Raw genomic sequence first — 72,089 nt, 5'->3', positions numbered from 1 at the left:
TTTATTACTACTCATCACAAAGTTGTATATTTAATTGAAATTATACATGTTATGTGTGGGTGGCAATTGTTGACATGACTCGAACCCAACATAAGAAAACAATTTTTGGGTTACTAACACAACCCGTTTAAAAAATGAGTTGGGTTCGTGTTGACACGTTAACAACTAAAAAACCTTTTATAATTATACTTCTATTTGTTTATGTTTTGTTTTGTTTTTCCAATTTTCTGAAGATACAATTGTAAGTTTTAATTCATTTCAAGATTTTTAATAATTAAAAAAAATAAAAATAAAATCATATGACTAATTTACTTTACTGACTCTAAATTTTATCTATTTTGTTTTTAATTTTTCTTTTTTAATAAATGGGTTAAACAACCATGTTCGAGTCAACCAGAATTTATGTTTGTGTGTGGTGAGGGTTGAAAATTTTAAAATAATAATAATAATAATAATAATATGGGCCGGATTCGGGCTGCATATTTTAACCCATCAACCAGCAATCTGTTAATCCGTCAACTTGACATGATTGATTTCCCTAGGTATGTGTGAGCCATTTTCAAATATAAATTTAGGTCAAAATCTATCTATTCTAATAAAGTAAAATAAATGGGACATTTGTCATGTTTTGGTTAATTCTCGCAAATTTTTTCTTCCAAAACTAATATACCCTAATATATGTAATAAATCAATAATTATTCACTTTTCTTTTACACTATATTAATATAATATCTATATATTTTTAAAAATATAAATATTAACATATTATTTTACTATATATTTCAAAATACTTGGTGAATTCCAAAAATCAACAACAAATCATGTTTCTCAACTGAAAATTGTTTCGGGTTTTTTACGGAAGTTAAATTTGATTTTATAGGTCAAAAGTTGGTTAATAGATTGCTTGGTACAAGTTAACTATATTTAGGTCAAAATTTATTACGGGTCAAAAATGAAAATTTTGAGTATTTTTAAAAGTTTGAGAATGCAAAATAGTTTTGGGCTAAAGGTTTTGCTTCTATCCACTTGGTGAAGTAGTCGATGGCTACCACTAGGAACTGAACATTTCCTGCCGCTGTAGGAAATGGGCCTGTCACATCGATGGCCCACTTCTGAAATGGCCATGAAGAAGTGACTGGAACAAGTTCATTCTTCGGGCGGTGCGTGTTGGGTGCGTAAAGCTGGCAAGACCTGCATTTTCTGATGTATACCAGCGCATCCGTATGCATCCCCGGCCAAAAGTATCCCGCGTTGTTTAGCTTAGCTACAACAGCGCGGGGACCTGCGTGTACTCCACAGATGCCTTCGTGTACTTCCCTCAGAAGGTAGTCAACATCTTGGTTGTCCACGCATCTTAAGAGTGGGCCAAGAAAGTTACGTCTGTAAAGGATGTCATCGATGAGTTGATAATTCAGTGCTTTACAGCGTAGTTTTCTTGCCTGTGTTTTTGACTCTGGTAGTGTACCTGCCGCAAGGTATTTTATTATTGGTGTCATCCACGTTTCCGTGCCGGTTTGGATGACACAAATTTCCTTGTGCGGGACCGATGGTGTCTCGAGGAGTTCAATGCGGATATCCTTTCCTAAGTGGGTGAAGGCTAATGATGCAAGCTTGCTTAACGCATCCGCAGATTTGTTTTCACTTCGCTTGTATGACTTTGCAGTCGTTGAAATCGCGCATAAGGGATTTTGCTTGTGCGAGGTACAGGGCCATTGTGTCGTTCACGGCCGTGTACGTCCCGTTGATTTGATTGGCTACTAACATGGAATCCACGTGGGCTTCCAAGTTTTTCACTCCCATCTTACGCGCAATTCTCAGCCCAGCCAAGAATGCCTCATACTCGGCCTCGTTATTCGTACTTGGAAAATCCAGTCGAATAGCGTAAGTGTATTCTTGGCCCGCTGGGTTGGTTAGTTTCAGCCCTGCGCCTGAACCCTCGTTACTGGCTGCTCCATCAGTGTAGAGTCGCCAGACATCATTGATGTCTTGTGCTGGAGAGGGTTGAGCCTCTTCCTGGCACTCTTTTTCCCGCGATACAGGCACTTCTGCAATAAAGTCGGCCAGAACCTGGCCTTTTATGGCTGGTCTTGGCTTATACTTTATCGCGTATTCTCCCAACTCAATTGCCCATTTGGCTAGGCGTCCTGATAACTCGGGTTTGCCTAGAACGTTTGCAAGTTTGAAGTTGGAGAGAATAGTGATTGGGTGACCCTGGAAATATCGTCTTAGCATGCGTGAAGCGTGTATAAGTGCTAAGACTAATTTTTCGATGGTAGAGTACCGGGTTTCTACGTCTGTTAGGATACGGCTGACATAATAGATTGGCATCTGGATGCCTTTTCGTTCTACTAGCAGGACTGCCCCGGTTGCTCTATCAGTTGCGGAAAGGTATAGGATTAACTCCTCTCCCGCTTTTGGTGCTGTCAGCGTTGGGAGTTCGATCAATCGTGACCGAATCTCCTGAAAAGCTACTTCCGCTTCTGGTGTCCAGCGGAAGTGCGTTTTCTTTAAACAGTTCCTCAATGTTGACACGAAGGGAAACGACTTATCCGCGTGGTTTGCCAAAAAGCGATTAAGTGCCACTAGTCGTCCATTCAGTGTCTGAGCCTGTTTGATGGTAGTAGGTGATTCCACTTTGATAATGGCTTCGACCTTTTCAGGGTTCGCTCTGAAGCCATCTTTAGTGACGATGACCCCTAAGAACTTCCCTTCTTCCATTCCAAAGGCACACTTGCTCGGGTTGAGCTTCATGTTTATCTTCCTGAGCGTGTTGAAAGTTTCTTCGATGTCTTTCAACATCGCTTCTGGGTCAGGGCTTTTGATGACCAAGTCATCCATGTAGACTTCCAAGTTCCTCCCAATTTGGGCATGAAACTGGTTGTCCATCAGGCGTTGGTATGTGGACCCGGCATTCTTAAGTCCGAATGGCATCATTTGGTAACAAAATGTGCCATCGGGCGTCCGAAAAGCGGTTTTGTCCTGATCATCAACGGCCATGTGGATTTGATGGTACCCCTTATACACGTCCAGGAAGCATTTAAGGCGGAATGGTGCCAACGAGTCCACCTTAAGATCAATTTCGGGTAACGGATAACAATCTTTGGGGCATGCTTTGTTCAAGTCTTTGAAATCTATGCACATGCGCCATTGTTTGTTATTCTTCGGTACCATAACGGGATTTGCAACCCAAGTTTGATATCTACTAACGCGTACGATGCCTGCGTCAAGGAGTTCCTTGACTTGGGTTCTACACGCGTTAGTTTGTTCTGGCCCCATTACTCTGCGCTTTTGTACGATCGGCGTAACAGCCGGATCGCATTTGAGCTTATGCTCTGCCTTACTTCGGGGTACACCAGTCATGTCAGCTGGTGTCCACGCGAAGATGTCAGCGTTCTTTTGTAATAAGCGCTTGAGTAAGGTGCGTGTGGGATCAACAATTGTTGGGCCAATGGAGACGGCCTGGTCCGGGTACTTGCCGTTGAAGGCCCATCTTTCTGGTTCGGTGATGGTTGGTTTAGCCAACTTTGGTTTGGGTTTAGATGAGACAGATGCGATGCATACCTGGGGAATGCCGGTGATCATCGCTACACCCTCAGCAGTTGGCCATCCCATCATGCCGTGGACTGAGGATACCACGGCGTTGAATCTTGCCATCCCGTCTCTCCCGAAGAGAATGTCGTATGTGTGGTGTGGCTTCCTCATCACGACAAAGTCCACATCTTCTGTGCGGGAGTGTTTCCCATCCGTAAGAGTGACGGGGAAAGATAGGATACCCAGGGGGTGTTTGTGCTGCCATCAAACCCTTCCATCGAGGCGCAGATCGTTTCCAGGCGTTCCTTGTCTTCGTCATCTAGCTTGTCGAAGAACTGCCTGTACATCACCGTTGACGATGCGCCGTTGTCAGCAAGAGTGCGGGAGGTGATGTAGTGCCCCAGCTGGCTTTTGATGACGATAGGGCCTTCTTTGCTGGGTCCTCCTGGCACTCGCGGGAAGCGCACCTCAGCTTCCTTCCACGCACATGGTTCTATCGTTCGCCTTTTTCTTCCTCTGATATTACCATGAACCATGTTGATGCTGATGTCAACTGGCTTTCGTCCGTTGCCTCGGTACCGGTTGTCGTTCCGTCCTCCCTTCTTGATTGATGCCACCAGGTGTGCCAGTCTTCCATCCTTGACGAATGCTTCAACAATATCCTTCAAGGATGTACACTCTTCCGTACCATGACCTTTTGTCCCGTGGAAGTCACAGGATTTGCTCTGATCCGCATTAGGTCGCTGCCGGATCATTGGAGCTTTTGGCCATGGTAGCTTTTCAGTGGCAAATATCTCCGTGACGCTTTTGGTGAGTGGCGTCCACCGGTGCTTTTGGCTTGAAGGGTGTGTGTGATTTCTTCCGCCAACAAGAGGGTGAGAGCTGGATGAGGTGTCAAAGTTTACCCTTGACTGCCAGATAGCTAGCTTCCTCTTTTTTGTTCTGCCGGGCGATCCGAACATTGTTCTCTCTTGTCCTCTGCGTGTAGAGGTGTGTACTCTGGGGAAGATCCCTTCCCAGTTGCTTCTCCGTCTCGGCAAAGCGCTTAGCCGCCGTCATGATGGCATCCCATGTTGATGGCATGCCATCCTTACCCGTCAATGTGCGGATAAGCTCTGGGTATTCAGCGCCTTGGATGAAAGCGGCGCGAACAAGATCTTCACTTATGTTGCCGAGACTTAGTTTTTTGGAGTTGAAGCGGGTGATGAAGTCTAGTAAAGATTCATCCTCCTCTCTAACGCAGTTGAGGATCGTCCACTGTTCTTCAGTATATTTCCTCTGTTGGCTGAGGTGCTGGCTGAACTTGTTCTGAAAGTCCGCCCAGTCATATATGTGGTGGACCGGTAAACGATCGAACCATGCCCTGGCCGCTCCAACCAGAGTCATCTGGAACATATAACACCACGTGGGTTCCGTCCAGTTACTGACGGATGCCCCCGCAATGAATCTGTTCAAGTGGTCGTCTGGGTCGGATAGACCATCGTAAGTGCCAATGTTGGACATTTGTTTGGCACTTCTCGGGGCGATTGCTTCCGCAATGTCCCTCGCGAACTTTGACTTTCCTGCATTTGTAGCAGTTGGCCTAAAGGTTTTGGAGAAGTCACGCGGGTTTCTCTCCGCATTCGTTGGTTTAAAAGCTTCCCCAAAATTCCTTTTCGGCTGGAAGTCCGTTTCCTTACGCTTCCCTTTCGCCTTATGGCGAGGGTTTGCGTCGGTATCGGATTCTTCTCTCTCCTCGTCTGAGTACTCGCACTCGCTGTTCATATTGAGCTGTTGGCGAGTACTGCCGAATTCGTCAGCCTGTTGAACTGAAAGCAAGCGTTCATCCAATTCAGCTTGGAACTCTCTCTGACGTGCTTCGGCCCACGCCTTCACTTGATCTAGTGTTTGGCGAGGGGCCCTCGTTCGTTTTTCCAACTGGGCGTCAGTGAACCCCAGTGGAATATTTACTGCACTTGCCCCGGCTTGGGTAGTCGGGGTAGTGTTCGTAAGATTTGTATAACCGCCGGTGTTCCCCCCAGTTGCTGGGGTTTCTTGGTCGGTTACTGGCCTTGGGACCGGAGTAACGTTAACCATTTCTTCAGAAATTTTGAAAAAACTAAATTAGTTCTAGCTTTTATGCACGGATGGCGCCAATGAAGAAACACTAAGTGAACCCACGGGCAGATTATAGATAATTTGGGGGTTAAGTAATGTTTCCCACGGATGATGAGGTCCAGCAGAGAAGGTTGTTCTTCAGGGGACCTGCAAAACAGACACCGTAAGCTCGTCACTGAGAAGGGGGGGTTCCTCCTTGTGACCACCCTCCGGCGTGAGAATCAGACTAGATTGCTCTGAATATAAGTGTATATTAAGAGATTGCTAGATAAGATTGAGATATCAGATGATGTCCTTACCATTCCAAGGTGTTGGAGTATTTATAGCCGAAGGTAGGTTTCCCAGAAGGTACAGCCGGCTGAATAGTATTCCTGTTCTACCAACAGTGGACTACGCACAGGCCATGCTGGTTGGTGGGTAGGCTATGGCCAACAGTAAAGGTCGGCTGTATACTGTTCCTTTACTGCCGGCTACGCACTGTTCCACCAACTGTAGGCTGCGCACGTCCCATCGTAAGGGTTGGTGAGTAGGCAGCGGCTAATAGTGACAAACAGTACTAGAGGGGTGCTCCTCCTCGTATTGTTGTCGGTGAGCTGTCACCCTGTGATTGGTTCATGGGCTGCTCTGGTCAAATTGTCTGTTCCGTCCATACCTTAGTAGGTATGGTACGAAAGACCTTCTAGAAGCATACGGACTGGCTCATTTATGCGGGAGTATTCCCGCCTTGCTCATTCCTTCATGTGACTACTGAAGTAGCGAATGCCTTGTGCGTGTAGCCTTGCTGTTAGTGCGGGTAGCCTTCCCTGATGGCTTGTATCCGCAGCTGCGGGAACAGGCGGGGTACTTCGCCATTGGGAGGCTTTCCCTACGGGTACAGCTGGCGTACTGCGCGTAAGGTTCTCTGAGCATGGTGGGTCCTGCTGGAGCAGTTGGTCATTGCGCAGACGTCCCTATTCAAGGTGAGTCTTGCGGGTCCAACTGGTCTCTGCTGGGACCTACCTCTTCAGTATCCAACAAGCAAGCTGAAAAAGTCAAAAGTTGATTATTGATTAGCTTTTAAAACTTTTTTATACTAATTTATAACTATACAAACATATTGTTGAGGTTTGTATATAGGTTTAACGAAGTTTTGCAACATGAATCATGAATAAATACAACCGTTGTAAACTCTATTAAAATCCTCACCAATAATCAATTTGTATGTATATTCAAAAGACGAACAAACAAATGGTGTTTCAAGCAGATAACCATTGTAGTGTACTGTCTTTAAACGAGTTGACGATGTGGATGGTAAAAAGATTAGACTAGTTTCCATCTATATTTATGCAGCAAGAGCCCCTCCAAGAGGCGTTCTCTTAATACTATTGTTACAACTTACAAGGTTGAGTTACAATTAAAGGGAATCAACTCGAGTCACTACAAAATAGAGGTGGTAAATGGGTTGGGTTGGGACGAAATGGGTTTGGGTCGAAATGAGTTTGGATCAGGATCAGAACGAGTCAACTAAAAAAATGGTTGTTTTGGTTTGGGTCAAAATAAGTTATGGTTAGAACGAGTCAGAACGGGTTTCAAGGTTTTTTTTTTTTTGGGCGAGAATAGCGGCGAAAACATTTTAGTATTTTTAATTTTTTTGTATTTTATTTATATTTTGAGTAATGATGTTTTTATTATTTTTTTGAATTTTTTTCTAAAGAGTTTTCTATTAAGATAAAAAAACCCCTCAAAAAATAATCAAAAATAATAATAAAAAAATCAGAATTCAAAATATAAATAAAAAACAAAAAAAGTAAAAAAAAAACTAAACTGTTTCCTCTGTTGTCCTCATTTCAAAAAAAAAACAAAAAAATACCATCGAGAAATCAAACAGAAACCAAAAAATCGGAAATGAAACCAAAAGCCAAAACCGAACCAAATCAATCGAAATAAAAAAAAATCGATCAAAACGAAACTAAAAATATTGAAACCGAACAAAAACGAAACTAAAAAAAGAACAAAAACAAAACAAAAAACCGAAAACGAGTCCGGAATCGACCAAAAGAAACCAAAACCCAACCCGTCCTGTGTGAAAACTCGTGTTGGCTTGAAACCTGAACCGAACCCGTTCTAATCTCAAACCCGTTTCATGCCGAAACCTGTATCGTGCGGAAACCCGTTCCGATCTGAAACCTTCCACATTTCCTTAGGGCAGTAACCCACATCGACCCATTTCTTTGAATACGTAGACCCATTTTGACCCGAAAATAACAAGATGAAATTTCAAATGACCCATTTTAACTCATTTAATTAAAATCTGACTCAAACTCACTCATTTAATTTTTAAAACAACCCAAATTAATTCATTTGAAGTGATTTGGGTCAAGATTTTCACCCCTATTACAAAATATCTCCGGAAACCAAGTTACATAATTAATTTACATAGACAATGACTACCTTTAAAAGCATCCGGGTTATAATTCCAAATGAGAAACATATTTAATTGAGGGTTACAAAAAAAAATAAAAGTCAAACACGACATGCAAGTAACTGTCATCGACAGTCGTAGAGCTGTAACCGAATAACTAATTATTTATCATTGAATTATTTTATTATTATTAAAATAAAGTTTTGAAGGTTGAAATTGACCCAAATTTTATTTAACAATTGCAAGTTGGGTCTTAAATAATAATGAAAAAACCTTATAATAGAACCAAAGAAGTGAAGCTCCAATTTGCTTCAAAACTCTACGATTATGTCAAGTTACCTACCATGTGATGTTATAACAAACCTAAATGTAACAATTATACCCGTTTATCATTTAAAAATAATAATTTTATCTATTACTTACAAAACTATATATATATAGGATCAAGATTGTGAGAACCATTTAAAAATTAAGAACCAAAAGAATATTTTGGACCACAAGAAAGCCAAAATATAAAAGAAAAATTCAAAAATCATAAAACAAAAAAAATCACAAAAATAAAAAAAGTAAAAAAAAAACAAAATTCTTATGTATCATCCAGGTTTCATAAAAAAAATCTCATTTTAGCTAAATTATACAAACATCTATAATATGTACATATATGTGCATACATGCTCTTTTTTTATACACATATGCACAATTTAAAGTAAATGATAATGTACATATGTGTACATTACGTAACTAGAGATTAAATAAAATTATACGCATGTGTATAAAACAAGTTTTTTTTTTATGAAACCGGAATGAAATATAAGAATTTTGGTTTTTTCTTTTTTTTTACTTTTTTAAAATTTTCGTTTTTTTTTTGTTTTATACTTTTTTAAATATTTTTAGAGGTTTTTTTTAGTGGTTCAAAATGGTCCTCAAAGTTCTCAATTTAAAAGGGTTCTCTTAGGATCCTCACCCTATATATATATATATAGGAGAGAGAAATTGAGAACCTTGTTAAGCTTTAAGAACTTCATTCATAACCACACATTTAATTAAATATATTAGATTATGTGGTTAAGATTAAATTTAATTAAAAAATTAAGTAGGAAAAAGAATAAAGATGTACGGTGATTACACTAATTTAAACGTCCGTTACACCTATGTAAAAAGTCGACTAAGTGAGTAAAAAATTATGTAATTTTTCTACGTACATGTAACCTACATAGATTACGTATATATAAAAACATTCAGAAAAAAATTATTACGTTAAGTTCTTTCAAGTTCTTAAAACTCAAAATGGTTTTAAAAAAAACGCATTCCTATATATTTCCTTTAAAAGTTGCATTGTAAAAAGTCTAAAAAGAACAGAACATCGTGATAGTATACAATATATTTAATGAACAGGAAATATAAAAATTAAGTATTTTAATATTTATATTTGATGAACTTTTTTTACTCGGTATCTAAAGTTACAACATAATTAAATGCATATATACTTGACCAGCAAACCAGCTCATATAGTTTGATTAAAACTTTAATTTTTTAATAAGTTTATCAGTCTTTTTTTTTATTATAATATATAGCTATAAGATTAACAAGTAACGGATTTATACTACTATAAAGAAACCAAATTAATACTCGAGATACCTAGATGACCAATGACCTTGGTAAAACTTTTTTAAATATTTAGTCAGATTATTATATTCGTAAAATAATATAAAAAATACATTAAAATGTAAAACGAACCTGCTGGCTTCTTTGTATCTTCCTGTGTGTAAACAAGCCCTTGAAAAACAAGCCCTTAAAAGCATTCAATTCTGGCACACAAATTTCTTAACTTTCGTGAACCCAATCACATGTATTCAAATCCTTATCTACTGCCAGTTTTCAGACTTCAACTATAATCATCACCTTCTTCTTCTCTCTGCAATTTGATTATAAACTTATAAAGTTTACAATTTGAGCATGAAAAAAGCTTAAAAATATCAATGGCAGAATTTAAAACCATCCTCAATCTCCTCTTTTGCATTGCATTTCTTTCTTTGCTGCCATTAAAGACCACATCAACACCAAGAACACAAGCACAAGCACTTATTAAATGGAAGAACACCTTATCATCATCACCATCTTCCATGAGTTCTTGGTCTTCAAGAAACATTCAGAATCTCTGTAACTGGACTGGTATTGTGTGCAATGAAGGTGGCACGGTGTCCAAGATTATCCTCTCAGATTCATCAATTTCTGGAACATTAACTGATTTTCAGTTTTCTTCATTTCCAAATCTGACCCATTTGGATTTAAGCTCAAATGGGTTTGAAGATGAAATCCCATCTGAGATTGAACAGCTGCAACAGTTAAGATATCTTAATCTTAATGATAACAGTCTTAACGGTGCAATCCCGGTTCAAATTAGCAATCTTCAGCAGGTATGGTACTTAAATCTTGGAGGGAATTACTTGACTAATGGAAATTGGTCAGACTTTTCACCTATGCCAGCGTTAACTTTTCTTAATCTTTACCTCAATTCACTTGAAAATGAATTCCCAGAGTTCATTCTTCACTCCAAGAAGTTAGACTTCTCTTGATTTATCCATAAACCAGTTGAATGGGTCTTTACCTGAATCATTGTTCTCCAATTTGAAGAATCTTGAATACCTTGATCTCACAAATAATCTGTTTCAAGGTCAACTGTCAACTAGTTTTTACAATCATACAAAGTTGAAAGAGCTTAGATTAGGAACCAACAAGTTTTCAGGCTCAATTTTAAGAGATTTAGGATTGTTCACCAATCTTGAAGAGATTAATTTGTCTGAAAATTCATTGGAAGGAACAATACATTCTTCTATTGGTCAACTTCATAATCTTAAGAAGCTTGATCTCCATTCAAATCAACTAAACTCTTCAATTCCTTACGAGCTTGGATTCTGTTCCAATCTCACAATCTTGGCACTAGCTGGAAACTCATTTTCTGGCGAGCTGCCATTGTCTTTATCCAATCTGACCAGGATTACTGATCTTGGTATCTCTGAAAACAACTTTTCTGGTGAAATTTCTTCACATTTCATCAGCAACTTGACCAAATTGGTGTCTTTACAGGTTCAAAATAATCTTTTCACTGGAACAATCCCACCTGAAATTGGTTTATTGTCAGATCTCAATTTTCTTTTTCTGTACAACAACAGTTTCACAGGCTCCATCCCTTTGGAGATTGGAAACTTGGATAATCTTGAAAGTTTGGACCTTTCTACCAACCAGATTTCGGGTTCACTACCCTCCACAATTGGAAATCTGATTAGACTTCAATCTATGCAGCTGTTTTCCAATAATCTCAGTGGAATAATCCCACCTGAGATTGGGAATTTGACTTCATTGACTAAACTTGACATTAACACCAACCGGTTTAGTGGAGAGTTGCCTCATACTCTCTCTAATCTCTCTAACCTGGTGGCTCTTTCGGTTTTTAGCAATGATTTGACAGGTCGTATTCCTGCAGATTTTGGCAAGAACAATCTGTTTTTAGCAAATGTTAGCTTTTCAAACAACAGTTTCTCTGGTGAACTACCTGCAGAACTATGCAGCGGTTTTCAGTTTGATCAGTTTACTGTGAATGGTAATAAGTTCACAGGCTTATTACCAGATTGCCTAAAAAACTGCACGAATCTAGGTCGGTTAAGGCTGGATGGAAATCAGTTCTCAGGGGACATTTCACAAGCATTCGGTGTGCATCCTAATCTCACTTACATCAACCTCAGTGACAATCAATTCACAGGTGAAATCAATCTTGATATTAAAAATTTGCAAAACCTAGCCAATCTGGAAATGCAAAGGAACAGAATCTCAGGCAAAGTTCCACCCGAGCTTGGAGATTTGCAACGGTTAGGCGTCCTACGACTAGAATGGAACCAACTTTCTGGTGAAATCCCTAGTGAATTAGGGAAATTACACAATTTGTTCAATTTCAACCTCAGCAACAATTGGTTAACTGGACCGATTCCTCAAAGTATAGGCAACTTAACTAATCTCCAAGCTCTTGATCTATCTGCAAACAATCTAAACGGAAGCATACCAGCAACAATCGGAAACTGTGCAAGGTTAACAAGCTTAAACTTAAGCAACAATCACTTATCAGGTGAAGTACCATACCAAATCGGAAACTTATTCCAATTGCAGTACCTACTAGACCTGAGCAGCAACTCGTTCACCGGACGAATCCCTACCGACCTATCAAAGCTCGACACACTCCAAAACCTCAACCTCTCACACAACAATTTCTCAGGTCAAATTCCTCAATCACTAGCTACCTCCATGATCAGCCTACAATCAATCGATCTCTCGTTTAACAACTTATCCGGTCCGATACCAGACGTAGGAGTATTCAAACAAGTACTGGCAGCATCGTTCACCGGAAATCCAAATCTGTGTGTATCTGAATCATCTGATAAAGGATTAACTCCTTGTAACATCAAAACAGTACGGAACAAATCCAAAAACAATAAACTCTTAATCGCAGTTCTTGTACCGGTGCTCACTGTCATTATAACCGTAACGGCGTTTGTTATCTACTGTATAGTTACCAGACGAAAACCTAAACCTAGCAATAAAGAGATAACGAGTTCTACGGCAGTTAATAGCTCAGATCTAGTTGTATGGGAACGAGACGGTAAATTTACCTTTTCCGACATCGTAAAAGCCACCGGAAACTTCGATGAGAAGTACTGCATTGGAAGAGGAGGCTTCGGAAGCGTGTACAAAGCCAAATTGCCTACCGGACAGATCGTGGCGGTGAAACGGATGCAGTTAACGAACTCCGACGACGTTCCGGCGGAGAATAAACGGAGTTTCGAGAACGAGATTCGAGCCCTAACGGAAGTCCGGCACCGGAATATATTAAGCTCCACGGCTACTGTTGTACTTTAGGCGGGATGTATTTGGTGTATGAATATTTGGAGAAGGGTAGTTTGGGAAATGTACTTTACGGGGCGAGTACGAAGTTGGATTGGGGTGCGAGGGTTAAGATTGTTTGGGACCTTGTGCATGCGTTAGCGTACTTGCATCATGACTGTAATCCTCCGGTTGTTCACAGGGATGTCTCGATAAATAATGTTTTGCTTGAGAATGATATGGTCCCGCGTTTGTCGGATTTTGGGACTGCTAAATTGTTGGACCCGGACTCGAGTAATTGGACTGGGGTTGTTGGATCGTATGGTTACATGGCACCTGGTATATTTCTAATTTATACGAGCGTGATTATCTTATTGTGATTATTAACGTTGTAGTATATAGTGCAAGCTTAAACTAATCTTTTATGTTTCAGAACTTGCACTTACAATGAGGGTTACAGAGAAATGTGACGTTTACAGTTTTGGAGTGGTAGCATTTGAGATTATGATGGGGAAACATCCCGGGGAGTTTTTAACGTCTCTACAATCGTCAAACCCAAATTCAGCCTCCTCAAACGATTTTGTTCTGTTGTTGAAAGATATCCTAGACGAAAGGCTTTTACCTCCCACGGACGAAGAGGCTCGGCAAGTTTTGCTTGTACTTAATGTTGCTCTTGCTTGTACTCGCGTATCACCCGAGTCAAGACCTTCGATGCGTAGCGTCGTCCAATAACTATCAACTATTTCTCAAACAAGTGAGCATTTGAACAACATTAGGATGGACAAGGCATCGAGTTTCCAAGAATAGATATACACATGTATTTTTTTTTAAATCGGTGTACATAGAACATTTGGTTACAAAACTAATTATAGTTCTTTTTGTCATATTTTTTTCAAATTTTCAGAAATTGTTGTTCCAATATGTATAATTTAGCATAAAATTGTGGCATTTTCATTTTCTTTTTCCACATTTTGAAATAAACTTTATCAAAATCGAATTGTATTTAAGAATGAAGTATTTTTTTATTTCTATTTTTTAAAAAAATTTCAACAAAATTGAGATTTCATAACTATGTGCATTATAGTAACTAGTGTTGTAATTTTAGAATTACATTAGGATGTAAACTAAAAAAATTGTATCAATAGTCCTCTAACGATACCTACTGACTTTCTTTATAAAAGGCCATTGGTTCAAGTTCTAATCGTGACGATGATGTATCCGAATAGCCCATCTTTGTTGGTGGTTTTAAAAAGTTATATGTTATCCTCACAATGCCTAAAACAATTGTATCTTACTGACTTGATTGAAGAGCAAAAAGTCAAAAGTCAAACCAAACAGAATGCAACGAAGCTTCATGTGTTTGTCTTTTTCTTATATCAAAGTCAACTTTCTTAAAGTAAAAAGTCAAACCGAAAAGAAGGCATGAAGCATCATGTATTTGTCCTTTAACTCCTTTTTCTTTTCCCAAAGTCAACTAATTGAACCGTACGCGTCCAAACTCCAAACTCCAAACTCCAAAGTCCAACCATATATAAAAAGCATGTATTTGTTTTATACATATATAAAAAGCATGTATTTGTTTTATACATATATAAAAAGCGTGTATTTGTTTCTATGTGATTTCTTATTTTTATTATACGAACGTAACGTGAATTTCATTAATTTATGAGTTTATTTGAAACAAGTTGTTTTATCGAATATTATTTTTATATATGTTTTTAAGAGTCATGAGCGAATAATTAATCCTCTTAAACCAACTTGATGATTGGAGAATATGAAGTCAAAAGGTTTAAAAAGAAAACAAAGCATATAGGTTATTTGTAGACATATCAATCGAATAAAATTTATGCTAATATAAATTGTTCAAGCTATATCGGCATAACTTCTGTTTAATTTGAAGTTACATGACCCATAAGATACGATCTAAAACATCTTAAATCCATGATTTTCCATGAAAGAAGGGTATCATTTAGCAACTTTGAAAAAAAGTTATGTACTTGTGGTTTTAATTAATGCACAACAGTGCAAATCAAAGTAGCTCTTGTTCATAGCATATGTACAGTACAACCAATCAATGCGCATTGCACTATGGACCAAGTGTAGGTGCAGTGCAGCTGTGGCAATAACTACTAGAAAACCTAACTCTGTTTCTAAGGCCATTCATCATTTAAACTTCTTATTAAGCAAAAAGAATGCACCAAAAATCAGTTAAAAACTAAACACTTTGATCCCTTGTCACCATAAAACTTATAAAACCTTAATAATAATATAGGTTTTTACTCGTTCACTTTTGCACGCTTAGCCGGTTGAGAGCCATCGGGTCCTGACTTGCTGGAACCTTCTTCAGATGGTCCAACAACCGGATCAGGTCCAGGTTCGATAGATGATGGAACCGTGACCTTGTCGGTACCTGACTTGCATTGCTTTTCAAACATCATCTGAAGATATCTGCCTTGTTCTTCTATTCTCAGCTGAAGGTTCCTTTGAATCTGCACATAAATGGGTTAACTTGGTTTTGTATATTTTATCTTAAAATTTGAATAATTATTAATGAATTTAAAATACGGGCAGTAAAGCTGTACCTCAAGCTGTTCATGCAGCCTCCTCTGAACTTCCATTTGAAGTCGTAATGCTTCAGTGATCTCCAAACCCCTGTTAAATGCAAAACTAATAATCACCATACAAACAAGGGGAGTGTTTGGGCACGCGCTTTCAAGTAATTATCTGATATCGAATAACCAGAATAAAAATTCAGGTGTAACAAAATGATTCTGATAAGTTAGCGTTTGGATGTGCTTCTGCTGTATGAAATTGTAATAATAAGATGTTTAGATCAAAATGTTGATTATTTGAGGATTTATTAGATAAACTGATGTTTTCATGCTTTATGAAATGAAAGTAGAGATCTCAAATTAGGTTAAAAGAAGGGTAAATAGGTAATTTCATAAACCTTTAAAAATCAGTTTTATTGCAACTGGTATGACACTGATAAACTCATAAACTACTGTAACTTACGTTTTCAACTCCAAAGATGATAAATCTTCAACTGATGTCGTGTTTTTCTCCAAAGGTCCTGCAACATGTGATCGGCCAATTAATCGTAAACATATTTATATAGTTTTATTATGTTTACATATAGCCAAGATAGATGCAATAATAAATTAAAAATGAGGCAATAATTTGCTTACCTTCTGATGAAGGTTCGGGTCTATATCTAGCCGTCCGATATTTCTGCAAAATATATAGATAAATAAATATTGCTCAACTTTAATAACTAGCATCAATCAAGAAGTATCATAAATGTACCTGTAGATGACTCTTAACATGATAGATGGTTAAGCCTTCAACTTTCATATGTTTCAATACACCCTTGGGCGTAGCTTCTGTGGATACAAATATAACAATGCACAAATAAAATTAATGCATTTATTAGATGTGACAAATTTGACATGTTTACTTATTATTGTGTGGATGTTGGTCATGTTTTATGTCTAACAGACAGAACAGGTAATATATATAAGTTAGATAAGAAAAACTTTTAGCCAAACAGGTCAAAATTTAATGCATAAAACCTCTTAAATCACCTATTGCATCAAATTAGATTATTATTGAAATAATAAAAAACTAAAATCATATTTGACAAACTAATTGTTTGTAGAGAATCACAAAAACCCCTGCGTAATTGCTAGTGTAGCTATAGATATGAAAATTTCGACATATTTACATATAAATGGGTCGGGATTCAGGTTATATTAAATCATTCTATTTAAATAACTAAACTGTTATCAAGATAATAAAAAATATATATCATAATCATATTTGACACACTATTTGTTCAAAAAAAAAAATTTTAAGGAAAGAAAAGGTTTTTAGACACAAGGTTTTCAGGGCGGTTGTTAATAAAAAATTATTTATAGACAAAAAGTGTTTCAATGTTTTGACCAATACCAAGATATTAGCTGTTTTAACCTGAAACCAAACCCACCCATTTTGCCACCTTTAGTCAAATAAAGTCAGAACATGTGTAGGAAAAAGGGAGTACTTTCACTTCCACCAAGCTTGTTGACTGCTTCCACAAATGCTTCATGAAGTTCTGGAGTCCAGCGCATTCGTGGTTTGGATTGGGACCCACTTCCACAAGGTGTTGGGGTCAATGGAACACAAGCTTCTCCAGATGATTGAGGAATTAGTGGCTGTGCTTGCACCGAGTTTGTAGATGACCCGCCCACATGATATGACATCTAAATTGTAATTAAAAAAATGATAAGTTGATAACAGAACCATATACATGATGACTACTGATAGGATGCCTTTGAATGAGCAACAAGTCAAGAACCAAAATAATGTAGATTCTGAGATATTTATAATAGATTTAGTAATAAGAATGGCCACCTATATGAGCCTCCTGCAACCAAATTATAGTAATAAGCTCATCGGCTTTACTAGCTTGTGTTGTGTGATGTTGGCTCATGAGTGGCTTGCACCATAATACAACAACCCCGCCCATGCCTTGCATATAGCACCCATTTATCCAACTGTGATTCTAACCATCCCATCTCCATCAATCATTTCGCCAAAAAAGCAACCATAAAAAGAAAAAAACAAATAGCTCCGGTCGGGTCACTCTTTATCGCCACCCGTGGCACTTCGGTTGATACCTTGTAAATCCCCATACAGTGTGAGGTTATCACCAGTTAGTTTTTTAAGGTTCACTTCATAACCGCATACACACTTGTACGGAGATTCACAAGGTGTAAACCTTAGAGCCACCGATAACGATAAAGAGAAACTGGAACAAATCGTTGTTCTATGGTTGCATTTGGCAAAACGATTGATGGAGATGAAAGAATCAAATTTGGATAAATAAGTGATTATAAGCAAGGCATGAGTGGAATTGTTGTGTTACGGTGCTAGTCACTCACGAACCAAAACGCACGCAGCATAAGTGAGTAAAGGTGGTGAGCTTGTTGGTGTTACCGTAGTTTGGGTGTTGATGACTCATTTTGGTTTGAGAGATTAATTTCAAATCAATGAAGGTCAAAGAATAGCAAAATATTATAAAGGTTACTTGCAGAAAAAAGTAGCCAACTTTGGTCCAAATTCTATTTTATGTAAGCAACTTTGTTTTCAACCACAAAAACCCTTTAAACTTCAACAAATTTCAATTTCAGGTAAATCGAATGTTTAGCTCAAATCAAACTTTTACCTGAAATCGTTTTTTTTAGAAAGTTGCTGTTTTTATGTGAGAAAAGACTGGTCAGATCTCAAAATAGCAATTTGACCAAAGTTGGTTACCTTTTTATGCAATTATCACCATCTATGATTATATGGACATTCAAAACAGATTCTTGTAGAAAAACATATTCTCTTTTGTAGCCTTGTAGTTATACTGAGCCTTCATATGCATACTAATACTAAATGCCATCGAAGTTACCAATATGGTTTCACTGTTTATTCAGTAGCAATGCAGGATCATCAGACCATAGTTATTAAAAGCGCCGCTTTGTTTGCGCCTAGGCCCTCGGAGAGGCCTGCGCGCCTAACGCATTTGATAACTATGATCAGACTCAATTTTAGAACATGCTGACATCGTTTTTTGATTTACATCATAACAAGTTATAAACAACGAATAAAGTTTAGCATACCTTTGGCTCGGGATCAACAACATTGGTGTCAATTAGAATATCATTCCAATCAGGGGTCAAAGCATCATCTTCATTAATGAGCTGATCAGTCCAATCTTGCCAATCACTTTGTTTACCAAAATCCTCAGATGGCAATGGCATGATACTGTGTTCCAAGTTACTAGACTGGATAGGGGCATTTTGGGGATACTCAAGAAGATCCTCAGATGACATGATATTGTGTTCTAAGTTACTAGACTGGAAAGGGGTATTTTGGGAATAATCAAGAAAATCAGACAATGAATCTGTACACCATGAATTATTGTTGGTTTCTTTCATATATTGGCTTGACGTTGAAGATTGACGGATTTCTGAGGATTGAGATATAAAAGGTGCCTTTTCTGAAAGATTTGAGTGGGGAATAACCGAAGAAAAGCTAAAATCTGGAGAAATCCCTGAAGATGAAGAAAATATGTGTTCGACAGTCCCGCTACTGAAATTTGGCTGAGGATTTGTAAACTTGGGATATTTATCCTCCAAAGGGGCTGATCGAGCACTTGCAACTCCATGGTTATTAAACTGTCTAGCACCTGATCTTTGAAAGGACAAAGCAGATTGTGCTTCCATGGTTTACTAAGTTGCCCTGAACCCAATGTAACACAAACATAAGAAATACTTTAGTAATCACGTGTTTCATAATCTCACTTGCTTTAAACTGAAAGTAGTCATTTTAATATAAAAGAAGTAAAGGCTGGCATAAACAACTCATTGTTCATGAAAGACAGGTGACAATTAGATAACAATCATCAAAAGTATGCATACATTGTCATAGATCAATCAAGAATAAAACACCTTGTATCTCCTCACATTTGAAATGTGCATTATACACTTGGTTTTAAAAAGTGCGATGCGTAAAGAGGCGATAGGTTCTGAAGCTGGAGCGCATTGCATCACGTATGCAAAGCGCAAAATATTTATATAAATCTTTTTACATCTCTCATAGGTTTCTAGTATCGCGTACCAAAAAACTTAGAAATAAATAAGCTCTATATATGATTTAATAATATACAAAGAACCTGCATGCACAACCAAAAAAGCTATATGTACAACATCCTGATGGACATGGTCTCACATGATTCCGGAAATAGGAAGTAAAAACTTCAAAAGAAAACCATAGAAGTATACAGTTACTCAATCAAAGCATGAACTTTTGCTCTAATCAAAACACTCAACTCACACTCTCATAGTACAAAATCTATCTCCCTTTTTCAGCTCGGTTTCAAAACCAAATCGAGCTGAGCCAGCACGTTTTTAAACCGCTCAGAGCCTATAATTATGCCTTTTGTTCTAGTCCAAATCAATGCCAGCATATATATAAATAAATTAACATCAAAATCATACAACTACAAACTGTAATGTTATTTATTTATTTATTATCATTTTTTTAAACTGTAACCTATTTTATTTTTTTTTAAACAAAACACATTCAATCAGCATCCGTTACACCAATTCAAAAGCATCCACGAGATCCCTAACTCCAAATATACAAATTAATTAATTAACTTGAAAATTAAAATTATCAGCAACATAAGTACACATGACAAAATATTCAATCAAATCCAAAATCTAACGAGCTTTAATGCGAATAGTTATAACCGAAAATCTGACCTCAAATCATGCAAATAATGATAACTAAACGAATGAAGGCGATTAATTAAGCTAGTACGAGAGAGATCTAACGCCGTGTGGTGTGGTGCGGTTGTCGTTTAGGTTCAAGCACCAAAACTGAAAGGATGATTACTGACTATTGACGCAGGCTGTTGCAATTTGGCTTATACTTTGTGGAAGCAATAATAGGAGGCTCGATGTCCCACTCGCACACGACGGCGCGTCTGCTGTGTTCAATGGAATGAATGAATATGTATAGCGTAGTGGACACGTGAAAACTTATGAGATCAGTATAGTGATGGTTTTTTTCTATATTTGTTGCTTTTAATAATTTCAAATATTTTTTAGAACGGCGAGTTTAGTTTACCGTACACTTTAAATTTGGAGAGTTTCGATGCCCTTACTCTGGTCAGACTATTTGTCTTAACCAGTCCCACGCTGGCTTCAGAGTTTGGCTTGGGCGTTCCCCCCGGAAACCATACCGCCGACTGCCACTTGACAGCCGTTGTGTCACCACAAGAGCAGAACTCTCTGGCATAACACACGGTGGACGAAAACCCAGGTGGACTCAAGATTCGAACTGACGACCTTTGTCTAGCTCAAATCTTTCATTGCCAATATCCACCAAAATATGACACAAGTGGGATTCAAACTTGAGTCTTCACTGGAAAACCCAAGCCTCTTACCACTAGACCACAAGTGGGGGATCCTATTTTGATCTATTTATGTTCGGTTATGTTTATTTTTGGATGAAAATTGAATAAATCATTTATTTAGTGCTTTATATTTTTTTTTTGTATGTTTGCATTTAAGTGTTTATTTATATTCGTTGATGTTTGTTTGTGTTCGTTCACGTGTGTTCATTTATGTTCGTGTGGTTAAATTAACGAGAGCTCAATATTTACATTGTGTTTTCGAGTTAATTTATTGATGGGAAAAAAATAAAATGGGGAAAGGAAAAAAATTATATGTTTTTTAAAATAAGAAAAAGAAATAAGATAAGAGAAAATTGTGTTTCTGAAAAGAAAAGAAAAGAAAATGGATAGAAGGAAAATAAGGAAAAATAAATAATAAATTGGAAGGAATTATTTTCTTTCCAGTTTGGAAAGAAAGAAAGAACGGAAAGGTAAAAAGAGAAAGAAAATAAAAGATTTTTTTTTTCTTTTCTCTTCTTTTCTTTTCCCTTGTTTAATTGAACTCGGAAACAGAGCGTTAGAATTGAAGCAATCTGATAGTTCGAAGTGGAGAGGAGCGACGAGAGAGCGACACATCATATTTTTTAATAGATAATTATATATATTATTATAGATATATATTCTAGAGTTTCTCGTCTACATGTGATTATCTATTTTTATGATATATATAATTAGTTTGAAGTGTAGCGGTTGGGACACTTGATGAGGTTATTTTGTTATAGTTTTATCTTTAATTTTCAAATTCAAAAATAATAAGTTTTATATTATTTTCTACATATTTAAATAATATTTTTTATAAGCATAACTTTGAAGATCTTTAATACCAAGTAACTCGTTTCATACCAAAGGTTTGTTGTCTAACGCTATCAAGACGTGTGCTAAAAACAAGTGTTTATCCTAATGCAATTAACAGTTCTATTTTCTTTGTGGACAAACACATAAATGTAGGAGTGAGTTTAGAAAACAAAGTAATAGAAGATTGTTCAACAAATAATTAAATTTAAGTAGAGGTTTGCAACACTAACAACCACATAGTTATTTGTATGTATTAATTAATATATGGCACATAAGCCTGTTATGTTGTTCTTTATTTGTTTTCCTAAATCAAAATTATGTACAAATGCTATGTCTAAAATTGGTTAATTAGGTAAGCTTTTTATTAAAGTTACTTGGCGTTTGTGATGATACGCGTTACATGAAACTGGGGTAAGCGCATGATGGTCAAGGGAATATGAAACTTTTTGTTGTGGAATATAATTGTTTTATAAGATTTGAGTGCTTCTTCATTGCACAAAGGGGCAAATTGGACCACACTCATCTTTTAGTCCTTTCTATCCATGTATAATTATATTAGTTTTTTAATAAGAAATAGGTTTATTTAATATGGTGCTTATAAATTGTTGTTTTGATTCTAAATCATGAACATAGAATATACCAAAGTGAAAGAGGATGATTTGTAGGTATTTGGGTTGTAATATTATATAATGAGATATATAATTACTCGGAAATAAATGTGTAATGTTTAAATTTGGAAGTAGCGTTATAAAGCATGGTTCTGGATGCGTGAGCTAGTAATTCAATAATAATAATAATAATAATAATAATAATAATAATAATAATAATACAATAACAAACATGAAACGTGCATAATATGGTATATCAAAATATGCAATGTTATAGTGTTATAAGGGTATGCATTATACATGTAGATGATGTGGTAGGTGCAAGATCACGGGAACACTCCCACACCCCCCCCCCCCCACACACACACACCGTAATCACCCACTTTTGTGGCAAGTGTGGTAACCATTATGCTCGACGCTCACTTTAGCCTTGTGTTACGCAGGTTTATACATGTGTGGTGGAGGCTTGTACATAATTTTCTAGCTTTATCTAAAAAGAAAGTATTAAAAAATAGCGCGTGATGAATGATGTCTGTAACATAAGTTGAGTGATGGAGGAGGCGGTGATGTGATTTTGAGATGAAAATAGGTGATGAGTGATGGGTATGACACGTAGCCTAATGTTTTCTAAATATGAAGTTTTTGATTTTTATCGTATAAATAAATGTTATTTTAATTATCTATATGATAATCCATATGTATTAATTTTATTTTCATATTTATTAGAGTTGTAAGGTCCTTGTTTGATTCTGCATGCATATCACTCTGTCGCTATCACTGAAGGACATGATAATTCATTGTACCTTTTCCTGATCATCCCTCGTTTGGGATGACAATCTTTCTCTTCTTGTTTTTCTTTTGATGCCCAACTCATCTACATTAATAGCATTTGCCATTGTTGTAACTTTTGTTGTCATGTTGTCATTCCAGACATAACGTATGCTGTCAAATTCATAGTTCTTGACATTGCATTCGTAGCTTATGTATTCGTGATATTAGTTCTTGTCATCACGCCTATGGTGGCAAGCGTTGACACGCACAAAAATAGTCAATTTGGGTCGATCAATGTAACACGTTTAGCTAACATCTATGTCTTGTTTTTCATTGGCATATCTAACAAAACATGAGTTGCTATAGGTTATATTTTCAAATTTTAAAATATTATCTGTTAATCCATTTACAACTTTCATACCATTCGTTTATAATGAGTCAACATATTCAAAACATTATTACAACTCACAACTTGTTTGTTTTTTAAACGATTAAATTGGTCATGTTTACATAATTTTAAGTAGGGATCGCAATGGGTCGGGTTTAGGTATTCTCAAACCCATACCCGGTTATAAAAGTCCATCCCAAACCTGTCTCAAACCCGTCGGGTTTTAATCGGGTAATTACCCGTCGGGTTTTGGGTTTTCCCATCGGGGTTTCGGGTTTCCTATCGGGTTTTGACAAAATACTCTTCAGGTATACCTGGCTCAAAACCCTTCGGGTTTCTACCAGGATTTTGACAAAATATAACTAATCGATTATCAAGATGGTTACCATAAAGGTAAAATATCTTAAATAATTGACATAAACAAGTTTCGAAAAATAATGTATTTGGAATATAGTATATGTATAACATAATAAGCTATATCGGGTAGACCGGGTATAATCGGGTAAATGAGTCTATGTTATCGGGTAATCGGGTATATTAGAAATCCAAAACTCGTCCTAAACCCGTGAAAAAATTCAAAACTATTCCCAAACTCGTCCCAAACCCTAACGGGTCGGGTATTACCCTCCCATTTATGTCGGGTTTCGAGTTTTCCAATCGGGTTCGGGTTTCATTGCCATTCCTAGTTTTAAGTGTGTCCAAGTTAGAGTTGATATATTTATCACAAATAAACATAAGAGACCTATATAGGTTCAATAATTTCAAATTGTCATAGCCGTCACTCTGAATATATATACAATTTCGTTAAATATCCGATCAGTATGTTATAAGTTAACATTTTGTGACATCCCACGTCGGTTGAGGAGGATAACGAAGTCTTCTTTATAAGGAGGTGGATACATTCCCCATCACAACGCGTTTTGAGCTTAATGATAGTGAACGAGAGGAGAGCTCCACAGTTAAGCGTGCTCAGGTGGGAGTAATAGCAGGATGGGTGACCTCCTGGAAAGTTGTCACACCCCGACCGAAGGCGGCGGAACATGCCGAGGTGTAACGATTGTTCATAAGCACATGACACTAATTAAAGTAACAGTATTTAATAAACTCATTTCATTTCACAACATCGAAAATGTCACATAACAATTATCCATAAAATAACCATAAACAAGATATCACAAAATATGACAAATTTGATATTGTTCATTTTTACTAATATCCTAAGGTCTTTGATGTCGTTTTCTTCACAATCATAAATCAACCAAGATGCAAACCTGCAACATTTCATAAAATAAAGTTTGTCAACATAAAGTTTGGTGAGCAATTCATAAGTTTAATCATATTAGTATATAATAAATATAGCCACAAAACTTGCATACGAAACGATAAATAAAAGTGGTAATTTGGATAAATAGATATCGCTAAACACATTAGCGACACCTAGCTATAAGGGGATGCTAAATAGTCTAGGATTTTATAGTTATCGTTAATTGCATTACGTTAACGACACCTTGCTATAAGGGGATGCCAAATAGTCTAGGATTTTATAGTTCCACCAACCAAAAGCGATAAACACATAGGCATATAAGCATAGAACACCAAATCGAGCAATTATTTAGGTAAAGTATACAACTACGTTTGTGGTTTAAGATTCAAATATAAAGCATTTTGTTGAATAGGTATGAAATGTCACCCCCAAAATAAAATATGGAAAATGGGGTATGAAGTACTCACCTTCAATTAGTAAACTTGAAAGATGATAATTTGGAGATTTGTCGGAACGACGAGTTTAACGCACAATGCCTAGAAAGAAAAGAAGTCTTAAATTTAGAAAGGTTGTCTTAAAGGTCTTTAAACAAAATAAATGTTGAGAAATGTAAATAATTAAAGTTCAAGGTTTTAAAATGTAACTATTTAAGAATTTATAATAATAACCCTTTAAAAATGTAAGTTTGCTCGAAACCGGGTTAAAGTATCTAACCTTAATATTTACTCAACCTATGTTAAGTAATAAGGTGGATAAAATGTAAGAATGCAAATCCCTTTGGAATAAAGATACTAAAACGGGTTTTTTTTATCGAGTGTTCGGGTTGTCGGTTCAGGTCTTGATAATTGGTCAAACCCAAAGTCAACTTTCCAAAATATTGAATGTTATGAGATAACTCGATAAAATTTAATAAGACTTAACCAAGTATGTAGTTCCATTGTTTTAGAACTAACAACGCAAGTTAAGCGAATGTTCAGTTTTGTCGGTCCAAACTTTGTTATGAGATCAAGTTGGATCAAACATTTCCAAGTACTTAAGAAAATATTTAAAAATCAATTTGTAACTATTTTTAAAGAAATATACAAGTCTTGATGGCTAAAAAAACACATTTGTGTGTCTTAAGCGAGTAAGAATCGGTTTGGTTCGGTTTCCATCTCACAACAAGTTCATAAATGGTTTCCACATGTCCAAACACTAAAGAACTTGTATAATAATGTACAAATAAAAAATACCAAAAGTTAACAATAAAGTCTTTAAACAAAAGTTCGGTTTTCGGTTTGGATCGTGTTTCGGGTTAAAACCGATGTAAGATTCTACAAACCCGTAACCATAGAATTTGTAAAAATGATTTTAGAAACTTAGATATAACAATAAGTATATTTAAACAATTATTTAACAAAACTAGTAACAAAGTTCGGTTTACGGTTTAGAGCTATTTACGGCTAAACCGAAGCATAGACTCTTAAAAACCCATAACCATGGAACTTGTAAACATGACCAACAAACTAAAATAAGCAAGATTAATATGTATGAACAAGTTATATAGATGTATATATATCAAGGACACGAAGTCCTCCATGAAGCCTTGCCTTATGGGGTCCGAAACCTCACCGACCGGAATCGGATAAGTAACTACCAAAGGTAAACAAGGGGTGTATATTATATATATGTTGCACAACCATAAACAAGTATTAATAAGGCTACATAAACTAATTAAGATGAAAGACTAAAAACCTTCAAGAACACTTAAGAAGATAACCTTGAATCTTTGATGTTTGAGAGGGGTTTTTTTTTTTGGAGTTGTAGCAAGGGAAAATGAAGAGAAAAGGTGGTGTATATATAGGGTAATGTTGGTGGTCAAATATGGGTGTGAGACACAAGAGTTTTCATGTAAAATGGATCAAGACAAAAACACAAAACAACAAATAAATCAATAAATAAATAATAATAAAAATAAAATAGGATGTTTTCAAGACCCAACAAGTGTGAAACAATATTGTAACATAAATCCATCATTTTGATTATAACATAAGCTTCGGTTTACAAATCGGGTCGGTTTACATAATAAACAAATACAAAAACGAATACAAACAAGACCCGAAATTGACGAATGTCACAGAAGTCTCCACTTGGTCAACCAAAAACAAATCCGTGAGCTCTTTGTGGGCAAAGCGAGCAATATTGGTGGTGCGAGGGGCCGGATGTTACAAGTGAATATTATGGTGCGGCGGCAGCTGGGCTGTTATAGATGGTATCAGAGCCAGGGGCAGGACCGGTGATACCAGGTCCCGCGAGGACGCTGGACCCCTTAAGTGGGGTGGATTGTGACATCCCATGTCGGTTGGGGAGGAGAACGAAGTCTTCTTTATAAGGAGGTGAATACATTTCCCATCACAACGCGTTTTGGGCTTAATGGTAGTGGACGAGAGGACAGCTCCACAGTTAAGCGTGCTTAGGTGGGAGTAGTAGCAGGATGGGTGATGTCCTGGGAAGTCTCCACTTGGACAACCAAAAACAAATCCGTGAGCTCTTCGTGGGCAAAGCGGATGTCACACCCCAACTTAAGGCGGAAATGCCGGGGCGTGATCCGATTGCTCACAGCTCAAGGATACTATCATAATATAAAAGTGACAACATCTAATTAATTATTTTATTCAAAGTATACACACATTATTCAATTACAACAAGCAATTTAAATACATGAATATAAGCTCAAATAATGATTATCTTGATTATATCCTAAGGTCTTGTCTACGTGTCCAAACTTCAATCTTCATTACAGGCAACCTGCATATGCGTAGAAAATGGAGTTTGTCAACATAAAGTTGAGTGAGAATATCACAAGTTTTGCATGCAAATATATATAGGCATAACGTGATAATAGCGGTAAATATAATCAAACCATAAACAAGTATGTAGACCGTTGTCAAGCGAACCGGGCGTTGGTCAATAGCATGAGAACCCAATACATGGGAGTATGATGGACCCCTCCGAATATACGAATGAATGAATATTAAAACAATATACGAATGAATGAATCTTAACACAAGTAAGCATGTAACACATATATTTGATTAAGTCACTCACAATTATACGTATGCATTTGTTTGATATATATATATATATATATATAGTATAAAATACGGATAGGTACGCATATGTCCCCAAAACGTTGTGAAAATGAGTAAATGTAAGGCCCCGAACCCGGTGACCCTACTTTAGCGTCGGATTTACTCATAAACACAGTTATTCAAATCAGAGTTTTTTTTTAAACTTTTCGCGGAATATAAAACATCAATCATTTGTTACAAAACATTAAATCTTTTCTTTGATACCATAACACAAACTTTACTTTTAAAACATCTTTACTTCTTTCTTCAGATGCCAGCCGTTCAATCCATGCCGTGTGTCATCCTCATGCTAACTCTATAATCAGCTCACCTGCGTGCATACTAAAAGTCAGCTACGCTGAGTGAGTTCTAGTTAATCAGGCAACATACAATTTATTCCCATATATTTCTTCCCGTATCCGAAGACACATATTACTACCTTACCCTCGTATAAATATCCATAGGAGGATCGTCACGTAATATCTATTAAAAGAACCATTACCATTACCATACTATATATAATTTCCATAGGAGGAACACTCTGTATACTTTCCATAGAATGAACACTTTACTATCCATAGAAGGAACACTATACTTTCCATAGAAGGAACACTATACTTTCCATAGAAGGAACACTATCTATAAGTTATTATTTAATATCCATGTAAGGAGCTATTCACTTCCCTTGACGATACGTGCAATATCCGAAGATCGTTCACGTACCGACAAGCTTTCATTCATAATGTTCATACATCATCCTTACATTACATACAACATTAATATCTTTATTTATATCCCGACAGTACGTGCAATATCGAATATTAGTAGGGTTCGGTTCCCCAGTTCTCGAATATTAGTAGGGTTCGATTCCCTCTTCGTTACCATACAACCATACATCATACCTCGAGTATTAGCAGGGCTCGGTACCCTTTTCGTAACCATACAGCCATACATCATACCTCGAGTATTATTAGGGCTCGGTACCCTTTTCGTAACCATACAACCATACATTATCATTTCTTTCTTCTATTATCTCTATCATGTTCATACACATAAACATACATAACATACTTACCTTATACATAGCGTTACAACCTGACAGTACGTGCAATATCCGAAGATCGTTCACGTACCATCAAGCAATCATTCATACATTTCACATTATCCACATAAGGTATACACTTATCTCTTAGGATAAGTGTATTAACAAACATATTGAGTATGCACACAGCCCCGAAAACATAACAAGGAATGGGGCTAGAAACTCACCTGAACTCTGCTTCTTTTTCTGATAGCTGTAAATCCCTTCTTTAACTGAGCTCGGCTGACTGTACAAGTTACACGTATCAATACTCGCCTGATCTAATCTGGTGGCCTAGTATTAGCTTACTTTAACTTATCGCTTTTAATTTATTTTCTAATCGAACCTGGCTTTAGGCGAAGTTAAACCTCAGGCGAACTTGGCTTTAGGCGAAGTTAAACCTCAGGCGAACTTGGCTTTAGGCGAAGTTAAACCTCAGGCGAACTTGGCTTTAGGCGAAGTTAAACCTTAGGCGAACTTGGCTTTACAGCGAAGTTGTCATCAGGCGAACTTGGCTTCAGGCGAAGTTGTCATCAGGCGAACTTGGCCTCAGGCGAAGTTACCAGTTAGGCGAACTTAACTTTACAGCGAAGTTGCCATCAGGCGAACTTAGCTTGCAGGCGAAGTTCATCAGGCGAACTTAGCTTGCAGGCGAAGTTCATCGCTTTGAAGGCGAAGTTGCCCAGATGCAGGCGAAGTTGCCCAGACAGCCGCTTTTCGGTTTCTTTCCAGCATTTCGAGCGATTTTAACACCCTTTCTATGGTTCAATATCACCCACTACGCTTCCCGACCATTTTCGGTCGCTTATACACTAAAAAGCTTGGATCTTTAAACTTCAAAGATCAAGAATCATACCTTTTTGAGCTTGTTTGGATCTCGTTTAACTTGTTAACACAACTAATCGCTCTCTCTCTCTCTGATCTCGGTCTTCTCTCGTCCGGGCCGCCGGCGAAGTTGGTGGTGTGTGTGTGTTTTTGGAGTGTTAGAGAGAATAAGGAATGAAAGATATTTTGGGTTTAGGGGATATTTATATCCCTGAAATCCCATGGGCCTAAGGCCCATTCTCATTTAACCCGTCTCCATTAATCCAACACTAGCCCGACTCATACCAACTCCTACTCTATTATTTATTTCCTGACAACCCGAGTAAACTTTCCCTCTATTAGTAAGTAATATAATTAATATCACTTTGAAATTTCGGGATGTTACAGTAAAATAGGGGAATGATAAAACTCGCCTTAGATTAACGACAAACGAATATAAACACGATTAAGCGAGTTAATGAATAAGCGGGTCGTCCACTACATGTCAAATGATATAAACAATTCAAAATATGAGATTTTAGGATATCATAATATAAATAAAATGAACTCGTTTCCGCTGGAATCAATCCAAACGGACGTTTAGAATTCAAGTTATGTTTATTTTAAGATTTAAGCGAGCTGGTACTAACCAGAATCCGAACAGGGAGTCGGAAGTCGGGTTTTGGTTAGTAGCCTTAAAATTTCTTTACGAAAATAAAATTCTTCTGGAGAGAACGTTGAATCCGACCAGAAGTATGAGAAAACGTTAAGTTAAACTAGTTGACTATTTTGTCCTTTAACGAGTTTTAAACGATTTGACCAGTCAACACCCTTCAACCACCGAAATTGATTGAAGGTTACTGACTAGGGAATATATATGAATGATTTTTATGTTTACAACTTACTCGGAAAGTGAAAGAATCAACAGAAACGATGAGTCAAAGGTCCGCACGTAAGCAAAGTTAAACGAACAAGCTTGTATCTTCAACAATAATGCAAAAACCGAAGGATTTTATGAGGCATAGAGAGGGGTGACGGCTGAGAATGCTTATTAGGGTTTAGGTAAAGTTTGTGGCAGAGATTATGAGTCTTGTTTATATAAGAATAGCAAAAACAAACCATATTTGAAATATTTACTCGTTTAAGTAACTAAATACGATATTAATGACCAAATCAATGAAATAAGTTAGATTTCGTGCATGATCAGTAATTTATGAATTTGGACTTGTATTTTAGGTATAATCCTTTTCTTGGACCTTAATTTACTTGATTTATGCCAAAAATAAGCGATTTGGATGCTAAAAACAAATTAGAAAACAAAATAAGCTATTTAATGATGAAATTTAGTACAATAACTAACACAATTTGGCTCGGACACCAAGAAAACGAAATTGGACCAGCTATAACATTTATTGGAGTTTAAGTTTCGTTAATTTAATCTAAAATAGGAAAGAATTGACAAAATTAGTCCATGTAGTTCCCGAAAATGCGATTTTTAGCGTTTTAAGTGATTTTAAAGATTTCTAAGGATTATTTGGCATGATATAAAGTTATTGAATTATAAAATAAGTTAAATACAAGTTTTAATCAGTTCAAAAGATCCGAATTGCATTCTAAAATCGGTTTAAACAAATACGAAAAATCCGAGATGTTACAGCGGAATATTGGTGGTGCGAGGGGCCGGATGTTACAAGTATCCCCTAGGAAAATCCCACATCGGCCGTGGACAAGAGAGATCCTTGGTTCATAAGTAAATGTCCCGCCTCTTAAATCACTAACGCGTTTTGGGTTTAACGATAGTGAACGAGAGGAGAGCTCCACAGTTAAGCGTGCTCAGATGGAAGTAGTAGCAGGATGGGTGACCTCCGGGGAAGTCTCCACCTGGGAAACCAAAAACAAATCCGTGAGCTCTTCGTAGGCAAAGTGGACAATATTGGTGGTGCGAGGGGCCGAATGTTACAATTTGAACATGTTTAAACATAATCTTAACATTTATGCTAATTACACGGGTCAATTCAATGTTGTATTTTTAAAGAAGTTTTTAAAGATTTATGAATTATAAAATTTTGTTCATCATCATTTGTATATTATTAATCCATAAGGTATGTTATTAAGTATATTATTAAATTTAACTTTTTTGTTGTATTTTTTTAATCATTCGTGTATCACACGGACTCTATCCTAGTTGAGCAGGCATAAATGGAGTATTAAATTGAGCTCCATTCTTTGTTTATTTAGGAAGGGAAAAAAATAGGGTTATAGAAAAAGGGATGAATTAGAAAGAAGGGGGTTGTTAATTTAGTCATTTACTTTTTCAAACATCATAATTCCGTTATCAAATATACAAACCAAATACCACATTAAATTTTTGAGAATCCAGTCAAAATTTCAATTCCATTACAAAACATTTCGTGAACTAAATAGCCTCTTGAATTATTAAAGAGACATTATTTCACTAGAGCTCATTGCTTATCATCCACCATCCTCGTCTCCTCTATTGTCCAGACGTTGAACCATGGATGGTTGTTATCACCATTCTCTCATCGTCTTCGATACATTACGCCATTATTTCTCTTTTTCTCCACCATGACACGCCACTATGAGATATTGTCTTTGCGTTATGGTCTACTAATTTTTTTTTTGTCATTATAGTATTGTCATTCCGTCTCTAGTGATCATCAATGTGTGTATATGTCACCTGTCATTGTCTCGTCACATGGCAACACAGTCCTAGTTTAAGTGTCCATAAGCCTCACTTTCGGGCCTCTAGTCGCCGCAATCCAATATGCTTTTATGTAAAGTTTTCACTGTTTAACGCTCCAGATTGAGTGTCTACTATCGCTCAAGCTGCTGAAGAATGTTATATCGAATATATTTGTTATGATTTACTATATATATAAGATTTATCGTAACTATTCTTATAATCATCTTATTTTAACTTCATAAACAATAATCAACAAAACAACCTAATAATTTTTTTATTCTACACTTATGGTTACAACTTGATTATAACTTTATAAACATACGTAAGCATTATTCTATATAATGCATATGCACCCATACAATAATGATACACTAATCAGAAATAATCTGGCTAGAGTGTTTAGTTAGCCAATAATTGATTAGTTACTCGATCGCACGACTTTATGTTTAAGGTCAACTGCTCTCACATATTCCATTTGTTTAAATATACAACAATCATCCTGTCATATGTCGTAACATTGATTAGTATAATGAAAAGATAGAGGACATGAAAGTGAAACGTAAAAGAAAGAAAGTATCATTTATTGGGTTACTTGATTCTTTTATGTCATGTTGTTAAAACACAAAATATATAATTTTCATATATAGTTATATTATTAATACATACAAAATGTGAATGAATCATATGCATCCGTATTATAGATGGATATTGTGGACGGATCACTGATGATATCATTATCGACAAATAAGTGATATTGGGGGTCACTATGATAACTAAATTAACAAAAAAAATTGATTTCTTATAAATTATAAACACAATATGTAATAAATTAAATGTATTCCAAATAGATAAATATGTTGATTGCAACAAATATCTTTAATAATATATAAACCCTTAGTGTTCATTTTATTTCCTCGTTCATTCAATTCATCATCTATTTCATTCCCTTGTTCATTTATTTCATCGTTAATTCTGTTACTCTATATCAAACAAACCCTCAGTGTTTGTTTTGTACTCAAATCTGTAGAAACATTCTTCTAGGATTAATATGTAATAAACACAATTAAATTTGATCAAACCAAAACCTACTTATCAGACTGCTAATAGAAAACCAATACTCGGAATAAACTTGGTCCAACCAAAACATCATCTCCATTATGACACTAGTTGAAGATCATTAACCGAAATGGCTTGTGTATGAGAGTGGTGACTCTATCACGAGTAGTTGTACTGTAAATCATACAAGCCTTGTCCAATCACACAACTTTGAGTATCGATATATTAGTCATTTTATCTTCATTTTGGATGTGATTTAGTTCGTTGCGAAACCCTTGCATAGTATAACATAAACCTGGATATATTCATCTTAAAGATATTCAATACTTGTAATTTATATATAGTTTAATAACTTATAATTGTATTCAACACTTTAAAAAGGTTAGTGTGTATAGTGCGTGCCTACGCGCATGCCAAATGCAACTACATATACAGACAAAAATCTAAAATGAAAATAGGGTAAATAGTTGCAGTGGCCTAGTTTATTACGTGAATAATATTCCGTGCCTAAGTTTACAGATTAAAAAACATAAATCAAATTATATGTTAAATTTTAATTGAAAAAAAATAAAAAATAATTAAAATATATAAAAATTCATTAATAAATAGTAAACGAGCAAAACCCGAACTTAAAAAACTACTTACGAGCTGAGCTAGAACTTTAGAAATAAATATCGAAACGAGCCGAGCTCGAGTCTTGTCGAGCTTGGGCTCGGCTCGTCTTGTTTGCACCCTAGTTATGGAGTATACACATATTGAGAACATATTTTAGTAACATGTTTAATGCTAACGTGCATTTTTATTAGTAAAATCGACCAACTATGTTTTAAAATCTATTATGATAATATAAATGTCAAATCATTGGTTTTTTTAAACGTGTAATCCTCAATAAATCTATTATGCATGTAACACAAAATGCGCCAATGAAAACATGACAATATATCAAAAGTCAAAACTCTAACTCACAAAATGTTTTTGTTAACTATGTACATATAAACAAAATGTAAACAACTTACTAAGTTAATAATATTTTGTGTGAAAATGTGTTTCTTTTCAGGTGGTTGAACGTTCTAGTCTAAGAGTAAATTGTGTAAAATTAGGAGTATGTGTACGGGAAGTATGTGAGTTAGCCGATTTAAAAAAAATCTTGGTGTACACATCTTTTATGTATTTTTATAAACGTGGAAAAGAGTATTTACATAGTTACAAGAATGACGAAGATAAGTTTTACATAAATCGTTTGGACGAAACAACTATCTAGCCAGCCAGGTAGGTTGAGTTGGCAGGTCAAACTAGTTAATCAATACTAAGATTTCATGATTCTATTAACATGAATATTTATTTGCATAATAAATTTCAAAAGGAAAAAGATGCAATTTAAACCAAAGTATATAGATCAATTACTCTTTGTATCCAAAATCCAAATGCTAACCATAGAAACGGTCATTTATCAATTACATGACAAGAATGCAGAGATTTGTTAATACATGTAAATATGATTGAATATGACTAGTTTATATAGCTTATTTGGCTAGTTTCAAGTTTTAAACCAAACCATTAAATAAGGTTCTCAAATCATAAATATGAATCCAAACATATAAATTTCAAGCAACCAAACCGGTCAATTTGCTTCAATTTAAAAAGATGTTTGATTATATATACAATATAATGGTATTAAACGTTAAATAACATATAATGAAACCCTAGAAGAAGGTTACTAGATAAACGAGAATAAACAGCTTTTAACCCGATAATATAAACGGATCAAAAAATATTATTCTAAGTTCTTTTAGATACACTTATCATATCAAGTGAATGAGAGAGATGCTCATACAAGAAACCATCATCAAAGTTTTGAGAATAGCTATGCGGATCATAACCATGACGGTTTCTGTTGGCGCTTTGTCGTGCAAGTGTTTGTTTCCATTGTGACTTGAACCTCCAAGTTAGGTGCTTCAAAACTCCACCGCCTCGCTTTTGTCCATCAGCAAGCATGACGGCGGTGTCACTGCAATGAATCCTCCTCTTCCGCCTCCACATTGTTATAGTTCACCAGCCGGTTATTGCTCACCTATGATTTTAAAGCATCATAACTCATAGTGACATAGAATTTATGCTCATAGATTGGGACCACACATAATTCGATATGTTGGGATGAGATCAATCTATATTGGTATTAACGTGTCGCTTTCCTATCTGTAGAGCCATGATCAACTCTTTGTGTGGTCCATTCAGGGCTATTTAGAAAAATGTGATTTTTTAAAAAATTATATCAAGAATATAAGCTTGAGTGAGTTACAAGTTAAGTTGTATAATGAATTGTGGTAAATTGAAATTCTTTTTTTTTTCCTTTTTTTTTAAAGGTCAATTAATAAAGACAAGTTCAATGGAATGTGATTAGTGTTGGTGGAGTTGAAAATGACAGTGTGTGTCCACTTTGGTCTTAACATTTTTAGTGATGTAACATCGTTAAGTTGTTGGAACATTTTCAACGGTTGTATTTAAATCTTAATTCATTGAGTTGATGAGATGTTAATTAGGTATTATGCATATTTAAATAGAGTTAGGTTACATTTTCAAAACCCTATATCTCAAAAAACCTCAACTAACCAGCTCCACCACCATAGCCACAACCGGTTTCGACACCCACCGTCGCCGGAAAAACGAAAATTTCAATAACTGCCACCACCCGACCTCCGCCGTCCAGTGTCGCCTCGTCATTCCGACCATCTGCAACCACCACACATCAACCATTGTTGCCGCTATCTGCAACCATTGCCAGCTGTAACTACCGGCACCCCCGGCGTCGGCTCTCCTCCGTCATCATCTACTGCCTTCATTCCACCGCTCACCGCCATGACAACCACCGTCACCACCGAGCTCCTACATCTCAAAAAACCCAAACACACTCTTCCCGTTTTCCGGCGAAATCACTACCACCAATGTGCAGATCTATATCTACACCTCCACGACGACCATTATTTCCGGTGGCCGCCCTTTTCTAACCATCGCTGTCCACAATCATATGTTGAATAGGATCTAATATTAAAGGTTCCATATAATAAAAGACAAAGTTTGTAAAACACAATGGAAAAAAAAGTGAGATACAAAACACAATGAAAACGGAAGAAACAACATAAAGCACAATGAAAAAGATATGATTTGTAAAACACAATGAAAAATATAAAGTAATAAATTAAATTTGTAAAACACAATGATCCGGGAAAAAAAACAATTTGGTAAAACACAATGGTCATACCTATAATACAATGTATAAAGAAACCCACTAACTTTTTTATAATTTTTATATAACAATGTGGTAATCAAATTAAAGATAAAAAAATGCTCGTTGTTAAGGTGCCTTTTTTATTAAAAAAAATGTCGTATAAAAAAGTTATGAGCGTTTTAAAACGATAGGGGGAATTGACATGTGCATTGCATATGAAGAGAGAAAGTCAACATTTATGTGTTCTTCCTTTTTTGCCCTTCCTCTTGTTTTATACCTAATTTTTCCCCAAATTAATCTCAACCCTTCAAATTCAAAATTAATGATCTAGATTACTTCTTAGCCTTTTTATAAAATTAATACTTTTTATTTTAACTTGACCCTATTTAAATATAGTTTCTTATCATGCATATTTAAATATACTTTCTTAGTCATAAATTTAGCATGGTTTAAAAAATTTAAATAAAATAATAAAAAAAACAGAGAGAGAGAGAGATTTCATGATCAAGGCTCTACATGTTAACATGTTTGTTGTTGAGTCAATAACCAAGTGAGTTATCACTGGTTGAAAACACAATTGTAGATATATGAATTTTCATTTAAGAGAGTAAAATTAGGCGGTGCCATCAAAATGTATTTGGTTACTTTAAGCAAATTACGAACATATAATCTCAAATCGATTCACATTCACTTAAACAGGTGAAGTAGTAAAATATACCTGTACCTGACCATTTAAAATTGAAGGAAATGAAAGTTGACGGTAATTTTAAGCAATGCTTAAAAAGTTTAAATTCCGTATTTAAACTTGTAGCAGAAATAAAAAAAGAATAAAATTTATAAATTGCAAGCTGGATTTAATAACCCAAGCGTGAACTGAACTTTTCAGCTTGTTAAAAAATAAACACACCAAGTCAGCTTGAGTTTGCTCTTTAACTAAATCGAAAACGGTTTAGTAAGCACCAAGACTAACCGTCCAAAGGTTTCACCATGACAGACTTCAAAAGCATTTATATTATTACTAAATAGACCACTGTGTTTACAGTTTAAAGTGATTACACAATGTTGTTAACATAGAACAATAACACTTTAACAACAATTGAGTTCGTATAACTTAAACTACTAGTACCGAGAATGGCTGGTGATAAACCGTTTGTGTGAATAGAGGTGGTCAATAATCCAGTAAATGAATACAACTAAACTAAAAAGACCCAAATACTATATTAAAACATAGCAAATAACCACCAAAAGCATAACAATCCATCATAGACATCAAAGATAATTTGATTAACAATCACAAAAACAAAATCGACTAACAAAAGTATCATCATATAGTAAAGATAAAGCCTAAACAATGGCATTCGCAGCGCTTGCAATCCTAGGCCACAAGTCAGCACACTCCTTCCCGATTGGTCCAGTAATGGCAGATCCTTTCATTTCTCCCTTGGGGTTGACAATAACACCAGCATTGTCTGTATAGGCAGGCACAAATAAAATCAAGAACGTAAATTGTAAATGCAATAAAAACTATAACGAAAATTAAATTTTAAAATGTGCAGAAAAAGCAATCAATTATACGCACTGATGTCAAAACAAGTATAGTGAAAATCTAGAACATAATTTGTGAATGCAATAAATATATAAGCCAATTAAACTAAAATAAATGCATATACCAGCACACAAGTAACCAAATGCAACAAAAATACACCATGGGTGGTTACTGGTTCAAACATCTATGTAACACTAGCAAGACTTGAAGAAACTAATAAACAATACAAACTGCATAAAAAATTTGAACAGAAACAGGTAAAATAATTGATAATGGTACAAATTTTAAATAAGCATGTCAAAAAGCATAAAGCATGTAGCAACAGTTAAGCTCAACTACACCAGTAATCCAGTATGCATCAAAATGATAGCATCTACACAAAACTCAGTATATCATTCAAATAAATCCCATAATATTAACAAAAAACTAAACAAAATAAAACGAAACAATAGATCTTAACAGTGCAATGAATGAGTAAATATCTAACCTTCAAAGTACATGAAAACACCGTCCTTTCGGCGCCACGGCTTGCGTTGGCGAACAATAACCGCCGGCATAACCTTCTTCCTCAGATCCGGCTTGCCTTTCTTCACCGTGGCCATCACCATATCACCAACACACGCCGACGGGAGTCGGTTGAGCCGTCCTTTGATTCCTTTCACTGAGATGATGTACAGGTTCTTGGCGCCGGTGTTATCCGCGCAGTTCACTGTTGCAGCCACCGGCAAACCGAGTGACATCCGGAACTTGTTCCCGGCGGAACCTCCGCGACCTGAAATCAACAATTGAGAATCAATAATTCATGAAGATTGATTCTGGTTTGGAGATTGAGGTTAGGGTTTGAAGTACCTCGCTTCGACATTGCTGATCTGTTATTGATCCTACTGCCAAAGAAATTAGGGTTTCAGAGTTTGGGGTTTTATATGGTTGATGGTAGTGGAATGTCGTTGCTCTGCTCTAGGGTTTTATCAGTTTTGGGCTGGGCCCAAGTAGAATTTTCTTTGGGCTTTTTTTCATTGAGATAATTAAGTCCAAATTTTAACGTGTATTGCCGTGGTGCACGAGCACGAATTTAGTCGGTGTCAATTTATGGCACCGAAAGAAAAAAAAATAAAGTCAAAATATCATGATTAGAAGTTTCGGAATCCCAAAATATCGTGAGTCACGGTTCCCGATCTCATTGCCTTGTAGCGGATCTATGATCACCGTTGGATTAACCATATATCTTATCCCAAATGTTGCGGGACGGGAGTAGTTAAGTGGCACGATAAGCAATCGATAATCGCATGTCTCAGAAGAAACCAAAATGTTCAAGAACAAAGTTTTATTCAATTAAATTTAATCAAAAAATGAATAAACAGTAAACTCTATGTGATATTATATAGTTGGGAATCATAATTCATATAGAAAACTAAATGCGAGAGAAAATTTAAACTCAAATAAAAATAAACATATAATATTGATTTTCCTGTATCAATATCTTCTAATGGTAAAACATGTTAAGATATATTTTGAAACCTGCAACCTTAACAACTGTTGTACAGTTTGAAAGGACAACGGAGGATATGGAAAAAATGAATCATTATGCGCATTTATGGGTACCAAAGATCCAACCTACACGTCGGTCTAGATCTCACTGTTGAAGATAATTGTTTATACAAGTTTTAGGGTTTTCATGTAAATAAATAGTAGTTATTTTGAGAGTCTAAAGTGTCACAGTATTTAGTATAGGGGTTGTGTATGTCCACACCCTAAGTTGTAAACTTTAATATGTATGTGTTTGTTGCTTCACCGAAGCGTCGTGTATGGTCATATTCATCAGTATATAACCGATTGAATCCCAACATTACGGGTGACAACCCTAATGAAAATTTATATGTTAAAGTTTGCTCTTAGTTTTATTCTTAATTCTTGAGTGAATGATGATTGAAACCAATGATCCATAAAGACGAGACTTTCTTTTTCAGGTATCCAATGTTAGCATATTATATAAATTTTATGTATACCATGTAATGCAAATGCATTTGATGCAAACATGCAGGCACACTTAGATGTGCTCTCAAATAATATGTGTGAGGCTCTGAATTCCAAGCTCTTGAAAGGTAGAGATAAGCCAATAATAATCGCGTTATAGTACACAAGAAAATATCTCATGATAAGAATTGTTAATGTATTGCTAGTGATTGACAAAAGCGATAACCCTACCAACAACCAAATTGTTTGAAGCCATAAAGAAAGATGTTGCCAAATATCAAATTATTTGGAATGGAGGAGAACGATGTGAAGTTGGTTTTGGTCATGGTAGTAATCAACGTGCTATGGATGTAACACAAAACACTTGTAGCTGTAGAAGACAAGATTGCATTGCAAACATGCGGTAGCAACAATTTGGAATATGTCAAGTTATGGTCAAAAGGTTGGGATACCGGAATCTCTGGTGCTACCAACTTACATGTTGGAAAGATGGGAAAATGTCTACAATTTCTATATTTTGCCAACAAATGGAAAGCCTTTATAGCCTATATCCGAACTTCCGAAGTTCGTTATACCATCAATCCACCAACTCATCACAAACAAGTGGGTAGACCAAAATCGAGAAGGGAGAAATATGCAGTGGAGCTAGAAGACGTGACAAGGGGTGGGAAATGATAAAAAAGAATGTAACTTTTACTGATATTAGCAACGCCATATGGTATAACCGCGATGAGCCGCATTGGGCACCTGGAAAATGTGGTGTGAATCCACTTGGAGATCTTGTTTTGTCATTTATGGTTTAATGCTTAAATTTTATGGTACAATTACAATTCTTTATGTTTGAAATCGGATGTTACATGTTTTGGATGTTACTAATCTATCAATTTTTGGATGTTTGCTTGTTTTCGTATGTTATTAAATCACAGTAGCAATAAATTAATTTAGCAAATAAAACCACACGACCATATTTTTATCCAAATATGACTTTTGTTTAGCTGCCATTTAACAACATTCCTAATTACAACGATAGAATTATTAAAAAATTCAATTTAGAAAGACAACGTTTGATTTCTTAATCAACCACAAATAGTATTTTCTTTCGGTTAAAAGTAACCATATCCTTTTACTTATTACATGAAAGCGATAAAAAACAATAATACTCTCACATGATTTGTACATGTGAAGAGCTAATTTGTAATACTAACATAATTAGTGGTAAATAATGAAAAATAAAAGAAAAAGAAAACATAAAGGATATTTTATCATAACAAAAATATTAACAAACGTACATAATCAATTTTGTAACATTTTCTTTATTTTATTTAGGGCATTCCTAATAACTTCTCTATAAATATGTGAGTGTGTTATTTATATTTTATGTGAAGTAGTTGTGAGAGAATGTGATATAAAAGGTAACTAACTGTTTGTGAGTAAATTTAGAGAAACACGAACCGTCATCTATAATCATTTATTTAACATCTAACAATACTAATAAAAGAAAATAACGAAGATGATGTGGCAATCTCACATTCATCCTTAGTCTAATCTCTCTTCCCATTCATTCATATCCATGGGTTATGGGGCAAAACCATTTTGGCAAATTGGTTATAATTTTCTTTATAATATTTCATCTCATTCATCCTATCTCTCCATGGTTTATGGGTCAAAATAATTTTGACAAATGGGTTATAATTCTCTAATTCCTCATCTTATTTATTTTACATATCCATGGATCATGGGTCAAAACAATTTTAACAAATGAGTTATAATTTCTCTTCTAATTCTCTAACTCTCATCTTATTCATCATAACTATCCTTGGTAATATGTCAAAACAATTTTGACAAATGTTGTATATAAAAAGATTTTTTCTAATTTGTAAATTTAAGGTTATAGACTTCATATTATTTGTACTATATATTTTATTTTATTTTTACCTTTAATTTTATTCATTCATTTCAAATAACACGGACCTTATTTATTTTTATTGTTTGACAAATTCCGTATAATACACGGGTTCAAAAGCTACTTACTTTTAAAGTGAAAGAAAAGACTTGGTTTTTAGCGAAATTATGCAATCACACAAAATAAAGGTGTGATATGGTAACGATAAAAAAAAAAATACGGACAAAACGGTATTATTTGGTTAATTTGATAGTTAGGGCATAAATAAATTGATTGGCACACGCACTCACCATCCAGCCGCTAGTCGTCATCTCTCGCCACCACTCCCTCCGTCGTACACCGACGGAACTCTCCTCTTATCACCTCTCTCTCTGAGTAATCTTCGAACTCTTTGTTTTATCTTCAAATTTAGGGTTTTAGATCAAATTACAACTATTTGTTACGTAGATGTTGTTAATTCTTTTATAAGTGTCTCATCGATTGTTTTGTTATTCAATTGGTATCAATTAGTCATTTACTCGATTCCAGTAGCCGCATCAGTTTCTATGTCTTTGCAATATAACGTTTTAGGGTTTATGATGGAAGATTTGTATGATGAACCGGTGCACATTTAATATGTGTGGCTCAATATGATGATTTCTGATAGTTTTTATAATCAATTTAAAGATATAACCTTCGTAGTTTGTATGCTTAATGGAGTAGTTTTTTTTTTGCTTAAACCACCGTCGTTAGCACAACGACATGGCTAATTGGCTACATGGTTTTAAATTGGGCGATGTACTTTGAGGTGTTTTGATCCAAAATGCCTATGCGAATACGCTATGCGGACGCATCACCTATGTGAGGCGATTGTTATTAAAAAAGACTATTTTTTTTATAGATAATATTTAAAATTTTTAACTTTTAAACACTAAAAAGCAATAGATTGAAATAAATCAACTAAAAAAAGCTTGAGTATCACCAAAGAAGTTTCACAACCAAAATAAGCCTTTAACTCCTTGCTTACAGGTAGTCTATGCATAAGGTACATGACTATGCAAAAACTCACTTTAATTCGTAAATGCGTGTGTCGCGCGCATTATGTGATTTAGAGCGCATCAGGGAATAGCCTCGCTACATCTGATGCGATCTCATCAGCGCATCACGCATTATGCACTCGGGATGGTTACTAGGGTTTGCATTAAGGACTGATAAAATGTTGCAGAATAGAGCTTTATTTGCTGATGAGTTTCCATGTCAGCTTTGCTTACTCATTTTTGTTTAGTTACTTTGGTTGTTTTCTTCATTACAGGTTCAAGACAATATTCTCGCGATGGGAGATAACGAAACAGTAGTTGCTCAAACATCTGTTCCCTATTCCGCGCCTGAGTATGGTGATTTGGCTACTTCTACCGGTACCAATGCTATGGATGCAGACAATGCCATCTCGCATGGTGCTGCTGGAAAATCAGAGGTTACAGATGCAAATTCCAGTCACGAAGATCTTAGTGGGAATGCTGCTTACCATTCTTCTGTGAACGGGAATGATGCCACTGATGGAAAAACAATTCCAGCTGGTGGTGCAAGTGAGAATGGTGTTGGTTCATATGATCATAATTCAGCAACTGCAAACCAGCCGGAGGATGGTTCTGGTATATTTTTGCCACTTGTTTTTTTTTTTGCTGAATTTAACCTAATACTGATCTTGAGAAAAAACGTGCGTCATTTTTACCTGTTCTACTTTTCATGGCAGTTGTAGCTGCATTATCTCCTGAAGAAGAGCGATTGTGGAGCATAGTAAATGCAAATTCATCTGAGTTTAATGCCTGGACTGCTTTAATTGAAGAAACTGAGAAAACAGCTGAGGTACCCTGTAGTATTAAAACAAACAAAATCAATTAGAAATAAAGCCAGTATTATTTGTTCTAACACGTATTTTGTGCCTGTTGTTTCTTCAAGCCTAGCAGAATGCAAGTTTATAAGCATCTTATAACTATGGACCTAAGCTTTAATTTGGAGCAAATTTAAAAATGATTTATTGACTGGCTGTTGATTGTCATTACATAATAAGTATATTTCATTTTTGAACAGGATAATATTTTGAAGATTCGGAAAGTTTATGATACTTTTTTAGCTGAATTTCCATTGTGTTATGGTTATTGGAAGAAATATGCTGATCATGAAGCACGCTTGGGATTTTTGGACAAAGTTGTTGAGGTTTATGAACGTGCTGTGCATGGAGTAACATATTCTGTGGATATGTGGTTGCACTATTGTGTTTTTGCCATAAACACCTATGGGGATCCTGATACAGTAAGGAGGTAATATCTGATTGTAATATTCACAGTTGTATTTCCTAGTGACGTGCATGGGTCAGTTTGGGTCGGGTTTAGCCCAAAATCATAACCATAACCTAGATGTCCGGTTAATCAATAACCATAACTGATTGGTTATGGCGGTTTCGGTTAGGTTCGGTTTAGGCAGGTATGGAAACCTTGTTAACCATAACCGACCCGCTATTCTCAGTTTTCAGAAAATCATTAAAACTGCCCGCTGGTTTTTGGTACGATTGGTTATGTCGGTTTGGTTTCATCTGTTAATTTGGTTCTGGTTCGGTTAATTTGATTTTTAGCACACCCTTGGTATTTACATCACATAGAACGCGAGCATAAATCAGAATTTTTAAGTGTTACCAAACGGGCCTGTGTTTTTTTGATGTTACTGCATCCGTGATGTCCTTACGCGCCATTTTAGATGTTATTTTATTTTTTAATTTAGGAATATTAACTCAGTTTTCATATGCCGTTTCAGGCTATTTGAACGCGGATTAGCTTATGTTGGAACTGATTATCTATCTTTCCCTTTATGGGATAAGTATATCGAATACGAGTTTCAGCAGCAGCAGTGGTCCAATCTAGCTATGATATACACACGGATATTAGAGCATCCAAATCAGCAGTTGGACCGCTATTTCAACAGGTAGTGTAACAGCACTGTTATTGTTATTTGTTTTTTTATCAATGATCATGTAAAATGCCATGAAATGTGTTAAACTTGAAATAATCTTTTAGATATCTGCCTTCTCACAAAGTGGTTGTTTTGTTCACCAAAATTAAAGTTTTTTTAAGCAAGATAAATTTGTCATCAGTTTGTTTATTTATTTATTGCTCACATATTCATACGATTTTGGTACAAATTTACAGTTTCAGGGATTTGGTAGCAAGTCGTCCTTTATCAGAGTTAAGAACTCCTGAGGAAGTTGCAGCTGCAGAAAATACTAAAGGGGAAGTTAATAATGAAGAAACTGAGGGGGAAGTTAACCCAAATGCAGTGGATCAATCTTCTAACCCTGCAAATACATGTTTAACAGAAGCTGAGGAATTGGAAGGTTACATTGCCATTAGAGAAGAGCTGTATAAGAAGGCTAAAGAATTCGAATCCAAGATAATTGATTTTGAAACTGCTATCAGGAGGCCCTACTTTCATGTTCGACCGCTTAATGCTGCAGAGCTCGAAAATTGGCATCACTATCTTAATTTTATCGAAGGATGTGATGACCTCAATAAGGTAAAAAAAAAGTTTTTGACCATCAAATGTTTGACTTTTTATGTTTTGGTTTGCCCCTTTAGTTGTCCCTGTTAATACATTGACTTACAGTTAAGTAATATCTGCTGCTCATATGATTAATCGGCTAAACTGGTTGGATGAAGCGTGGGTGTCTCATTTGGTTGCTATAATAAGGCTAAGTACTTCAAACCCTAATTTTTGTGAGTGGAGATTCTGGGTTCATAGTTGATCATGTGTTGAATGGTAAAAACTATTTGTTAAAAGTTGCAATGTTATGTTATGCAGGTGTGTTCTTACTTAATCATCTATCTGTGAGGCAAGGTGGGTCCCTCTTTTCATTTTTGAGGGGCCTTCCTGTTCCGCCACCCGAGTATCTCTTTTGTGTTTCTTCTTAGCCTTCTCCGTTTTCTAATAATTTTTTATTTTACAAATAACTGTCATTATTTTTGGGTACATGATGTTAATTTTTTGAATCAGGTTGTCAAGTTGTATGAAAGATGTTTAATTGCGTGTGCTAGCTATCCCGAGTACTGGATACGATACGTTTTGTGCATGGAAGCTAGTGGAAGCATGGATCTTGCTGAAAATGCCCTTGTTCGTGCCACACAAGTGTTTATAAAGGTACATAGTTATAAATATTATATCCCCCGTGTTTGAAGAATTTTGCTCTTATACTGATTACTGACAGCCATGGTGTATATTTCTATTTGAGTGGTGTTATATCTATACACATGCATATGTGTATATACATGTGTGTTTTATATGCATGTATCTGTGCATATTGTGTTTGCATATATGATAAATTTATCATATAGATATTGTCCCTGTGGTTTGGACATCTTTACTTTGACGTTTCTGCACTTTCAGTTTCTCACTCAAGTAAAATGACCAAAATGGCCACCTCTTTAATCTCTTTTTTATATTCATGTTTCAACAAAACAATTCAAATTCATTTACTCAAGGACACAACGTACACAAAATGGATTTCATAATTTTGGGTTTATTTATTTATCTTTAAAGTTTTAGCCCCTCATCTAAACAAAATGACCAAACCGCCCTTATAAATTTCACAGGCACAGACATTACTATATACAGTTGATATTTTTTTAGGTCTTGCTTTTATTGTTGAGTGTTCTAGAGTCTATGAATTCGGTTTGAACAATAGTATAGACTTGTCTTCTTGAACTTATAGAACTTCCAAGAAAACGTAAATCTATAGAAGAGGGACTGAGTGTCTGAGTGTGCTAATATATGTAACTTAAGTGTCGTAAATGCTGTTTTCCCAAATACTGTTTTTTACAGTTTGATACTTTAACTTTTGGTACCTGATTGGTTCTGCAGAGGCAACCAGAGATTCACTTATTTGCTGCCCGGTTTAAAGAGCAAGGTGGAGATATTGCAGGTGCCCGTGCATCTTATCAGCTCGTGCATACTGAAATTTCCCCTGGTCTTCTTGAAGCTATAATCAAGCATGCTAACATGGAACATCGCCTGGTAAACTTTACTTAATTGGTTAAACCTGTCAATGTAGTGTGCAACTTTAGTCTCATTTCGCATGAACTAGTTGGTTTCCTTTATTTAAATAATTTAGGGGAATCCGGAAGATGCTTGTTCTTTGTATGAACAGACGATTGCAATTGAGAAAGGGAAAGAACATTCTCAGGCCTTGCCATTTTTGTTTGCCCAATATTCTCGATTTTTGTACTTGGTATGCCCTCTTTACATCATGCATCTTCTGTTATTTACAACTTTTGTGTGTTGTTTGAAGAAATATCTTGAATGTTAATTGTTAGGCCTGCAAACGAAAGTGAACCATTTGGCAGGAAGTTTGTTTATGCTTGGATATTCAATTAACGGATGACCATGAACGCATGTTCTGTTGTTCATTTACATTCGTGGAAGTTTGTTTATGCTTGTCATATATGCTAATTTATGTTTGTTCAATTATGTTTGTTTGTGTGTGTTCGTTTACGTTCGTTAACCGTTCAATTAGATTTTTAACGAATGACCATGAGCATGTTCTGGTTCGTGTTCATTTGGTAAATGGTACGTTTACAGGCCTATTGGTCGTACATCGACTGAATTACTGGCTTAGTATTCAATATTCTGACTATTCTCATATAAATAAAAATCTTAAATAGTGTGTAGATGTGTGCCGGTCATTAATTATGACAAAAAGAATCTTAAAATGTACATTGTGTGTGTATATATATGTACGCATTATATATGTTTTTTTTGTTATTGTTATGTGTATACCAAAATTGATTTTAATTATTATTTTGCTGGCAGGTTTTGGGAAGGGTTGAAAAAGCAAGGGAGGTTCTAGATCAAGCCCTGGAGACTACTCAATCTTCAAAACCACTTTTAGAGGTCTATATCTTTGTCTGCATTTGTTCAGATTTGTTTCTTTTCTTTTCTTTTCTTTTTCCATGTATAATTACTTGCATGTATATGTGTTCTCTTGGTTCAGGCTTTAATCCATATGGAATCAATTCAATCACGCCCAAAACAAATTGATCGTCTAGACACGTTAGTTGAGAAGTTCATAGCTCCTGGTCCTGATGATTTAAATTCTGCAAGTTTCGTTGAGAGAGAGGAGCTATCTAGCATTTTCTTAGAGGTAATATTATTTTATGTTTTCTTGTAATATTTATGTGGTCTGTGCTCTCAGCTTCAATGGGCTAAATAAGAATCAAAAGCTGAAAAGAGGATGGGGCCAAATTGGTTAAAGGTTGTCCATGTTTTTTTTATAACACACAAACTCTTAAATCTTATATATTATAAGATATAATATATTGTTTTGTAAACATAATTATCACAATAATTATTTTGTTTCTACAAAGGGCATTTTTTGAATATTTTTATGGACTTACATTAAATATGCACGCAAGTATGTTTGCATACTTTAGTTTGCTTGTTTAAATCTTTTAATTTATTTTTGAGTTTAACAATAATGTCCCTAGAATTAAAATAATTTGTTGTTCTATGCGTGATTAATTTTTTGAACTTTTTAAGGAAACAACGAAATCACGTTTTCATAATGGACCTTTTTGTTTAGTTTTAGAAGTCATGGATTCAATAAAAAAAATAAAATCCAAGGTACTGCAATTTCAGCAAAAGTTCATGGGTACTTTTAACAACTGTGAAAATGGACAAATATTATCGGTGACACAACCCAAGCCGACTTGTAATAAATCTGACTCGTTAAATCATGAATCCTTTTATGTGACATTGAAAATATATTCTACAGTTTCTGGATCTTTTTGGGGACACACAGACCATCAAGAAGGCAGACAATAGGCATGCCAAGCTCTTTTTACATCACAAAAATGCCTTGGAAACCAAGAAACGGCACATGGACAGTTATTTAGTTTCAGACAGAGCAAAGCTTGCTAAAACTGGTGGTGTTTCACCTGCTCCATCGGCTTATCCGGGCACACAGAACCAGTGGACCGCAGGTTATGGTGTCCAGACTCAAGCTTGGCCACAGGCTACACAAGCTCAAGGGCAACAATGGCCCGCGGCCTATACCCAACAGGTATCATTATTGACTAATCATTAACTTTTATTTAAATTTGTTGGTGTAAACGAGCCGACCATGAACTTTCCTAAGCTGTCTTGGCTTGTTAATATTTTTTCAAGCTCGAGCTTGACTTGTTTACTACTTTATAAATATTTAGTTATTCCATTTATGTCCATATATTATTATTTATATAAAATTGTTATGTAGTTTTATACAAGTAACAAAATATATGTGATTTAGTTACTTTAATCATAGTTTTGTAAATAATAGTAGTTATGAAATTGTATATTTCTGTATCTAAAATAAAACTTACTGTGTTTTAATAAATAGCTGGCTTGTTTAGGTTTCATGAGTTTAGTCAAGCTCAGCATTCGAAGCTCGCGCTCGAGCTCGTTTGTTAAGTGAGCTCCAATTTTGGCTTGAGCTTTTTTAAGCTTGGCTTGATTTGAGTTTTTAGCGAGCCGATTTTGAGTGATAAGTGACATGTCACATAAAATCTACTTTTACAAACAAATATCTAGTTAACTTTTTGATATAATTTTTAGGCTGCTTATGGAAGCACATATGCTCAACCACAAGCCCCAACTTCTGTTCCACAAGCCGCCGCCACCACGGCCGCCTATGCCGCCTATCCTGCAACCTACCCAGTCCAGGTAATCTTAGGTTTTGCACAACTATATCTTCCTGTAATGAATGTTCCCATCAATACTAACAAACTTATAACTCCTGCAGGCTGCTCCACAAGTTTATGCACAACCGGATGCTGCAGCAGCGGCAGCAGTGGCACTGCCACCAACATTGGCACCAGCTCAGCAACCTGCTGCAGCTGTTGCACCTCAGTCCTACTATGGCATCTATTATTAAGATAACCAATAAGTTACCAAAAGGTCTGTTGCATTTTGGTTGCCGTTGTCTTTTTTGTCTGCGAAATAGGATTAATTGGCAGGCATAAAGAGTGCATGAGTAATTTGCCTTACAGGCGGTTATAGGTTAATGTAGGTCGTATGTTTTGTTTGAATACATTGTTAAATTTCAGTGATTTGTTACTGGATTTCCTTTGCTTGAGTTGCATCTAAACAAATTTTTTTTGTAGCGTGGGTTGTGGCGTGTAGGCTTTAGTTAAACAGACTTTGCTCAATGATAACATATTCTGGCGTGTAGGCTTTGGTGTTTATTAATTTGTTTTGCTGGTTTAAGATATATAGCGTTTTGGTTTCGGTTTCGATTCATGGTTTGACAAAACTGGGGTTTTCTGGTTTGGTATTTATATTCATAAACCATGCTTATCATTCTAAAAAGGCACTTTAAATTGCTTAGCATAACCGTTTTTGAGTGGTTTGGCTGATCTAATCAACCCATTAAGTTTCGTTTGCTGTTTTATTTAACTGTTAACGATTTTTCTTCTTTTTTTTCAAGGCAGGTTTTTATTAAGCAACCAAACTGAACCAGCAAGACATTAGAACTGTAGTTAACGATTTATATTGGTATTTCTCTCAAATACTCTTCAAAATACCATAATACCCTATATTATATTTTAAACTTAAAAAGGCTATTTAATGCTAATCAATTCATAGACGACCTTTTTAAGCTCCAACCTTCATATTGTCAATCCAAGCGGGTTGCTGATGTAACAAGTTTATAGTTAACTTAAATGTTATAAATTACAATTTGTTCTTAATTCCATATTTAATAGAGTTAAAACTATCATCATGTAAATATATAAAGGTTGTTGATAAAAAATTAAAAATATAATATAGCAATTTAATGAATACATACACCCAAGTTTAACCAGTTTTAGTATAAACATACGTTTTAAAGATTATTTTACAACAAATTTGATCAATATAAATTCATGACTTTGTTTTGGGTGTTGTACCTCTATGAAAGAGTTGTTTCCTGGTATACACCACCTTCCATCACATTAGTCGTTTCATGTGTATGCAAACATAGGGGATTCTTTGTAAACTAACGTATAGACTTGACGGATCCTTTGCAAATAGCCAAACGGGCATGTGTGATTCTTTGTAAACGATTGTATCTGCGTGAGGGATCCTTCGTAAACAGAAATGTAGACCTGGTGATCCTTTGTATGTGGCGTTCCTTATATATGAGCGTATAAGGCTAAAACTAAATTAAATCAAAAGAGTTGGTTAACAAAGTAGGAGTAGGGATGACAAACGCCAAAACCCAAAACATTCAAAATGAGTATCTGTGTATGATATTAGTTTTCAAAAAAATACGAAACCTGAAAAATTCAAAACGAGTCTTGTATTATCTGATGCACAAACTAATTACATGAAACATAGCTACGTGTTTACTAGAATTAGAGATGGTCAAAAAAACCGGTCCGGGAACCGGTTTGCCGTTTTAAACCGGAAACCGGTTTTTAAGAAAACCGGTTTTTTAAAAACCGGTTTGACCGGTTTACAAACCGCCGGTTCGTATTTCGGTTACACGTTTTAGAGCCAAAACCGGTTAACGAACCGGTTATTAAAAAAACCGGTTTTTTTTATTAACCGGTTATGGAAAAACCGGTTAACCGGTTTATAAAAAAACCGGTTTTTGACCGTTGTGGAAAAACCGGTTAACCGGTTTCTCCATAACCGGTTAAAAACCGGTTTTTGAACGTTGTAACGGCTATATGCCCGTTTTTTTTTTTGACCGTTTTTTTTTTTTTTTTTTACCATTTTACCCCCACAAACATCTATATATAGTTTAGGTTGGGTATTGGTTAGATCACACTCGATTATACGACTCCAAACGCTCTAAACGTTTATTTCATACGCGATTATTTTGTTATCTCACGCTCAATTATACCACATTACCACTCCATACGCTCTTATTTCGTAGTCGATTATCATGGCCTCCCAAAGTGCTGCTTCATCCGTCAACATGGGTGCCTCGAACACGGGAGAAAGTCATCCCCACGAAACGAAACCAAGATGTTTGGCAACATTTCGACCTATGCGAAATGTCTAACGGTAGCCAAAAAGCTCGATGCAAACATTGTTTGAAGTTTTATGGCAAAGATGCAAACTCCACTTTAAAAGCGCATGTACAAAGGCCCTTTTGCAAGGCCTTGAAGGACGAATCGGGAAGTAGTTCGCAGCCGGAGATGACGAATCAAGGAACGGTGTTTACGTACGACCTTGAAGCGGTACGTCAAAAGTTTTCAAACTTTGTGATTCAACAAACACTTCCTTTCAACCACTTCGACAACCCTCAATTCACGGAGATGATGCAAAAGTATGTTCAACCACGCTACCAACACGTAAGTCGTTCGACCCTTAGAAGAGATTGTCTTAAAGCATGGAAAAACGCTAAATCCGAACTAATTTCATACTTTTCAAACTTACAAACTGGTGTAAACTTAACAACGGATGTGTGGTCGGTACCTAATGGTTCGCCCGACTCATACATTTGTGTGACGGCTCATTGGGTTGACCCCGAGTCGTGGCAAATGATGAAACGAACCGTTGCGTTTCAATTGTTTGATTACCCGCACACGGGTAGAAATATTTTTAAACTCTTGGATAAAGTCATTCGACAATACAAGATTGAACATAAAATCTTTTCAATTTCGTTTGATAACGCGTCCAACAATACGGCCGCGGTTGGCCATTTAAAATTAAAGTATAAACCTATTTGTGATGGAGCGTTTTTTCATAGCCGATGCATTGCACATATTATCAACTTGGCCGTGCAAGATGGGTTAAACGTGATCGAAACGCAAAGAAACAATTTTAAAAGAATGTTACGAGATGTTTTTAGCAACAATAAAACATTTTCAAGATACAAAAAATTTTGTGTAGAAGCTAATTGTCAATGGTTGGGGCCAAATTGGGATTGTCCAACAAGATGGAACTCGACTTGTGATATGTTTGAGAAAGCCATCCAACAAAAAGAATCATTAATTGCGTTTCATCAAATTTTGTCAAGTATGGGTAAATGTGCACCGTACGATCCTAGAAACTGGTTATTGATTGAGATCGTTACGGAGGTCCTTCAAATTTTTAAATCTTGCACAACTAGTTTATCCGGGGTTTACTATCCAACAAGCCCCATTGCTTTACCAAAAATTGCTGTCATGTGCACAAAGTTGAGTGAACTTCATTGTAGGGGTGCACCTTATTTTGATATGGGTGTAAAAATGAAAGAAAAATTTAGAAAATATTTTCAACAACTACCCGCTGTTTTGACATGTGCTGCTGCGTTAAACCCTTGTATCAATGTTGGTGGTGTTGAAGCTTTAATAGAAAAAAATTGTGATGAGCTAGAGTTAAACGACGATCAAAACCCCTATTATAGCCAAACTTTAAAGAATGCTTTCAACACCACCTTGTCAAACATGTATGATGTTTACCTTACAAAATACGGGTCGTCTTCCCAAATTCATGACTCGTTAAGAGCTGTTGCCCAATCCCAATCCCAAACCGACCTTGAAATGGGGATGTACTACATGATTTGGGAAGACGCCGGTAAACGTCAAAAGGTAAACACCCCAAGCAGTGAACTTGGAAGGTATGGTGGTACAAACTTTGTGAAACACATGACTCCGGATGAATTTAGAAGTCTTGATTTGCTGGCTTGGTGGAGAGGTAAGGAGGATGAGTTTCCGATCCTCGCCGCCATGGCCAAAGATTTACTAACGGTCCAAGCTTCCACGGTAGCTTCGGAGTTTGCTTTTTCTGTTTCTGGCAGGGTTATATCGATTAGGAGGACTCGACTCACTCCACCAGCTATAGAGATGTCGATTTGCTACAAGGATTACTTGGACTCTTTAGATAGGGCACAACATCAACGCTCACTCGAGGGGGAAATGGAGTATGAGGCGGGCTTGTATGAAGACGAGGTCAATCAAGGACACACTCAACCAATGACCGATGAAGAAGCCGCGTACGACAATTACCTAAGGAATAGCTCGGGATCGGGTAGCGAAGAAAATTAGTTAAAGAAACAGCAAACATGGAGGCAAATAATGAGTAAGAAACAGCAAGTTGTTCATGTAATCGTGTCTAAGCATTCTTTAATGTTTGTATTTTTGAGTTACGAATATGCGATAACGATTTAATGTTTGTATTTTTAATGTAAAAACTATAAATGAAAGTTATGTGTTTTTAATCTTCCAAGCAAAGAGCCCTAACAACGAAAGCAAAGAATGGCTTCGGTCAGTCCGTTTTGCCTTGTAGTTACCGGTTTGCCTTGTAGTTACCGGTTTGTTTATACTGTGAAAAAATAATGGTTATTTAAAAAAAAAAAAAAAAAAAAAACCCGGTTAACCTAAAAACCGGTTATTAAAAAACCGGTTTATTAACCGGTTCTAACCGGTTTCTAAACCGGTCCTAACCGGTTAGACCGGTTAGGGTTTTGACATATAAAAACCGGTTATTAACCGGTCCGGTTATTAACCGAACCGGTTTTTTTCCGGGCCAAAAAAAACCGGTCCGGTTAATAACCGAACCGGTTTTTTTAAAAAAACCGATTTGTGCACCTCTAACTAGAATCCTTGTAGACATTTTCTTTTTCACTTTTATTTATTTGTGTTTTTAGGTAATCTACTAATTCACTATTTTCCAGTAATTATATTTTAAAATTTTCGTTGTCATACAATTATATAAAAAAGAAATGTATTTGGTGCCGTTCTAAAAAAAGGAAAATTTATTTAAAAAACCCAACAAATAATTTTAAACAAACCGTTTAAACATCCAACTAACATTGAATCAAATACGTGATACATTTTACAACCGGGTATAACTGAAATTACTCATATTCATCCCAAAACTCATTCATTAAAAATCCCAACCTAAGTAGAAGCTTGCGTTACGTCAAAGAGTTCTGCTCATGTGATAACACGACTGTCAAGTGGTAGCCAGTAGTATAATTGAAAACTCAAGCAAAACTCTAAAGCAGCATATTCTCGGTTAAAACAACATAGTGTATTCTAATTATCAAAACAAAAGAAAGTTTTCGTTTTTAAAAGAAAAAAAAAAACAAGGAGCGCGCTCAAAATACTAAATGCTTATTTTATTCATTAAAATAAAATAGAATTTAGTCATAATGCAGATATCCAGGGTCACATCCGTAATTTCCCAAAAAAGCAAGTCCTAAAAAAATAATAATAACCTCACCTCACCACCACCATTCCACTCTCCAGCATCTCCACCGTCCACACCCTCCAATCCAACGGCCACAATTCAATCCAAAACAATTACCTTTTCAACCCAGATCTCATCATCATCTTCTCTTAAAACGCTGCAACTCTCACCATCGCCTCCGTCCGTACACTACCACTTCACTCCGTTAACCTTCCGTTACTAATACTAACCGATTTCACGAGATCTTATATGCGTTCACCGTAATAAAACCCTACCTACTGTTCTTACTTACTTACCTAGGGTTTAATAATAAGCAATTAATGATGGCCAATTCATACTCTTCTTCTGCTTCGGTTACTGCGTCTCAGGTATTCATTATTATTATTATTATTATTATTTTGGTTACGAAGTGTATTGAATTGATTGAGTTATACTGTGTGTTATGTGATGATGTGTTTAGGTCGGTTCGTACTTTGTTCAGCAATACTACCAGGTGCTGCAGCAACAGCCTGAGTTTGTTCATCAGTTTTACGCCGATTCCAGCACCGTGGTTCGAGTTGATGGAGAATCCACTGAGACCGCCTCGGCTATATTCGTAAATATTAATTTATTTTAGCTTCTTTTGTTATTTGATTTGAAGCTTTAGTAGAATTATTAATATTTTATATAATCAACAACCAGTTATTAGGTTTAGTAAGCTGTGTGCGCTTAATCAAGTCATGATAATTACTTTATGCACAATCGAACTTCCTATTGGTGTTTTTTCATGATTGCAAAATGATGTGAAGTTAGTGTGTTTTTTATGTCAATCTCTGATTTAAATGATGGTTTTTTGGATGTTTTTGTTAGATGCTTATGTAGTTTTACATGCATGATTGTCTGCTTACAACTAATTTTTGAAGAATCTATTGAGACTGCCTCTGTAAATATGATTTTTTCGTAAATATTAATTTCAGTTTGTTTTGTTATTTGATTTGAAGCTTGAGTTAGTGTTCTGAATTTGTGTTTAGTTGAATCTTTTGATATGATTTTTTTGGATTTGTGTTTAAATTGCCTTTATAAGCATCAGTAAGTTATTTTGTTTAATTTGTTTTAAGTTTTAGTGCTTGTGAAAAGTTTAAAATTGCTTTCTTATCACATGCTTTAATCACTTTATGCACAATCAATCATCTTCTTAGTGTTTTATGATTGCAAAATGCAAAATGATGTGAAATTAGTCTGTTTTTAATGTGAATCTCTGATATTAACAATTTTATATTTTCTCATGATGTGAAATTAGTCTGTTTTTAATGTTTATCTCTGATATTAATAATTATGTTAGCCTATGTCGTTTGTACATGCATGATTGTTTGTTCTCTCTTATTTTTTTGCTTCATTTTTCTGGGGTATGGTTGTTTGTGGTTGAGAGGGTATGTTATTTTTTAATTATGTTTATTTAAGGGGATGTTTGGATGTGTTTCTAAAAGGCTTACTGTGATTTGAATTCACATTATCTACCTTTTGCAGTGTTACTTAGACTGCCGTTATGATCTTTTTGCTGAAATTATCAAAATTTGAGAAACTGGCTAAAGGTTGCTACAAGAAAACTGATTTATGATAAATGCAAATTTACTGAACTGTCTTTTTGATCAAATGGTCACCTGACTTTGATTTTTTAATGTCACAATATTCACTGTAAAAGCTCACATTCGAACTTTACTTCATGATTTAGACATCTATTCTGATTATATGTTAGTGGATTTATCATGTTTCTTTGGTTTTTATTGCATGTGGGATAAACAAAAAAGTCTTTGCCTTTAAAGTTGTTTTTTTTGGTCTTATAAAGTTGGTTGTTTGTGAGCAACTGAGCGTTGAAATATCATACTGTTTTCTTGCAGCAAATCCATGCGCTTATACAATCACTACATTTTAGTGCTATTGAGATCAAGACAATAAACTCTCTTGAATCATGGAGCCAAGGCATCATTGTGGTGGTTTCTGGTTCCGTGAGATCCAAACTTTTCAACGGGTGGAGGAAGTTTGTTCAGACATTTTTTCTTGCACCACAAGAAAAAGGTTACTTTGTGATGAATGACATCTTTCACTTTGTAAGTGATGAGGTTACACATCATCATCCACCACCTGTGGCGCCCGAGACCAAAGTTGATTCTCAGCCAATTAGTTCTACTCCTTCTGAGTTACTAGGTATTTAATTTTTTATTATTTTATGTTTCGTGCATTTATATTTTATGTAGGATTATCTTAAGTGCCAGGTTTTAATGTTCTACATTATAGAAGTTCCTTTATTTGTTTTCGTGTGAGTTAGATAGAAAATTTAGGTATGTTTTGCGTAAAGAATCAACAACAGCCTATCATCACCATTGAGAATCACTTGGCACCAGCTGGCAATTACTGTAGTCTGATCAGTTAAGTGGAAACAACCGATTGAATTACAAGTGCATTAATTAGTCGGACCGATGATTGATGGAATCAAATTTCAGCATAAAAACAACCCAAACGCCAATCATTAGTTGATTAGACACCAGCAAATCAGCAACAAACACAATTTTTGTTTATTTTGTGTGGTTGATTGATTGTCTATAACAGTTTCTGATTGAACAAGTTGTCCAAGTAGCATTAGTGATGTTGCTCGAACAACATACTTGATCAAATTCAGTAGTATACAATTGATTAAACAAAATAAACATATGCGTTCTGTACTTATATGCTAATGTTAAATCGACTGGTGATCGATTTTGTGGCTGTTGATATTTGATTTTGTTAATCCTCGGATTTGCTGTGGGTTGCACTTGTGATTGAATGTTTTGCGGTTGCTTATCTGATTGGCTGATATGACTGACTAAAATAATCAATAGCCTTCAAGTGGGAGATTTTTAGGCGAGGAGGCTGATTTGCGGTTGTTGCGCTGGTAGTTGGATTTGCAACATTTTTGCTATCTAAAATTAGTTTATATCTAGAATTGTTATCTCAAATTAATTTATAGGGATTTTTTTTAACGCCAAACGCCTCGCCTATCTAAAATTAGTTTGGTTTGATCCTTCCCTTTATAATTAGATGAAACTGCAACTAACGTTCTTATTTGTTTGGATTTTGGGAAAATCTAGCTATCTATCAATGCGTTTTTTTTTGTTTTTTTAACCTTTTGCATTAAATATGCATTTTCGTGTAACAAATTTTAATTTCAGCTGGTGAAGATGCATTAGAGGTTGAAGCAAGGGAAAACTTTAATATGATAAATATTGAAGGAAACAATGACGAGAATTACTACAATTCCCAAGAACAACATCTGCAACAACAAGAAGATTATGAAAGCGAGCCCTATGATGAACAACCACCTCTTGAAGAACATCTTCAAAACACAGTTGATTATGCACAACAAGAACAACCTCTTCATTATCAGAACACTGTTGATGAATATGTTCAAGAACCTGTGCATCACAACACAGTAGAATATGCTCAAGAACCAGTTTCTGCTGTCGAAGAGCCTGCTGCAGAGCCAGTGAAATTTACCTACGCTTCTATCGTACGTGTTTTTATGTGTCATATTATCTATATCTGTTGCTTTATGTGCTCTTTATTTGTATTAATATTCTCTTGTTTATGTTGAATTTAAACAGTTGAGATCAAAAGGGAAGTCTTCACCTTCTGTTCCATCTCAGTCGCCGGTTAACAAGACGCCGACACCTGTTTCGGAATGGAATCAGACTCCTGAACCCGCTGCTCAACCGCCACCTGTTTCTTACGTGTCTGAATCTACTACTCAGGCACCACAGGAATCTTTCAGTTATGAAGAAGGTGAATAAAATAGCACTTTTATTTGTTTCTTTTTCGCATGTTGTTTGTGAACATAAAAGTTGAAATCTTTAATTGAATTATATGTTAGGTGATTCAAAGTCTGTTTATGTGAGAAACTTGCCGACTACTGTTACCAGTCTTGAAATTTTCCAAGAGTTCAAGAATTTTGGTAAAATCAAGCAGGACGGTGTATTCTTGAAGAACCGTAAGGTTGTTGTATTCTATATTAGCTTTTATTTCTTTTTTTCATTATTATTTCTGGGTGTATAGCATAACTTTTGAAATTTGAATTACTTGCAGGATGTTGGTGTTTGCTTTGCGTTTGTGGAATTTGAGGACCTAGAGGGTGTTCAAAAGGCAATCGAGGTTTGTGATCAGTTTTCCAACTTATGAATGGCTGATTTGGGATATGTTTTATCTTTAACAGGTCAAAATTGTAGAATGAAAAAAAATTATTACGATGAAAGGGAATTGCTCAAAATGGAGTGAAAGTCACCCAAAGTGTATTTTTATAGTATAAAATCTTCCAACAATAAGTAAAATTGAGAAAGTAGTTTGAAATAGTGTAATTATTAATCATATTTTATGCAGTTATTATTGTATAAAAATAAAGGAATTAGACCAATGTATGCATGAAAAGGTGAACATAAGAGCTTGTAAAAGTTTAGTACTGAAGTTTATAATTAGTTTCAGTTGGTTATTCTAGAATTTTTTGCTTGCATCTTCAGCTTGGGTCAAAGTTTGTCAGTGATTGCTGCTCGATTAATATATAATTTTTGGGTCTTTATTTTTTAGGCATCTCCGATTCAATTAGCGGGACGACAAGTTTACATTGAAGAGAGGAGAGCAAATAGCAGTGGTGGTAGCCGTGGTGGAAGTATGTGCTTTATTCTGTTTTCTTCAACAGCAATAATCATAATAAGAATATACGATAGATTGATAATAGGATAATCGAAGTTAAGGGCAGGGGCGGATTGCAAATTTTGTCACACCTTAAATTATTAAATACATTGTAGGAATTTATAATTTTATATAAGGGTTGTTGACATATTATTGATTATTTGAATAGGAGGAAGAGGCGGTGGCGTAAGAGGCCGTGGTGATGCATCAAGAGGGCGTTATGGTGGCGGCTCTTACGCAAGAGGCAACGGTTTTCGTTAGTTTTCGGCTCGCGGCTTAAACGGGCTAAAGATCTTGGTGGGTTTGTTTCTTTTCAGTATAATGGTTTTGGTTTTAAACACATGCTTGGGTTGTGCTTCTGTGTTGCATTATGGTGTTCTAGGGTTTTAGAGAATTATTGTACATCGGTATTTATCTCTTTATTGATTGCATTCAATATAAGAGATGCATGTTTTTGTTTCTTGCACCTTCGTATCAGCTGTAACTTTTTCGGACCACGCTTTTCTGTCTTCCCGCTGTGTTAGTTTTACTTTATTAAGGGTGTTTGGTTTAGTTGAGTCAAAACAGTTGGTAACGGTTTACTTCCAAACCGTTGAGAATGAAACCAAACTATGCTACTAATTGTTTTGGTTTTATGTTTTGATCTTAATGGGGTGTGTACAGTCGATTTGGTAATGCCTATCTATGTCACCTTACAAACGTGTTGACTTTCACCCATCTACTTAGTAAACTCATTGGCCCTCATATGGTGAGCTACTCCGTGTGCAATTTTGTTCATTGAATCCGGACTCATTTACGCTGTAGATATAACTAATAGTGTTGTTGGATATCAATAATTCAAACTTTCACCTATTGGGAAGGATTAATCCTAACTCGGTACCAACAATCCTTTCAACATATTTTCTTCAGGAATCTCATACCAGCTGAGAAGTAGCTTTGTTAGCCTTTTAATGACGTAGAATATACTATGATGAGATAGCTAGGAGAAAATATGTTCAAAGTTGGGACTGCATGTAAATATTTCTTGAGTTGAAATTAATCCTGACCAATAGATGAAAGTTGAGATTATTAAAATTCATTAACCGTTTTTTTAGACATGCAAACTCACATGTTAAGCTGATCAAACTATGTCCTTTATCTTCTACTATTTAAAATAGCTAAAGTCAATTTAAAACACGATTCTCTACTGGCAGCCAATTATCTTGAAGGTCACTCAACCAGGAATTTGACCCCTTTGTCTCAGGAACAAATTCTTTCTTTCATCCTTTATGGTCTTCATGATTCTTATTCTTTCTTTTTAACTTTATGGGCTGCCAAAAGATTCAAACTTTTCTTGAAAGACAAATTTCTTGTGTTACCTGGAACTCGAACCCAGGAACTTTGAGAGTTTGAAAGACTCTGTCTTTGCCACTGGAACGCCAACACCAGGACAAATGATTCAAACTTAAATCTACGCAAATTGCATTCTGAAAAGCCGAAAGCACAACCATTGAAACCCTAAGCAAGCATACAATCATATTTAGCACATTACTTGTTTTTATAGCTCAAGTAAAAACAGGACACAACGTTTTGGGTTGGGTCGGACTCTTGGACCGACACTAACTGCCCAATGCGCCATGAGTTCACATTATGAAACAAATTTTTAGTTTAGCTAGGTACACTATGAACTGCCTCTCAGTTCTTTAAATCCAACACATTATTTGTTTGGTTTCAAGATGTTTAGGTGAACCAATGAGAGCTTTACCTAATTTGATCTACTTTTATACCTACTCTTTCAGTATTACTTGTTTAATATTTTAAAGATAAAACATAACCAGGATACAGACAAGTTACAACATAAATTTGAACTCACGAATATATGTTATTGTTACATTATTTTCAGTAAGAATCAACATACTTGCTAACATACTCTACACATAATTAACAGACTCAAGAACTTACAAAATGTGATTATCATCTACATATAATTTAACAGAAAATCATGCCTACATCGCTCGAACGCTTCTCGGGCCTATTCCAAACTGATCACCTTATAAAATACCGTGCACTGGCAACGCGCTAAAAAGAGGCCTATTTTTATCAGTAGAAGTTGGATCTAATCCTTCACTATTGGCGTCACTACCGCCTTTCCTTCGAGGTCTTGCTTCTTCAAGCATGCTTACAACATCTCTCATGGAGGGACGATCTTTTGCAAGCTTTGCGGTACAAATAACGGCTATTCTAAGGACTAAAAGCATCTGTTCTTCTACATGTTTGCAATTTCCTACATTTTGATCTATAACGTTTGTTAATGGTTCGTTTTCTCTGATTTTACGACGAAGCCATTCGACTATGTCTACCGAATCCCCAAATGCAGGGTCCACGGGCCGTTTTCCCATGATGAGTTCCATTAAAACCACCCCATAGCTGTATACATCACTCTTTTCGTCCACCTTGAGTGTGTATCCGTATTCTGTAATCAAGATAAATAATTTTTAGAAGGGTGAATTTGTGAGAACACAAAAGCAATACACATGCAACAAGAAATTTGCGGTTTTGTGTTTATTTTACCCGCATTTGTATTTTTTTATTGTAGATATGTAAGTTTTTAGTATTAATATGCAAAAAAAAGTAAAAATAAAATATTTCAGATTTGTTTACATGTTTGACATGACTTTCTGGTCCATGTTTAGAAACCATTAAGTGTACGATAATTCATAAACAAACGCCAATAACTAAAATCTCACCGGGGGCGATGTAACCATAAGATCCGGCAACCATCGACACCGTCTCGTTCTTCCTCACCATCATCTTCGCCAACCCAAAATCCGCAATCCGTGCCTCCAAATTCCCATCAAGCAAAATATTATTCGGCTTCACATCCCGATGGATCACAGGCGGATGACAGTCATGATGCAAATACGCCAACCCCTGAGCAACTCCCAACACAATATTATACCGCAAAACCCATTCCACAAGCCTTTGTCCACGCCCATGCAACGCTTCCCCAAGACTCCCGTTCGTCATATACTCGTAAACAATCATCGCTTTCGTATCATTATACACAAACCCTAACAACCTTACAATATTCCGATGTCGAAGCTTCCCGAGCACATTAACCTCCGCGACTAAATCCCCAGTGCTCGTTCCCAATTCGACTTCGTTTTTCTCGGTATTCGTGCCCCATAGCTTCTTAACCGCCACGATGTCATTTGACCGTTGAATAACCGCTTTATAAACAACCCCTGTGGCCCCCATACCTATAACATTACACTCCTTCAAACAGTTAATAATATCCGAACTGTTAAAACTAACTTTTTGAAACGCCGTTAACCTAAACGGCCACTCACGTTTCCCCAATTCAAACCGTTCCTCAAAACAACTTCCGTTAGGGTTCCGTTTACTATACAGATATTTTCCGGTGAAAGCAGTTATTATCACGGCCGTCGCCACCGCCATTCCGATCACCCATCCGGCGATGACGTGGCTCGTGTGTGAACTGTTTTGGCGGGAACTGTAACCATCTCCGGTGCACGGCGGCAGCACGTTACCGCATAAACCCTCGTTTCCGGCGTGATCTCTAGGGTTTATAGTTCTCAGCATACCGTTCTCCGGCACCGGACCTTGAAGCTTGTTGTACGATACATTCAACGATTCTAACGCCGGCGAGGTTCCGAAGTTTTCCGGCAAGCCGCCGGTTAACGAGTTGTTTGACAGATCTAGTACGGCTAGGGTTCCCATGGTTGAAATCGGCACCGGAATTGTACCGGTGAGCTGGTTGTTACGTAAGTTCAAGTACACTAGTTTCTGACATGAAGCAATGCTCGCCGGAATTGGTCCGGTGAACTGGTTGTTTGAAAGATCTAGAACAGTTAATGCAGGACAGTCTTGGAATAAGTTTGGGAGTTCACCGAATAAGTTATTATTGGAAGCTAAAAGGTTTTGGAGGTTAGGGATTGAGAGAATGGATGACGGGAGTGTCGACCGGAGTTGGTTTCGGGAGAGGTCGATGAACGAAAGGGAGGTGGACGACGAGAGGTCTTTCGGGATTTGACCGGTGAGATTGTTGTTTGCGAGTTCGAGCCGTTGGAGGTTCGGGAGGTCGCCAAATCCGATTGGGATTGTACCCGAAAAGAAGTTGTTTTGGATACGGACACGAACCAAGGAGGTGCATTTCGATAACCCGACTGGGATCGGGCCCGAGAGTTTGTTGTTGAATAGGATTAGTTTCGTGAGGTTACCGCGGTTACAAATGGTTTTGGGGATTGGTCCGGTGAAGGAGTTGGAGGATAGATCGACCCATTCGAGAGGGGAGTTGAGGCCGAGATAGTCTGGAAGCGGGCCCGAAAGGGAATTGTTCCATAGCTCGAGAACGCTTAATTGAGTCAGGCTGCTGATCCCAGTTGGGATTTGACCTGACAGTCTGTTGGACATCAGATTGAAGAGCTGTAAGCTTTGCAGTTCTGATATCTTAATTGGGATCTCTCCGGATAACCTTTTGTCAGAGAGATCCAACTGAGTTAGGGAAGTTAACTCCCCTATCTTCGGAGGAATCTTTCCGCTTAAATTGTTCTTGTACAAGAACAATGCTTCCAACGATTTCAAATTCGTGATTTGCGAGGGAATCTCACCCTCGAGATTCCCGTATGCCAAATCAAGATACTTTAAATTCGTCAAATTCCCAATCTCCGCTGGAATTCCACCAGTGAACTCGTTGTACCCTAGAATAATACACTCCAAAGACGAAATCTCACCGATTTCTCTCGGTATCGGTCCAGTTAAACTATTCCCGGACACCCCGAGAAACTTTAACCTTTTCAAATTCTTAAATGACACGGGGATCGAACCCGTGAAGAAATTCCCTCTCAAATCCAACGTCTCTAACGCGGTGTTATTCCCGAGCTCAACGGGGATATCACCGGAGAAATTACCCGAAACATTAAGAAAAGTCAACCCGACCGCCATTCCTAAACCCTCCGGAAACGAGTCAACAAAATTATTTTGACTCAAATCCACAATTTCGAGCAATGTAAGATTCGAAAGCGATTTAGGCAACGCTGAAGCGAACCCGTTACAACATAAATTGATTGAAGTAAGACCCCGAAGACGCTGAATGTCATCGGGGACTCTCCCGCTTAGATTCCGCCTTGAAAGATCAAGACTCTCGATTCGTCCAATCGAATTACACACAATTCCGGTCCAGTTACAATGTGCATTGTGTTGTGTAGTGATCTTCCAGTCTTGAAGGTGATCTAGAGGATCAACAAGGTGTGACTTGATGGATAATAGAACAGAAGCTTCATCATTGACCTCAGTCAACGCTGCATAAACTGAAGAACAAGTGATAAAGATTAAGAACAGGAAGAAGAGCAAACAAAGGGGTTTGAAGGATATTATCATTGTTGCTGAATTGTGGTGTTAAGTTTTGATCATTTTGGATCTTGATTTGGAGTGTGAGTGTGAGTGTGAGTGGAGGAAGTGAAGTGGTGATGGAATTATTTGTAAGTTGCAGTTAAGCAGGTAACATGGGGGAGATTAAATTAATATTTGATTATTATTTCAGAAAACCAAAAGAGGTTGAGATTTTGAACATGGGACAGAATGTGTTTTTTACACTAATCCCCATTTTCATTTGTAACTTATATAAATGTATATAATTAAATAAAAATTATCCTTTTCTTTTCAGGAGATAGACCATATTTTTTATATTTTAACAAATCTTCTTTTTCTACTTCTATTCTTGGGTATTTGGTTTGTAAAAAGTGATCTGAAGTTACTGCATAGTAACGAGTTAGACACATTATTATATATATATATCAGTCTACTCTCAAATATAATAAGGTAAACTTATCATTGTAATAAGTTAGAGGCGTTGTCATAAAACTTTTGTATTAAAACAACTTATAACATGTCTTAGGAAGGTACGGGGAAGCAAATCAAACATTGACATAAAACATATATAACATGTCCTAACAAAATAACAAATCGATATAGAAGATGAATTTGCCCTTCAAAATGTAGGAAGATCTTTCTTCATATACTTGTGCTCTTTCAAGCTGCGCTTGAAAGCTATAACTCAATATTACAAGGATATCGAAAATTTTCAACAATATCAAGTGAAAACCCAGAAGATATCGAATCTTAGTGTGCATGAAGTAAAAGATCGAACAAACCAATGTCAAGAACTTTGAAATATCTTTTAATGGGAACATCCACTAGATGCATGATTTTACAATGCAAGCATCATTAAAGTTCATTGTTAATTAGAGTTTCCATTCAAACAAAAGTGTTTATGAATTATCAAGTTGAGAAAAAAAAACTTTTGAATTAACTAGATGTAACTTTCAAGATCCCATTTTAAATTGGGTTTGTAACAATGATATTATAAGTTTAAAGGTATATAATAATTATAATAATTATTTCAATTTGCTATAATTTACCACTTTTAACTCTTAACAAAAACTCACACTCATATAATTAAATTAATTTTTATCAATAAAAAAATAGTATAAAATTATCTGCTTTATCACACACTGAAATGATGGAGTGTTGTGGGCATATTTGGAGTTGCTTATGAGTGAAGGTCAACCTTTAACACAATCATAAAATCCAGCTTAAACCTTAATAACATAACTTTCTTTATGTTTATATCCCAAGTTATGACAAAGATTCATCATTTAGTAAAACGCACTCAATACTCAGCCCCACATACATTACATGATAGATACAATAGATGGTTTAATACATGCGTGCACCAATCTAAACGTTCATTTTTTAATAAAAACTGAAATTAGAAAGAAGAAGAAGAAGAAGACAATCATAAAAGATTTTAACGATTTATTAGAACAACTAAATGTTACACTTTACTGAGATTGAACTATTGACCTTCTATTCTACAACCTTGACCTTTCCGCCTATTCTACAAATAACGACTTATCTCTCATTCTTTCTAGTTAATTAATTTGAAAGTTTGTCAGATTTTTTCTCATAACAAGTTTTAAATGTATGCATGGACAAGAGAATTATAATCAATTTACACAGGTGTAGTTATTTATAAAATATGAGCAAATATAATTTTATCTACTTATGCATATAACAATTCAAATACATCAATTAAACAATTTTTTTTAACAGCAAATGCCTAAAAAGACTCTAGACTCTGAAGGTTACTTTTTGCAAATTAAGAAACTCAAACCCCTGTCACTCACACGAAAGAAATCCTTAAGAAAAACCTCATTGATCACCCCATCAGAGAGATGACATACATCAATTAAACATGATATATTTTAACAGTGATAGCATATTAAATAAATACGTAAATAAATGAATGTTTCATATTGGTTCTCGTAATTTTTAATATTTTGTGTTGTGTCCACACATGCGTCGTGTGGCCAAAGTTGGGTTGAGTAGTTGATATAGCTGACCCTAAAGATTTTTTAGTGCCGTCAACTATCTGATACTCATTTTTTACGTGTAATATATGTAATATATATGAAAACTAACCACGATTCACAATAGCAAATATTTTTTTTGTGTGTTTATGATTTTAAAACTTTTTATTTTATTTTAATAATTAAGGTAAATTTTATTATGCATATCATAAATTTGTATAATTTTTTAGATATATATACAGAGTGCATGGATTCTTTGAGAAAAAAAAATGACGACTGATAGGCATATCATGAATTATTGAGGGTTGCAAATACATGTAAATATGCATAATCTCACATGCTAACATGTGATGTATTTTAAGTAACAAAAATAAGAGAGTGGGGTGTCACTTTGGGACATCAAAAGGTTATCCCATGTGATTTCAAAATCCCATCTTTCACCACCTCCGTCATCTATAATTTTTAATTAGAGAGATAAGATTCCATTAGTTTAATCAAATATTTTATAATATGTATATTTATTATTTAAATAGTTAAATATTTACAAACTATTGATAATTACACTATTTGTGAAATATAATGTACACCGGTAAATAAAATGGGCTTTTTATTAGCTTTCACTTCAACTCAACCAGATATATGCCGACTATCTAAAGAAACACGATGTTTGTTTTCCTTTTAAGAAACATATTATGACGGACGTAAATGCAATAGGTGTGTACGTCGTGTCTAGTCTAACTTCTTACTTGTCTAATTGATTGATTGTTTCAATAAAATTAATCCTTCAAAAAAAAAATCTAAAGAATATCATTAACTGCTATATAAATTTATTAAAAATATTGAAAATTATAGCTTTTCAAATATAATTGAAATAATATCTTATATCTATACTATATATAATACATGAGAAAATGACAAATTAAAACACTTAATTTTAAGAGTTTACACAGTATAGTATATCTTATCTTACAATACTAATAAAAGAAAATGTTGAAACTTAGGTGTCAAGCTTACATTTCATCTAATTTTTAATCTCTTATCTCATTCATTCTAGCTATTTATGGGTCATGGGTCAAAACCATTTTGTCAAATGGATTATAACATAGTGTGGATTATATTTATTATTGAATCAAGTATCATTTTCATACCTAAGGTTTGACCAACTACACAACTTTAGTATCTTTTTTTTTTTTAAATTTCTTGCAAATCAACACCTAGTGTTTCCAAAATAATGCTATTTTAGTATTTTTCGTTAACCCTGCTTGTTTTTTTCAGTAAGTCTACATTAAATTAATTCAAAAGTATTTTGAGAATCACAACTGAAATAACATACCTTATTTATTTTTATCATTTGACAAAACCCATGTAATACACGGGTTCAAAAGCTAGTAATGTACATGTATAAAAATGAGTAAACTTGTCTTTTAAACATAATTCACCCAACTTACATGTTTGCACTCTCATTTTTAACCACATTATGTTTTTAGTTTTAATTTAAACCAATTTCTTACCCATGATTTTTAAACGGCCATAACTTTTCATACGCTAATATTTTTGTAATACAATTACCAGGGCCGGCCCATGGGTGTGGCTGGGTGGTCGACGGCCACAGGCCCGACACCCCGCTAGGCCCGAAATTTTTTTTTTTGAAAAAAATTGTATAAGTTTTTATTAAAAATAGTATGTATATTTAATGTTTAAATACAATTGCATAACCATTAGCTTGGTCTAGTGGCAAATGGGTATTACTCACAATCAAGAGGTTGTGGGTTCCATCCTCACTTGAGATGTGTTTAACCTTTTTTTTATACAAAAGTTTTTACACAACCCAAATTATAACCAAATAAACCCATATAAAAATTAGACTGTTTAAACCTAACAAAATACTCCTTTTACTTAAGGCAAAAAAAAAAAAATTTCGCCTTCAACCCAAAAATTTTTATGCTTTCTCGGAGCCGGGCCTGACAATTACACCATAAAAACAAGGATTTTATTTTCTTGTATTTGAGTATGATATTGTTATAATTTTTCAATTTCTTAAAGATTAATATGCTACGTAGGTTAAACTTGTGAGTCAAACTGTTAATACATATTTGAGTATGATGGTTTTTAAGTTAAATTTGTGAACCAAATTGTTCGTACAAACAAAAACTGAACTATTGAAAATAGAAACAGAACCATTACTAACGGTCTAGTTTCACAATTTAAGCTTTGATAATAATTTTTGTTTAAATGATTATTAATTTAACTGCACCATCAATTGTAACTAAGCATCAACAAAATATGACACTTGTGAGGATCATAACATGAAGAATGATAATTTAGCCACATAAATGGTAAATATTAACGAAAGACTGAGGAGACGAAATAATAATAAGAACAAAGATTACAAAAAATCATACCGGAATTAAGTAAATTTAAAATGGTAATAGCCAATTTTACTTGTATTAAAAAAATATTTATTCAATTATATTTTAACCATATCTAATATATATAACAAAACATATCTAATACTAAATAATAAAGTAGATTAAAATGCATTTAACGTTTACAGTATGGTCTGGTTTCATACAGCCGGTTTTTGTTAAAAACCGCAAACCAAACCGTTCGCTACAGCTTGAAATTTTTGAAACCGATTAACCGACCAAAAGTTAACAAAACAAACCGTGAAACCAAACTGATGATCGATTTAAACGGTTTCAAGATTTTAAACCGAACCATGAACACTCATAATTGTAGCGTGATTAACATGGTCTACGTTCATACACTCATCGCATCGCACGGCCACCCGTCTAGTATAGTTAAATGAACGAGCATTGTAACATAATTGTATAGAAAACCAAGTAGAAATTGTTATATTAAGCACATTGTTAATGGTGTTTATGAGTTCATTATATCTTTTTTTATATGTTTTATATTAGATTTATTGACATCATATGGTGTAGTATTAAGTATACGTTATATTATGATATTATAGTTAAGGTACTGAAGAAACACTAACCGGACCCCGGACAGGTTACTGGTAACCTGGGGGTTGGAGAGATGTTTCCCACGAGGGGTTAGACCCTTGGAAGATGGTTCTTCTGATAACCTGCAAAACAGACACCGTGAGCTCGTCACTGAGAAGGGGGGGTTCCTCCTTGTGACCACCCTCCGGCGTGAGAATCAGACTAGATTGCTCTTTAAATATAAAAGTATATTAAGAGATTGCTAGAGCAGATATCAGGTATAATATGATAATGTAATGTGTTTGAGATGATCATACCATTTGGGGTATTTATAGCCGAAGGTAGGTTTCCAAGGAGGTATGGCCGGCTGCAACAGTGTTCATGTTCATCAACAGTAGCCTACGCACGTGCCCTGCTGGTAGTTGGTGGGTAGGCAGCGGCTGATAGTGACCAGGCCTGCTGTATACTATTCCCTTTCCACCAACTGCCGGCTACGCACGTGGTATGACAGTAGTTGGTGAGTAGGCAGCGGCTAATAGTGATACAGTACAGGAGCATGCTGCTCGCCATACTGTATCAGTGAGCTGTCGTATCCCTGATCAGATCTTTCGCCCATACCTCGTCAGGTACAGTAAAAGGTCCTTCAGTATACAGACTGGCTTATTTGGGCGGGAGTATTCCCCCTCCCGCCTCTGTGCGGGATTGCTCCCGGCTTGGCTCATTCCTTCAGGTGACACTGAATGATCGAGAGCTAAGTGCCTTGTGCGTGTAGCCATGCTGCGCGGGTGGCCTTCCCTAATGGCTTGTATCCGAGGCTGCGGGGACAGGCGGAGTCCTTCACCATTGGGAGGCATTTCCTGCGGGACCAGCTTGCGTACTGCGCGTAAGGACGTCACGTCTCTGAGCATGGTTGGTCCTGCGGATCCAGTTGGTCTCTGCGCAGACGTCCCTGTTTAAGGTGAGTCTTGCGGGACCAAATGGGCTCTGCTGGGACCTACCTCTTCAAGTCCCCCCAGTCCAATGTTCTTCTCATGCGTGTTTAATAAAGTGAGGTGAACTTTTGGACTTGAGCAAAGGGTTTTGAAAAGGGTTTTGTAAGGTTTTCCATGGGGATTCTTTCCGCGGAAGTCCTTGTCACTTGCAGAAATGCCCGAGTTTCCTGCTTGGTCTTTGGGTATGATGCGGGTAGGTCTGTAACCTCCTCGCAAGTCAGGAGCATTGAGTCCCAGTTGTATGGATTTTCCATGAGGTTTTGGTAGTTTTGAACATAGTGATCAATTATGTTAAGACCACCAATTCCATCCTGGAGCTTCAAACAACGTAGTTCTCGACGTTCCCGCTATGCGGGGATGTTATTTCCGTTTCCGCAAGCATTGTCCAGAAGATCCTTCTTGGTTTCAATTCCCAGCGGAGCGCTAGGTATGTGAAGGGTTTTGCCTTGACACTGTACCTGCGCTCGTCTTACGGTTACTTTACTTCCAAGGTATTCCTGGCGTCAATTCCCTGCGGGTGCTAGGTATGTGAAGGGTTTTGCCTTTACACTGTACCCGCACCCGTCTTATAGTTACTTGGTTGCCGAGGAATACTTGGCTTCAATTCCCTGCGGGTGCTAGGTATGTGAAGGGTTTTGCCTTAACACTGTACCCGCATCCGTCTTACGGTTACTTGTTTGCCAAGGTTTATTTGGCTTCAATTCCCTGCGGGTGCTAGGTATGTGAAGGGTTTTGCCTTTACACTGTACCCGCATCCGTCTTACGGTTACTTGTTTGCCAAGGTTTATTTGGCTTCAATTCC

General features: G+C 35.9%; 5 protein-coding genes and 1 pseudogene across 6 annotated transcripts; 3 read left to right on the top strand and 3 right to left on the bottom strand.

The window, feature by feature from the left end:
- Nucleotides 1-9,711: 9,711 nt before the first annotated feature.
- Nucleotides 9,712-13,807, top strand: LOC143574042 (uncharacterized; annotated as a pseudogene). Its single transcript, XR_013142519.1, has 2 exons — nt 9,712-13,240; nt 13,335-13,807. The product of XR_013142519.1 is annotated as an uncharacterized LOC143574042 (transcript).
- A 1,229-nt stretch (nt 13,808-15,036) lies between these two features.
- On the bottom strand, nt 15,037-19,163 carry LOC143574041 (protein PHOSPHATE STARVATION RESPONSE 1-like). The gene is made up of 7 exons (XM_077058768.1): nt 18,547-19,163; nt 16,944-17,142; nt 16,208-16,284; nt 16,090-16,132; nt 15,917-15,974; nt 15,484-15,553; nt 15,037-15,390 (listed from the first exon to the last, which is right to left on the bottom strand). Exons 1-7 carry the CDS (start codon nt 19,150-19,152, stop codon nt 15,178-15,180), a joined length of 1,266 nt encoding a protein of 421 aa, XP_076914883.1. The 5' UTR covers nt 19,153-19,163; the 3' UTR covers nt 15,037-15,177.
- Nucleotides 19,164-38,009: 18,846 nt separating this feature from the next.
- LOC143574051 (large ribosomal subunit protein uL14) lies at nt 38,010-39,170 on the bottom strand. Its single transcript, XM_077058775.1, has 3 exons — nt 39,091-39,170; nt 38,729-39,013; nt 38,010-38,164 (listed from the first exon to the last, which is right to left on the bottom strand). Exons 1-3 carry the CDS (start codon nt 39,101-39,103, stop codon nt 38,040-38,042), a joined length of 423 nt encoding a protein of 140 aa, XP_076914890.1. The 5' UTR covers nt 39,104-39,170; the 3' UTR covers nt 38,010-38,039.
- Nucleotides 39,171-43,423: 4,253 nt separating this feature from the next.
- LOC143574040 (pre-mRNA-processing factor 39-1-like) lies at nt 43,424-50,289 on the top strand. The gene is made up of 13 exons (XM_077058767.1): nt 43,424-43,749; nt 43,851-43,963; nt 44,189-44,418; nt 44,909-45,076; nt 45,301-45,664; nt 46,142-46,285; nt 47,006-47,158; nt 47,256-47,372; nt 47,954-48,034; nt 48,135-48,284; nt 48,915-49,202; nt 49,733-49,840; nt 49,920-50,289. Exons 1-13 carry the CDS (start codon nt 43,431-43,433, stop codon nt 50,049-50,051), a joined length of 2,367 nt encoding a protein of 788 aa, XP_076914882.1. The 5' UTR covers nt 43,424-43,430; the 3' UTR covers nt 50,052-50,289.
- Nucleotides 50,290-55,511: 5,222 nt separating this feature from the next.
- Nucleotides 55,512-60,418, top strand: LOC143574039 (nuclear transport factor 2-like). Its single transcript, XM_077058766.1, has 9 exons — nt 55,512-55,650; nt 55,743-55,877; nt 57,160-57,466; nt 58,468-58,805; nt 58,900-59,077; nt 59,166-59,287; nt 59,378-59,443; nt 59,873-59,954; nt 60,147-60,418. Exons 1-9 carry the CDS (start codon nt 55,603-55,605, stop codon nt 60,236-60,238), a joined length of 1,368 nt encoding a protein of 455 aa, XP_076914881.1. The 5' UTR covers nt 55,512-55,602; the 3' UTR covers nt 60,239-60,418.
- A 1,351-nt stretch (nt 60,419-61,769) lies between these two features.
- Nucleotides 61,770-65,357, bottom strand: LOC143574049 (uncharacterized). The gene is made up of 2 exons (XM_077058774.1): nt 62,704-65,357; nt 61,770-62,429 (listed from the first exon to the last, which is right to left on the bottom strand). The coding sequence occupies exons 1-2, from the start codon at nt 65,354-65,356 to the stop codon at nt 62,008-62,010; spliced, it is 3,075 nt and encodes a 1,024-aa protein (XP_076914889.1). The 5' UTR covers nt 65,357; the 3' UTR covers nt 61,770-62,007.
- Between the last annotated feature and the right edge of the window lie 6,732 nt (nt 65,358-72,089).

The sequence above is a fragment of the Bidens hawaiensis genome, unplaced genomic scaffold, assembly GCF_021521415.1.
Source record: "Bidens hawaiensis isolate Kalapana, Puna unplaced genomic scaffold, B.hawaiensis_p1.1 tig00026825_1, whole genome shotgun sequence".
Lineage (NCBI taxonomy): Eukaryota > Viridiplantae > Streptophyta > Magnoliopsida > Asterales > Asteraceae > Bidens > Bidens hawaiensis.
The sequence above is the reverse complement of the archived record's forward strand: the minus strand, read 5'-3'. Positions and strand labels throughout refer to the sequence as shown.

Bases quoted from the DNA above. Each gene is read 5' to 3' on its own strand.
- LOC143574041 (XM_077058768.1), bottom strand. From the start codon at position 19,152: ATGGAAGCACAATCTGCTTTGTCCTTTCAAAGATCAGGTGCTAGACAG. The intron at 17,143-18,546 runs GTATGCTAAACT...ATTACAATTTAG, and splicing joins TTGTTGATCCCGAGCCAAAG to ATGTCATATCATGTGGGCGG. The intron at 15,554-15,916 runs GTAAGTTACAGT...TGCATTTAACAG, and splicing joins TCATCTTTGGAGTTGAAAAC to GGGTTTGGAGATCACTGAAG.
- LOC143574051 (XM_077058775.1), bottom strand. The intron at 38,165-38,728 runs GTTAGATATTTA...CTGCCTATACAG, and splicing joins TGTTTTCATGTACTTTGAAG to ACAATGCTGGTGTTATTGTC.
- LOC143574040 (XM_077058767.1), top strand. From the start codon at position 43,431: ATGGGAGATAACGAAACAGTAGTTGCTCAAACATCTGTTCCCTATTCC. The intron at 48,285-48,914 runs GTAATATTATTT...TATATTCTACAG, and splicing joins TATCTAGCATTTTCTTAGAG to TTTCTGGATCTTTTTGGGGA. The intron at 49,203-49,732 runs GTATCATTATTG...TATAATTTTTAG, and splicing joins CCGCGGCCTATACCCAACAG to GCTGCTTATGGAAGCACATA.
- LOC143574039 (XM_077058766.1), top strand. From the start codon at position 55,603: ATGATGGCCAATTCATACTCTTCTTCTGCTTCGGTTACTGCGTCTCAG. The intron at 57,467-58,467 runs GTATTTAATTTT...TTTTAATTTCAG, and splicing joins TACTCCTTCTGAGTTACTAG to CTGGTGAAGATGCATTAGAG. The intron at 59,955-60,146 runs GTATGTGCTTTA...TTATTTGAATAG, and splicing joins TGGTGGTAGCCGTGGTGGAA to GAGGAAGAGGCGGTGGCGTA.
- LOC143574049 (XM_077058774.1), bottom strand. From the start codon at position 65,356: ATGATAATATCCTTCAAACCCCTTTGTTTGCTCTTCTTCCTGTTCTTA. The intron at 62,430-62,703 runs GTGAGATTTTAG...TCTTGATTACAG, and splicing joins TTATGGTTACATCGCCCCCG to AATACGGATACACACTCAAG.